This window comes from Selaginella moellendorffii, unplaced genomic scaffold, assembly GCF_000143415.4.
Source record: "Selaginella moellendorffii unplaced genomic scaffold, v1.0 SELMOscaffold_22, whole genome shotgun sequence".
Taxonomy (NCBI): Eukaryota; Viridiplantae; Streptophyta; class Lycopodiopsida; order Selaginellales; family Selaginellaceae; genus Selaginella; species Selaginella moellendorffii.
In genome coordinates this window covers 1,710,005-1,774,968 of record NW_003314283.1, presented here as the reverse complement: position 1 = coordinate 1,774,968, position 64,964 = coordinate 1,710,005, and the positions used below count along the sequence as shown (strand labels likewise).

The following is a 64,964-nucleotide window of genomic DNA, read 5'->3' as shown; positions in this document are numbered from 1 at the left end:
TTCACCAAGTCCCTTTCTGCCCATGGCCGTGTTCGCCAACATTGCCACTGGATCGAGGCCCACAGGCCCAACCACTAAGTCCCACGGTCCTCTAGGACTTCCTCACCACTCGACTGTATCCTTGGTCACTACACCAGAGGACTACTCCTCTTCCTTTCCACAGTCTGGGCCTTTGGGACAACATTTCAGAACACCGTGGCCCTACGCGGGCCTCATGGGTACTCTCCCCGCCTTTTGCCTTTGGGTGCTCTAGCCATGGGCTTAGAGCAAGGTTCCGTTGAGCCACACTAGGTATCTAAGTAGGTAGTGCCACCCACACTTGGACTAGGAGCATCAGACAGTCGATCTCCCGGGGGAATTAGAGCCGGCTCTTGAACACTTCACCAAGCTACCCCGCTTGTCGGTCCGTATTCACTCCAGTCTTAGACTTCCCAATGGTCAGTTCATCACCCAACACTGGGTATGGCCTTCCTGGGCCAAACTGGCCTTTCCTAGGCCAAACTGGCCCTTCTTGGCCAAACTGGCTCCACTGGGCTCCAACCCCACACTCTCCCTATTCCCTATTATACTTTTGGAACCCCCCGTAGCCCCCAGCCCCCCCCCCCCCCCACCCGGTTGGGGGACGATTGCTTTGGGCTTGCCTGTATTAGTAATCGGACTCGGATTCAGACTCGAACTCGGACTCGGACTCGGTCTCAGCCCCGGTTTCGGACTCGGACTCGATCTCGGTCTCGGTCTCAGTCTCACTCTTGGTTCCATCTCGGACTCCATCTCGGGTTCCATCTCGGACTCCATCTCAGGTCCATCTCGGACTCCATCTCGAACTCCATCTCTGGTCCATCTCGGACTCCATCTCGGACTCCATCTCGAACTCCATCTCGGACTCCATCTTGAGTCCATCTCGGACTCCACTTTGGGTCCATCTCGGACTCCATCTCGGACTCCATCTTGAGTCCATCTCGGACTCCATCTTGAGTCCATCTCGGACTCCACTTTGGGTCCATCTCAGACTCCATCTCGGACTCCACCTCGGGTCCATCTCGGACTCCATCTTGGACACTTCCACGTGTCATGTATTGGTCCTTTTGGGTCCCTTTTTGGAGTCTCGCTTATTGCTCGCTTCATGCTCGTTCCTTGAGCACTCCGTTGGGAGTTCCACTCCCACTCTCAACCTCTCAAGTCGGAGCCTTTTGGTCCAAACGTGTTACGTTCGTTTGGCTTTTGCTTCGGCCACTACCACGTGGCACCCTTTCGGCTCCACTTTGGGGCTTAGGGATTTGTGTCTCACATATACCTCTCAATCTCCCTATGTGCTACTTTTCCATCTCCCCATCTCTTGCTTCTAGGTCACCAGCAACTTGCATCTCACGACTAGAATGATCAATTTGGTAACAAACTGATCTTCATCAAATTTTAGGTTTTTTTCTTTTTTCTTGTTGTTCCCTTAAGATCGTTTTAGTGACAAACCAATCTTCCCAATATTCTCTCGATCGCATTCTATCTTCGCAAACCACTGTCAAGTAGTTCCTCAAAACATTAGAAGGAATGCAGCTACTCCTTTTCTTTTTTTTCTTTTTTTCTCTTGGTGCTGGAAGATTGGTTTGACAATAAATTGATTTTCCCACCATAAAAAGGGCTACTCCTTTTCTTTCTTTTTTTTGTTCCCTTGGTACTGGAAGATTGGTTCGGCAGCAAACCAATCTTCCCAACACCAAGGAAATCACTCCTATTTTTCTTCAAAACGTTTTTTAATGTTTACCTAAGTTTTTGTTCTTTTTATGCAGACATATAAATCATGCCACAACAAAAGAAGCATGCCAGTCAACCTCAATGGACCCGTTCTCTAGGAAAATGACTAGATTGTTGTGTTAGATTCACTAGGGACACTTCACAAGTTCAAGAAGCTGCTTCAGAGGAAGACTATGGTGGGAGTAGTGGTGTCTAGATCCAAGCATTTGTTGATCCTGATCCAGGTGTCAGCATGCAAGAGCCAAATGGTTTCAAATGCAAAACCTATTTATAGCATAGGAGAAGCTGGTGGTGGTGGTGGAAATGAGGTACCTAATGCCATAGGTGGTGGGGAAGATCTTGGTGGCAAAAATGAGGCATTTGGTGCCATAGGTGGTGGGGAAGATCTTGGTGGTGGAAATGGTGGACATGCTGCTGCTGCTGAAGGTCACATAAATAAGGTGGTAATTATGCTAGAGGCTGAACCAAAGTGGTAACTTGGTTTGCCTAAGTCCTTTTTTTCTTAGATTCTTACTCATAAGCAAGCTTTCATAGATCCTCATGCTCGCAAGGAGGCTTGCATGGAACCTCCACCTCCTCACTTGGAACCAGTAAGTCACATGGAGCCTCCACCTCATGACTATCACATGGCACTTCCACCTCCTCGCTTGTAACCACTACATAGTAAAGAGCATTCACCTTGCTAACTAGAGCATCCTCCTTATCATGTGGAGCACTGGGGGAGCCTCAACTAAAGCCTTGTTGTTTACCTCATGTGAAATATCCAACATACCTCGTCACATGAAGCATGCACATGTGAGCTTGGGTGTCCACAAGGAGGCTCAAGGGCCTCTTCCACCACCATGCCACATGGGGCCTCCTCCACCATCACCTTGTGCTTGCATAAAATGTCTTCCTCCATAACATTATGAGGAGGCCACCACCTCACATTTGTTACCAATCTCATATTCAACCATAAACTCACATTTATCCACCACCTTATGCTGTGCATTGTAAAATTGTATTAGAGGGTTTGCAACAGTAAAAAGAAGCAAAGGATATCTACTAGTATTCAATGCAAAACTTACATGTCATAGATGATTATCACACCATCTGTAGTGATATAAACTCCATTTGGTGTGACATCTTGCACTTGCAGAGTTGTTTCCTTTGCATTCTTGAGATCCAGCATCGCTTCTTCTACAATCTCCATGGCAGTGGGATGCTCTTCTACCACTCACTCTTCACCTTCCTCTATAGCATCATCCTTCACTTGTGCTATTGGCTCCATGACTTGCAATGGAAGGGGGTTGCATAAAACAACCCCCCACATGCCACACATCTGCTTGCTATGTCAAGAGAAAAGAAGATGACATGTCTCCAATCTTGACCTTGCACCTCACCAAGTACTGCTGCCAAGGTATGCCTGAGAATTCCTGGCACCCAATTTAATAGAGCATGAATCTTTTTATTGGAAAGAAAAATAAAACACACAAAAGCATAAATATATGGAGATATATAAAAAATGCATAAACATACTAGTATCCCAGCATGCAAACTCTACCATCCCGCTATCCTTACTTAGCATAGCAATGCCTTAATTCCTGACACTCTGCAAAAAAAATGAGATGAATAACTATGTATCTCAAAATTCAAAACATACCAGTTGGGGGCTCACTTGGACATATGTCTACATCAGTGAGATGATATAAGTCTTTGGGCCCAGAAAATTAGTAAATTGCTACATTGTAACTATGTACCCAAGTGCATGTTGTTAAAACTATAGGTTCCTCAGCCATGGAAAGAAGAATCTAGAATGAAAAATGCACATGCATTGGAGAGGAATAAGTTTAAATCAGTTCCTTACTTACGTGAAAGTGTTGTACTATAACACAATCACTGCAATAACCATTAAGTTTAATCCAAGAACTAAAAATCCAAAAAAAAAGACTGATTTGCAATGTGACAAACATGTAAACAACTAATTTTTCCATTCTACTTTAGTCACTTAATCACATTTTTTACCACTTTGAGGTGTCTTACTCACAACTTCCATAAATCATATTCCTGACTTAAGGATATATTAACCCTATAAATGACATCTATGCCATTCAGCCTTTGCACTTGGTCCAAGTGCTCCACAATCAATATATCACAAATCTACACTTACAAGAATGAGAAAGAAATCCTCACTAGATTTATAAATATGATGTAGGGATGATTTGGCATGATGCCTATGTGGCATGTATGCATACCCCATGACAAAAATATTATACACAATCACATTTCAATTACGACAATTGTTTTGCATGCAACTCAAAACAAAAAATATAAATCCGGACATGTAAAACTATATAATGCTCCCATGCGCAATCATATATTTATTACCATAAATGGGACAACTAATCCTTATTTTTGAGAACTTATAAAAAGTTAGAATTACCTTAAAAAACTACAACAGGACATTTAAAAGAAATAAGACAGTTTGAAAATAATTCAAAAGGGAGCATCAATGATGGTGATGGGCATTTGGATCTAGATCTTGGAGGTTGATGCTATTTGGATCCAGATCAAGATCTTTGGATTGTACTCTCATGCATCAATATAAAATTTCACATGAAAAGGATCTTCCAGTGGCACCTCCATCAAAAAGAGTTTGCATGTCTCAGCCATTAACTTGTGAATGCATAAGCTTTTTTTCTTCTTTTGTGGACTGTCTTGGATCAAATTATCCCAAGAAATCTAGTACGCAGACTTTTGGTGGTTAGAAGCAAAAACTTTTGAGGCGTGACATTAAATTCACCTTTTTGACTGGGCACGGGAGGGAGCAGCACCAGCTTCTTCGAGTCTCTTCCATGTCTTGTCTCGCTTCTCCTGTGCGTCTTTGGCCTTGTCTTCGTCGTCTACATACTCGTGCTGGCACGACTGGAACAGCTCCGTGTCCATCTCCAGGAACATCTTCCGGACGTTCATGGTGAGGCCGTGCACGGGTTGGCTCCAGTGGCTTCTCACGTTCTTCTCTAGAGCTGGGAAAAGGAGGGGGAGGATGACGTGCCTGAACTGCGTTACCAGGCTCACAATGTGGTCGTTGTTCCAAAGGAAGAGCGCGCGTTCGGCCACCTGCGATCAGCAGAGTGGAGCCGCGGTTGAGAAATCGGGAAGCACCGAGTAGCGCTACTACCTGAAAGTGCTGGCTGTTGATGGAATGATTCAGCTGCTTGAACAGAGGAACCATCATCTCCGCAAACTCCTCCGGCTGGCAGGCGTCCAGTATCTCCTCCAACTCGTTGAGAAACAATACCTCCTTCTGGCTGTTGGTTACTGGCCAGTACCTGAGGAGCCCCTGGATGACTAGCGCCGAGAGCTTGGGGTCCTTCTCCACAAACTGTGACACGCAGTAGGCAAGCTGCTGGTAATACAATGGCAGGCCCCTGGGCTTGTGCAGTGGAATCAAGGCTCGCACCAGGAACGTCTTATGCTCCTCCTTGAGCGGCAGAGCAAAGCCATTGATGATGCTCCCCAGGATCTCCAGCAGCTCGGCAATGCCGTTGTGCTTCTCCGTCTCGTAGATGAACTGGTAAAAGATGTTGTTGACGGCCTTCCTGATGAAGGAGCGGTGGAGCATAAACTTGCCATAGATCCTGTGCATTATAGTCTTCAAGTACTCCCTCTCCCGTGGGTCCTCTGAGTCGAAGAGATCCAGCAGCCGAAGTAGAAACTGCTGGTCGATATACTTGGAGGCCACCTTGGCCTCCACGTCTGCCGACACCACGAAGCGGAGCAGTAGCTCGTAAACCGCCTGGAGGTGAGGCCAGGAGGGCTCCAGTGAGGGCTCCTCGTCTTCGGCCGCGTCCAGCATGCCTCCGGTGGAAGCCCCGGAGCTGTGGTAGGGCGCCAGCGGCAGGGCCCGGAAGATGTTGGCCGCCACCATCTTGACAATGTCGTCGAACACCGCCTCGGACAGCTTGGTGGTGCCTGCTGTAAGGTAGTCCACCAGCTCCAGCAGGGTCTGGCGCTTCACCTCCTTGTCCCGGACGTTCCTGGTGGGCTCGTTGAAGTCGAAGAGTGTGCAGCAGAAGGCGAGCTTCTTGATGAACAGGTTCTGCCTCTCGGATGCCGGCACGTCCCGGAAGGATGGCAGCGCCTCCACATTCAGCCTGATGCTCTTGGAGTGAGCTGCCCGCGAGGAAGATGAGTGGCGCGCTGGCACCGATGAAGAAAGGTTGGAGACGAGGAGTGAGTTGCGGGGCAGCGCGCTGCTGCTGCTAGACCTTGAGCTCGGCCCCTGCATGGCCCGGACGGTGCCGGGCGATGACAAGGAGGGAGAGGAGGTGGATGATCCGCCGCTACCATCTCCACCACCGTAGCCACCAACGTCACCAAATTCTCTGGATGACTTCCGAGGCATTTCTAGTGCTGCTAGTGGGCCACTCGATCATGATGTCTTCGCCATCTCAAGAATCCAAAACTCTGGATGCGCCACCACCAGGCACGCATATGGGGAGGGATTTGACAAACCGGAACACATCAAGCACTGCTAGCAGCAAGAAATGAGCAAGGGCAAGGAGAGGTGCTCACCCATTCTGGTGTCCCAGCCGCCCGCGCTTCCTTACAGCCTCCAAGAACCCTAATCTAGACGGCTTGGACACGTTGGCGGGAATATTAGTCATCGATACATTTAAAAAGGTTACAACACATCAACAGACTCTCTCAGTTGAAGGCGTCCTCCCTATCGCCTTCTACGTGGTCAGCCTCCTCCAGGTTGCTAAATTCCAAAAAGTGCGTCGGCCTGTGGTCCTCGTGGTAGTACTCGCGGGGATTGGCCAGCTTAACGCCATACTTCATCCCGGTCGAGTGCTTGACGCCCATGAAGTTGTAGTTCCATGGCCCATTATCGGGAACCTGCGAGTAGAACGGGCCCCCGTTAGTTGCTCTGCCACTCCACAACAAGACGAAACAACTATCATCTTACCATGTAAAAGCCCAAGAAGCGGTCGCTCAAGAGCATCTGGACCTTCTCGTAATGTGTGGGAAGGTACCCATGGGGATTGCTGCCAGTGTCTTTGTTGGCACGGCCCCACTCGTAGCCAGTCGGGGTGAGCTTGTAAGCCGTCAAGGAGCACGAGCCGGGCGTAAAACTGCAAGTCAATATGATACACTTCTCCCCTTCCCACTGCTTGTTGTTCTCCAAGATCTTGGCATGAGAAGTAACGTCCTGCGAGCAGTCATTCCCATCCGGTTAACAACATCAGTGGAAAGATTGACAAACAAACGGTACCTGTGGAGACAACTGTGGCAACTCGTTGGGTTGGGTGTGTATCCATCCAAGAGGTTCCAAGTCGTTGAGGTAGTCGTGCTCCGGAAGAGCCGCAGGCAAATGAACCTGCTGGTGCGTCCCCCACTGTGGCGGCATTACAATGCAGCGAATCTCCTTCACCTGAGGATTATCAGGTGGGCTCAGGCCGTATAGGTATCCTGCAATCTGCGTCCGCAAGTCGGCGACACATATGAAAGTCTTGAGGACGTTCTTGGGCATGATATACGTGTACCCAGCCTCCTGCGGAACGAAATCGACGTCACAGCCAGCCAAAAAAAGAAGCTCGTGCGCTCACCTTAATGTCGTCCGAGTTTACGTATATATGATTGACGCGGAGATAGAGATTGGTCGCCGATATTGCTCGTACACGCCAATCTGTCTTGGAACCAAAAGCTTGCTGTTCGTAGGGACTGGTAGTGGTGACGATAAGCTCATCACCATGAACATTCGTGGTTCTAGTCGTAACAGCAGTAAGCTGGCTCGCTTCCTTGGCCTGCACAAAATAGAAAAGGCACGGTAAGTCCATAAACCTCTTCAGGGTGTAATGACAACACACCTGCTTCTCAATCTCAGCGATCTGCTGCCGTTGTTGCGAAGGTGGAGTGATCTCGGCACCAAGAATAATGTCTCGAATCTCCGACTGCGTCAATGCAGAAGTATTTACATTGTTTTTCTTGGCATAGTCGGACAATATAAGATCTCTCAGTGCAACCTCGACCTGCACAAAAAGTGTTAGCACCAGCAATCCCCTAAGCCACTGTAAGCCATACCTTCATCCATTGGTCATCCGTCAAGGAAGGCCAAATATGATGGGGTTCTGTAACAATAGTCTTGTCCGGCTTCAAGAGCATTTTGGCCTTTTCGTTGTTCACATGTAATGCCCGGAGGATTAATATCAACCGCGAAAAGGCCGTGTACGAGGATATACTCTTGAGCCAGTCGTCATATATGTTGAAGAGAACCATCTGGGGTTCTGTAGCCTTGAGAATCAGATCGCCGAATTTTTCAATCTTTAAGCAAGCCTGGAAAGGTAACTGCAGCTCGCTCCCCTTGATGACGATGTTGGGGAAATCAAGAAGATGAACTTCCAAAGGATCAAGCATCCCCTTGCGAGTCACGATGATCTGCTTCGGCTGCTCTTCCACAGGTAGTGATCTGACCAGGGCGGCTACTTCTTCCGCTGTTTTCCATTTTGCAAGCTGACCCAGACGCTTTTGCCCAGCCCAGACACTGGTATGAATTACCTGCACAGTAACAGTTTAGAGAGCTTACAGGCCGAACGGATATATTTACCTTCAGAAACAGTTGCCCAGTACGTGGATTGAAGATAAAGATTGCTCCATTGATAGGTTTGGTTGTCAAGTTGCCTTCGAATGTTTTGTGGATGGTAACCCGATACACATTGGTGTCATCGACAAACCAGATGATCTGGTTGCTGAAAAGCTCTCCATAGTTTTGAGACGAGAGGTAAGGCTCTGTAGGCTCCGATGAATACAGCTGCAGACCTTTCCGCACCCGCTCCCGTAGCACGTAAAGAGCAGGATTCGCCTAAGAAAAAGAATAGAATCAGAAATGCTTAGCAAACTGGAGAGTAAACACACCTTCATAATCTTGTTCATAGCTTGAGCAAGAAGTGGCTTAGATCCGGGAAACCAATTTCCAAACGCGGAGTGTAAATTGTAGGCCAAATCGATGCCGATCATGACACCTGCATTGCAAGGCCTTAGATTAAAACACAGTTGAGTCAACAACAATACCTGTTGGGGCTGGATATATGGACATGTTGTCCGTGGTATAGTCAAGGAACTTTGCTCTTGTGTAGCGCTCGATGTCGTGAGAATCATAATCACCCCAACGCAGCTGAACGTCAATCCAGTACTTATTGCTCGTCTTCTGATCGAAATGGTCTTTGCCTTCCGCAACAAGACTTGGCTTGCTCATGGGCCATTTGTACGCCGCAAAGAGGAGGATATCTGCGCAAGAGCTGTTCATCTTGTAGCTCTTTCGAGGATGGATGGTTTCCTTCTGCACGGTCTCAATCTCCAAAGCATCCAACTCTTGGTCGAGGACTTGACAAAGATCCATCACCACACTCTCGTGGATCTTCTGCCACAGATGAGCTCTGAAGATTTGAATGAGGGAGATCTTCAAGGTTGGAATCTTGCCGTGCATGAAAATGCCTGTCAGATCGAGCTGAACCTGGAAGCCGACGTAAACGTTTGCCCGGTTGATAGTAGGAGACCACCATAAAGTGAAGCGGCGATTCGGAATCTGGTTTAACCCGGACCGTTGAGCGTTGGTCAGCTTCTTGTACTTCATAGATTCCTCGAAGCCTGACGCCTTCTCCCAGAAAAGACCCTCCCACGTCGGAAAGTACGTCCCTTTGAAAAGTGTGTGCTCCAATATTCCTTCTACACCTCCCAGGGCCTGAATCACATCCGTCCGGTAGTTGTTCAAGTTCCAGAGCTTGCCGTCATGCCGCTGGTGAGTCCACCAGAAAGGATTCTGCTTGAGAACCTGATACTGCTTGAAATCTGTCCGAACACGCCATCCCTTGTCATATGCAAGCGTATGTCGATCCTTTTGAAACAATGTGTTGATACGTGGAATACCGCGGTCCCAAGAGTCCTCCAAATCCTCCAGCGTAAGCCTCCTGTTTTGCGCTTGAGCTTCTTGCCTCTTCAGTGCATATTCGGCCCAAACCCGCTGCGAATCGATAAATTCACTCTCCCAAGGTTGAATGTACCGATACAAGTTCGGAATAAGCTGTTCGTCTTCGTGGCTCATACCACTCCGGAAATGCGTTATTCCCACGTCCGTCTGCTGACTATAACGCAAGTCACTCTGCGGTATGAGTATATGCCCCATTGAAAGCATGCCCAGGCCTCCTATTTCCTTTGGAGTATAAAAAATGACAGGAGGGAACCTGAAACACAAGGAAAACAAGACTGAGAAACATAAAGTGCAAAATAACATGTTCAACTTACCGGCTAGGCATTTTTGAATTTAAGCCGATCTTGATTCGGGTTTGAATCTTATTCTCACATTTCACCAGCAGATCAAGTAATTCCTGAGTATGGACAGTAGCCTCCCGAAAGTATGTCATCAATCCTGAAACAATGATGGTTATAATAAAAACGTAACAGAAGCAGTGAGTAGCATACCGATCAAGGCGGTGTTCCATTTGTTGACAATTTTGGTGAACGTTGTCGATCCTGAAGACATAAGAATCTGACGGACTCGGTTCTCAAAGACTTTCATATGCTCGTCGTCCACCCGAAGGTAAGCCATAGCCGTACGCTCTTTCGTCTGCTCGTTTTGTAGATTCCAGACACCATCCTTACTACCAAAAGCTTCCTGAGACATGCGGCATTTTGGAAGAATTCGAACCTCAAAGCCACACCTATAAAAGGTGAAAAAATCTCAGCGACAAACAAAGAGAAGGAGAAAACTTCTTACATGCTGAAGAGCAGATTAGGATTGTCCTTGCTGTACACGGAGACGAAGCTGTTTTCCCATTCCAGCGTAGTAATGCTTCGAGGCAATCTGTTTTTAATATCCCAGAAGACACTTCGTCCAAGATTTACTGTGTAGCAAAAAGTCAGACGACAGACGAACAAAGAAAGTAAGCTTACCATCATGCTTCATAAGCCGCATTCGAGCATCTCTTGGCCAGCATTTCTTGTTGTTGTACCCGACAATGTTTTCATTGTTAGGATCCGGGTGCTCGGTCAGATATCTCTGGATCAAGTCTCTGGCTTCCTCGTGCGTAAAACGGAAAAGCATGTGCACTTTGTCGATGTATCGCGAATATAAACGAATAGGATGGCGTGTTTCAACTTTCACGTCCCAGAACGTCATAAACTCGTTTGGCATCTGTGGCGGTCCAGCAATTTCACTCGCCCGAGTAAGACCCAGCACTAGGAGATCCAAAACAAGACCATAGTACTGGACCACAAACGACGCAAACTGTAGACCACGGATTAGTCCATAAGAATTCGTGTGGCTCATGTCCTTGTAAGAAAGCACGACGTTGTTCTTCGCAGTCACATAATCGGCTATATTGTGATCAAGAACCAGACGCAATAACCTGTCACGGACTGGTAAATAAATCATGATAAGGAAAACGAAGCAGACGTTACCTGTTCAGCATTGTCAAATCGATTTTGTCAAACAGCTTTTCGAACTTCGTTTGAAGCATAACAACACATTGCCCCTCGTTTGTATCCCAAATATCTTGCAGGTTGTTGATGCCTTGGCACCATTTGTAAACGAGAAGTGGAGGCGGCTCTGAATCAGCGGGCTTGATCCAGTTGGGAAACAGGTGACGTTTGTCGCCCTCATACCATAGATATTGGTCGAGGTAAGCATCTGTAATTTTCTCCAGAGGCTCGATCTCATAGACGGGTATGAGATGACTGTAGAGATCCATAAATTCGATACCCACCTACACCACGGTACTAATCAGCACAGTTAAGAAAAAGAATACGCACCTCCTTAAATGCACGCTGAGTTAGCAAGTGCCTCTTGATCCGAGATAGTGCTTCATGCGGATTATCGTAAGCCTGTAAATAAAAAGATTTGAGTAAGAAAATCCCAAGTTATTGACAGTCGCGAACCTGCTCAATCAAGCCGAGCTCCTCCCTTTGTTGTTGATTCAATCTAACAGCAACACTGTACGACTCTTTTAGCCGTTCGAGAGCCAGGATTAAGAGCTTGGTGTCATGCTTATAAGAAAGGGGAGGAAACGGGATGGGAGAAAACTTTCTTGACTCGAGCCAGTGGACAGTCGTCGTATAAATCGCAACAGCTTCTTCAGGCGTCACGTAAGGTCCGTCTTTCAAATAATTGTGTTGACGCTCCTGGAAGACACTAGCGGTTAAGAAAGAAACCACAACATGATCAATGGTAACGCACCTGCTCTGCTTTTAGCCATAACCGTGTCAGTCGTCCGAGATTCTTCCGACAGACTGTCTTGTCTACAGTCGCGCCCCGTCTGATACGTTCTCGATTGTAGTGGGCAACGTTGGTCCACCAATCGGCTTTTGACTTCACATAACGCAGGATCATGTTTTCTATGGGAACGGGCAAGCCAGGAACCTGTTTAAAGTATTAGCAGTCACTACCATGAACATATTAGAATTATCCAGTATACCTTCCACGGAATATTAGCTTTCCAGCAGCGCCATGCTTCGCTCAAGTGCTGAAGAATGGTTCGAGCCTTGTTCTGCTTTATTCCCTCTGTGTCGAACAAAGAATTAGTTACACAATGATGCTTCCAAAGAGATAAAGTGGTAGTACCTGGCATAGCATCTAGAACGTCGTGCATCACTGCAGCCCGGAGCTCAAGATCGAAGTGGCTTTCAACACGTTGCTTGGTGACAGTTTTTGCGATGCCTTTGGAATGTCTTCCTTCGAACTGACGAGCAAGCAAGTTACCGAGCCATCGCTCCAAAAGCGGCACCACACCGCGGAGGAAAAACAACCAAACCCTCCACATAGGCGCCCAGAAGCCACAACCAGGACCCTTGCCAACCGGTCCGGTATTGAAGCGGTAGTAGATGAGATGCTTCAAATCCTTGCACATCCTGATCTGACGCATGAGCCTGTACTTGTAACGGTACATGCCCGTGAGCTGCCCAACGTGCGAGAATGTGTACTGCAATCCATCGGCAAGCTGGAAGGCATCGACGTTGCCCAGCCTAAACTGTATATTCGCGTCGACGACGAGCTTTGTCAACCGTAGTATCTCACGGCAAAGGTGGAAGGCATTGCCAAAGCGGGACTTCTTTCGCTCTTTAGTCGTCAGCGTTTTCACGGGCTTAAGATTGAAGTTGTAGTCAAGATGCAGATAGTTGAGGTTCTTGCGATGGATCAGCAAATTGAGCATGTTGTAGCCTTGACGACAGACTTGCAGTCCAGCTTCGGCCCAGTCCAACTCTGTCGTCTGGAAAAATTTTGTAGCACGTAAAGAGCGAAACAGGTACTTCTTCTTCTGCCCTTTAGGAGCCCGGTGATGGAGCTCGTTCAAAACATAGCACTTGAGAAGCTTCTGGTAGCTGACCCTGACCTTGACAGGGTATGTTGGTGGACTACAAGAACAAACAGTCCAGTTATTAACCACGAGCAGAGGAAGTCCACCATACGTACCAGTGCTCTTTGTACCAGTCGGAAACAAGGGGAACGTCTTCGGCACGACGCGTCCTACCAGACCGCATGTTGAAGGGCCGAGGCGCGAAAAGTAGTGCAATTCCCGCAGCAGTAGTGTCGGTGTAGATTTTTGTCGTGGGCAATAGAGGTTCAACACCTTCTGGAAGTTCAAAATCGTCCTCTTCCTCGCTCTCCTCTACAACTGGCTTCTTCTCCCTCCGGTCCATCTTATAAAAGGGTATCGGATGTATCAAGGGGTCGTAGTAGAATGCAGGAAGGTCGGGATCCTCTGTCTTGATGTACATCACCATGGGCGTGTGATATACACCAAGCTTCACTTTTCGAGGCCTGTTGTTGTATAGGTGAGGGAAAGCTATTCGATATTCGGTTCTCAGCGGAGACCGAATAATGAGTTTGTTAATGTCGTTAAACTCGTTCCAGTCCTCATCACCTTTTTCCATGTCACGGTAAAGCGGCTCAAACTTGGGACCCCCTGACAGCACCAAGGGTGAGACGAAATCCAATTTGAGGGCAAGACGTTTTACCTGGTATGCACATGTTCAGAGCTTTCGCAGTGAAGAAGGATTCCATGTCGAAGAGATAGAAATAATTCCTGTCGATCAAATCCGATAGCAACTGCCCGGCCAGCCTATGGAGTGTGGCCATAATGGGTAACGACAGTTGCCACCGACGGTAGCTGGGGCCGTTGATCAGCTTTGTCTTGACGAGCGGCTTGTGGTCGTAGAACCACCTGTAGACGGCAGCGTCTTCCTCAGGATCAAGTTCGAGCTGAATGGGTTCCAGCGGGTCCACGTCGAGAAGATTATCAGCGTAATCAAGCGGAGGCTCCTCGTCATCGAAAGGAGGGAAACGCATTCGCTTGAAATGTCTCCTGTCCCTCTTCTCGCGCCTCATCATGATCCACATAGTACCCCACTGCAACCAGCAGTGTCAAAAGCATGCACCACAAACTCTTGTCGTGGTTACCTGAGCTAAGTAGATAGGCTCTACAACCCACGGGATCTCGTCCACGAATGTGATGGCACCGGTTATGTGATACAGGACCTTTACATCGCGGACCTGGTGGTTTTGTTCAAACAAGAGATATCAGTCCGAGAAAGCGGAAGAGGACACGAAAACCACGTACCTGTTCCCAGGGCATGGGCATGTTTTCGAGGAGCTTGTAGACGGCATGAGGCACGAATTTGAGCGCACCCAAGTAGACCCGCTTGTCGTGGCGATACTTTTTGGAAGACATATCCCCATGGTCCCTGTTGAAAGCGCGAGAAACAATAAGAAACAATAGAAACCAATCCTCTCTATCGGGTGTGGCTACTCACTTGATAATCTTCCTCACGTGTTCCGGCGGCATGTCCTCCTTCTGGATCTCCACAAACCCAAACCTCCGCTTCTCGCCGTAGCGCTTGTTGTTGAGCTGCATCCATTTCCTGGCCTTCTCGTCCAGCTGCTTCTCCAGGTCGGCGGGCGTGGGAGTCTCGGGTATGCCGGGCGGCGGCAAGAACCCCTGCTGTGGAGGCGGCATTGCCGACGGTGGTGCGATACCCGGCGGCGCCAAGGGCAGAGCAGCCATACCTTGTGCCGCCGCCGCCGCCGCTGCCGAGGGAGGCACGCCGGGCGGCCCCCCCTGCATCATCGCTTGCTCGATTGCTTGCCGCTGCTAGCAGCGCCCAGCTAGCTCAATCCCAATCCCTAGGTAAAGTGGCACCAAGAAAACGAAAACCCTAGCTCGTGGTATTTACAAATTTTAAGTTTTACATGGTAATAAGAGAGAGAGAGAGAAGCGAGCTAAGGCTATGGCGGTGCCCAAAGATTTGCCGCTGCTCTAGCGCAGATGGGCGCCGCAGCGCGTGCACACGGTGTCGTGGGAAGAGTAGCAGCACACGGGGATGAAGCAGCACTTGAATGTGCTGCGCACTTTGACATTGCTGGCTTGCGATCCACACACGGGGCACATTCCACTCGCGGGGGTCGCCGATTTCACCTTGCGGCTCTCGCCACAGATCAATGGCAAGAAGAAAAACATCCTGTTGCTGGACTGTTGCCCCGATCGATCCTCTCCTCTCCTGCTAGGCTAGCTGCTACGAGCTTGAGATCTCGAATTTGAGCGCTTGCCACTTACAGTGTTCTAGATGCCTGGATGATCGCTTGGTTTGCCCTGTCTATGGCGATGGGCATCTATATAAAAAGTGATCGTGTACGTGTCGGTACGGCCCAGCACCACGCGGCTTACCCACAAAAGCACAAGGAAAGTCCTGGCTTGCGCGTTGCGCGTCGTGTACGAACACGAGGGGGATATTCCCGCCGTACGGAGGGGGTTTATCTATCCGCAATAGAGATGGCTATGGCGATGCCAATGCCGGTGGCCGTGGCGGCGGTGGCGCGAAGGGTCCCCGTTGTGGCGGCTCCATGGTCCACAAGGTTAGCGCTTCTGCTCACACCTCTTCTAGCATTGCGTGGAAGCCGCGAGTGATGATGTTTGAGGCAGGCACGCGAGCCCGCAATGCTTGTTCCAGAGCACGCCCGCGCTGAGATTCAGATTCACATCATCCCCCAGCGCTCCCAGCTCCACAGCAGCAGCGGCAGCAGCAGCATCCGATCCAACAGCCGTGCCCCAGCTAGAGGAAGAACAAGGAGCACCACAGTTGGAAGCCTCGCCCGCAGCCTCCAATCCCATCGCGGCGTTGAGGTCCGAGGCGGAGATCCTCAAGCGGAAGAAGAAGAGGATGGAGCTCCGGAGGAAGAGGCTCAAGCGGAAGAGGATGCTGCGCAAGAAAGGGCGGTGGCCACCCTCCAAAGTGAAGAAGAACAAGAATGTGTAACACCCAAGCGAGCTTTCTTACAAGCTTTTGAGGCTCCCCCATTGGTTCAAGCTCAAGCATTGCTCGGTACCGCTTTCAATACGGAGAAGATATCTATACGTGTTTAGTTGGCCGTCGTGCATGCATGGGGATCTCCGGCTTGGATGGAGCACGTCTTTGACTTGGTTGACGAGACCAGATTCTTGATCGCATCGGAAACTTCTTGAGGGACATCCTCCTGAGATATGCGAACTTGTTAGTAACAACGAGAGGACGCTAGAAAAAATGGTGACAGACACACACCTGAGGCCATCGGCTGCCGGTGTGACACCGAAACAAAGATCCCGGCGCCAGCATCTGTGAAGCCCGCTCTCCTTCCGTTTTCCACTGCTCGGACCAGCCGCAAGCCCACAAGAGCTGCATTGCGATATCGGCACCACGCCAAGGTGTGACGCTCGAGTTGGCCATCCTCGCCATCTCCAGCAGCGCGGCTCTGCCATTCCCGCGCCGGAGCAAGAACGCGTGAGCCCGGGCGACGTCCACTGGCAGCGTCGGCATGCAGCACCGCCTCACGAGCCACGCGTAGGCGAGCGTGGAGCGGAGCAACGCAGATCCCACTCCCGGGCTGCCCAGCAACAAGACGGGCAGCGCCGGCCTCGCCGGAGACGAATCCAGAATGGTGACGCTGCGCACTCTCATGCTCGAGGCAGCCGTAGCAACGGAGTAAGCTCTCGCCACCTCTGAGGCCGTGTCATGGGCAACCAGATGGAGATCCAGATCTTGGATCGGGAGGAGAGAGCGGAGGAGCTGGGCGAGAGCCTGTGCCTGCTCTTGAGTGTCTCCTCCCACGGGCCACTTGACAATCTCAACCTTCTCGGCGGGCATATCGCGAGTGGCGGCAGCTGGAAGAGCACCCGTCTCGAACATCTGCTCCAACCTCCACAGGAATCCCTTGTCCGCGATCTCCTTCACCACCGCCCGAGCGGCGGCCGCCAGCCACTCCAATCCCCCGAGCTCGCGCTTCCATTCCTCGAGCGTGAACTTGTCCGACAGCCCGGACCCTGGAAGATCGAGGGCGACGACGCGAAACCCCGCCGCCGCCAGCAATGGCTGCACTTTCCTGTAGATGAAAGAGCTGCTACCCATCCCGTGGAGCAACACCACCACCGGTGCTCCATCGCCCAGCTCTTGAGCTTGATCCGGGTCCGACGTGGTCGCGAATACTCTCACCGTCCTCCACCCGACCTCCACCTTGACAAACTTGCCACCCAGGAAATGCTGGCGCACCACAGCCGGCATTGCAAGCGGCCCTTCTTCGTCATCCTTGACAAGCGCACTCACCATCACGGCCAGAATCGCGACTACCATTCCAATCACTAGCACCAGTTTCTTCTTCACTGGTGGTGTTTGCTGGAGCGGTGGTGGTGGCTGCTGCGGTGGTGGCGGTGGCGGAGTAGCAGGGTCGCCTCCATCACTCATCTCGCTTTGGAGGCTTTCTAAAAACCAATGCAACTGAACTCTACCTAGGGTTCCAGTGTGGTGGGGTTTTGAGCCGGGGCTATGAGGGGAAGCGGGATCTTTCAGCGAGCTCTGCAGTATGTTGTAAATGAGCTGATTGTAGAGCGTCTGTCGAACAGGTAGCGCAGAGGAAATGGATAGACGAGCATCACTTTATTCTTCGCCTTTTCTTCTATTTGGCAGTGTTAAGTTCCAGCGTTTTGCAGTTCGATCGTCGAAAGCTATTGAGGACCTCGCCAACAAAGGTATTTGTGTTTGTTTTCCTTGAAACAAGAAAAAGAAGAAGAGATTTCTATGCTATTGACAGGAGTCCAAAAAAAAGAGGAGCTGGCTGAGCAGCTACGAAACATCAAGGATGAGGTTTCTTTTGTTCTTCATTCAGTTTCAATTCCAAAGACATGGGTACATTCCTTTTTGCTTGCAGGTAGGTAGAAGCTTTAAGGACAAATGAGAGTTTAGGGCTCTCTTTTTCCTTTGGTATGAGCTGGGTTATGGACGAGCGTTCTACGTCCTCTCGTCATCGCAAGTCCCACAGGTACAGCCATGGTGATGGGCGGCACCATCCTTACTCTCACCACCATTCCAGCAGCAGTGGCGGCGGTAGCAGGAGGCGGCATCGAAGCCCAAGCCCCAGCAAACCCTTGGCGACTTCTCTTCTTCAACTGGAGGAACAACTCACTACTGCTCAAGCTCAAGCTCCTGCTACTACTTCGCAAGAGCGTGCTGCTTCAGTAAGTTGTAGTGATGGAGAAGTAGCAGCGGTGGTAACGCTAGAAGTAGCAGATCTGGAGGAGGAAGTGGTGAATGAGGAGGCTGAGATGAGCGAGGTGAAAGTGGTGGACGTGGCGGAGACGAGCGAGGCTGGTTTAGCGAAGCTGGATGATGACGGCGATCTGGAGCAGGGCGTGCCGCACACCCCCGAGGTCCAGGACGTCAAGTGCTCGTCGCCCTGCGGCAAGTGCCGGATCGTGGACGAGTTTGAGAAGCTGGGGCGGCTCGGGGAGGGCGCCTACGGTGTGGTGTACAAGGCTCGCGACAAGCGCACCGAGGAGATTGTGGCGCTCAAGAAGATCAAGATGCACAACCAGGAGACGGAGGGATTCCCGGTCACATCGCTGCGCGAGATCAACCTGCTCATATCGCTGCGCCACCCGGCCATCGTGGACGTGCGCGAGGTGGTGATCGGCAAGGACATGGACAGCGTCTTCATGGTGATGGAGTACATCGAGCGGAACCTCAAGGACGTGATGGCCGCGCTGCCGCAGCCGTGGGAGCACGCGGTGGTGAAGCATATGATGCAGCAGCTGCTGGACGCGGTGGCCTACCTCCACGCAAACTGGGTGCTCCACCGCGACCTCAAGCCGTCCAACATCCTAGTCTCGGGTGGCGAGCTCAAGATCTGCGACTTCGGCATGGCCCGCCGCTACGACAGCCCCATCAAGGCCTACACGCACAAGGTGGTGACGATGTGGTACCGCGCGCCCGAGCTGCTGGCCAGCACCCAGGAGGAGCAGTACCACTACACCGCGGCGGTGGACGTGTGGTCGCTCGGCTGCATCATGGCGGAGCTCATCCTCAACGAGACGCTCTTCCAGGGCACCTCGGAGATCGACCAGCTGCGCCGGATCAAGAAGATGGTGTGGACGGCGCAGCTGGAGAAGCCGGGCTTCATCTTCCCGGCACACAAGCTCAGCGCTCTCCGGGACCGGATACTCTACCCGGCTGCGCAGGCGGGGAGGCCCATGCTATCGGAGAAGGGGCTGGATCTCCTGGCCCAGCTTCTGGCCTACGACCCGGACAAGAGGATAAGCGCGAGCGCGGCACTGGCGCATCCTTGGTTCCAGGAGCCACCGCTGCCTACGCCGCCGCCACCATTACCAGCACCACCACTGGCAGCAACAATGCCGTTACAATGAAACGGTTTGGATTTACAAGGGTTTGTGGCTCTCGCGATTGTCATGCGTCGCAGGGGAGCGCGGCTCAACCTCAAGCCCGAGTTCCTCACCGCGTTTCACGGGGACCTCATCGACATTCTCTTGGAGGGGCTTGAGAAGCCGAGCCGGAGGGCCGAGGCACTCACCAAGTCCAGAGGTGTGCAGACTGCGCCACCTCTCGATCTTGCCAAGGCCAAAACCAAGGCTGGGATTAGCAACGCCGCCACCACCACCACTACCGCCGCTGCCACGGCCAGGAAAGAGTTGCTGGCGAAGAGAGACAGGATCTTGCAATGCACGGGTGTCCAGCTTGACGCCGAGCTTGCCTTGCAAGGCTTGAAGAAGCCCAAGACCGTTCTTGAGGTTCCTCGGCTAGCTTTAACGTCCAAACCAAAGCCAAACATTCCAGCAACACCACCACCAGCAACGACATCACGAGATCCAGTAACACCACCAACAACTAGAACAGCACGAGATCGGCCAGGCAACCACAAGCATATGACACTCGAGATGGATTTCGAGTCTGCGAGCGCGACACTAAGCGGGAGGCTGGTGTACAAGAACAAGCTCCCCGATGGGATGGGAGCGCAGGGATCAAGCGCTAGTGAGGACGATGCAAAGGCGCTATCCATGGAACTGGCCAGCTCTCTAGAGAGGGTCCTGACCAAGCTCACCAAAGTGGAGGGATCGTGTTGTCAGACAAAGGTGTCCATCTACATGGGTGACAAGAATCCACACGACGCCGGCAAGACTATGCCCAGGAGATCATCACTGCCCGCGGCCACGCAAAAGCAGCATGACGGGATCAAACGCAGTGCCAGGCCGCAAAGATCCGCGCCACAGCTGGGCTTTCGAAAGACAATGCTGGTGGGAAGTTGACAAACAGATTCTTCTCTCCTCCATACTCTTTCTTTTGTTTTTCTAGCACACTGTCCACAAAAGAAGCAGTCAAATAGAAGGGAGTTCATTGATCCTTTCAGAACACCCGAGCCTCGTTCTTGAGCTTGTCCAGGAGTTCATCCACGGAGGCGACCATGACACCGGCCTTTCGCTTGGGTGGCTCAGTCACCTCTAGCACTTCCAAGTCAGAGCCAATGACAACGTTGAGCTCCTCCGGCGTCACTCTCTGGATGCTCTTCTTCTTAGCCTTCATGATGTTGGGCAGGGTCGCATAGCGCGGGGTGTTCAATCTCAAGTCGGCCCTGCCACGAACGAATCAGTCGTCAAGCACACTCACACACGAAGGGAAAACGCGACTACGTTACGACTGCTGGGAGTTGCAACTGGATCGTCTCGATTCCTCCGTCCACTTCCCTCTCCACGCAAACACTCTCCTTGTCATCACTTATTGAAACCTTTGCAAATCGATCATGGTAACTGTGAGAGAAAAAGAGAACTTCCAAAAACACTGGATACCTTGGATGCGAATGTGGCTTGTGGCCATCCCAAGAGCCCGGCTACCATCTGTCCAGTTTGATTACAATCATCATCTATCGCCTTCAAAGAAGAACAAAGTTATAGTTCCAATCAAGGATGCAAAGAAAAGAAAAACGAAGAACCTGCTTGCCCAGGAGGAGAAGACGAGGCTGCTCGGACGACACCAGCGCTTGGAGCAGCTTGGCGACTGCCAAAGGAAATAAGGAGGAGGAATCCTGGGTGATGACATGAAGGCCGCGATCAGCACCCATTGCCAAGCCAGTACGGATAGTCTCCACGCACTGCTCGCCTCCCATGCTCACCACCACCACCTCCGACGCTCTGCCTGCTTCCTTGATCCGCAGTGCCTCCTCCACAGCAATCTCACAAAACGGATTCATCGACATCTTTGTGTTCGAGGTCTCCACTCCACTCTGCGCTGCAAAAATCATCCATCAGTCGACACTTCCGGCAGCAAATCCAGCGTACCTTGTCCGCCTTGATTCGAACCTTGACAGCATAATCCACGACCCGCTTCACTGCCACCATCACCTTCATCTTGGAAGAAGCCGAAAGAAAGAATGCCCTATGCCCTTAATAAACTTGAGATAAATTCACGAGGAACAGACCTTCCTGGACTCCTCGTTTGTCGTTTTAAGTTAGCTACTTACAGTGCTTGGACTTGTTGGAAGCAAGTCGATATAAAAATCTCATCTTCTTCTACTCCGCTGGTTATAATAGCTATTCGGCCTTCTTGGAGAAGCGGTTCTCTCTCTCGAGCTTGCTCGGTTGGTTGACGATGGTGCCGGAGGTGGCCTCAACGCATCACCGTTCCTTGTTCGCTTCGTTAGCCTGGCCAAGCCTCAAGCACTTAGAAGTCAAGAATTTGCTGCCCATGGAAGGAAGCATTACCTTGCCGGTGGTGGACTATACCGCTTTTTGTGTGTGTTTGTGTGTGTACTCCTTTTTGGAGCCGCCACTGCTCTTAAAGCCTGCGCTGCAGCCTGTAGAGGAGCTTAAGCCCGAGAAAATGCATTGAAGTTTGTTTCTACCTCGTGTCTCGCGGACTCCCAATCAGGCCCGCTGCCTTTCCCCAAAACTTCCCCGGCAACTTCCACCTAGAAACACAACCTTGTTTCATCAATCCAGCTTTTTGTCAAAACCGCTCACTCACCTCGCAGATGTAAATCCCCTTGGAAAAATCTCGCTCCAGGTATTCAACCTTGGATCCTTCGATTTTGCACTACTCAAACAAAAGAAAAAAGTATAAAGCTAAAAGAGAGAAAACAACGAACTTGGTCATGAAATCCAAAGATTTTTGTCCTACCATGTCTCTCAGTGCGGCAACCGCGTTGAAGCTTGGAGCCTTCTTCTCATGGTTTCCTTTCGGCGTGGAATGCGAAGCGTTGGCATTGCCTACGTCCTCATCCTGCCGTAATAAGTCGCTTGACTCTGCCACATTCAAAGGATACCAGCTCAAAACCGCACTGGCAAAACATCAAACTTACTTGTCAAGTACTTAAAAGCATCCTCAGCTGCCCGAGTCTTGGCTTCCTTGTTTGTTTTTCCCTCACCACCACCAATCCTAATTCCATCGCAAAACACCTACAGGAAGAACCAGAGTGCTTGACACTTCGAGAATTGAGAAACCAGCAGACAACAACTTACCTCAGCAGAGAATTGTAGTGCTTGAGCTGGCCGAATAGAACACCGGAATTCAACCTGAGACAGCCAGTTTAAAACAAGTTGAAGGCAAGAAACGACAACACATACTTGCGTTTTAGATTTGTCACCAAAGTCCCTGAGCGCTACAAGGAGATCTGAAAGATCTAATGCTTTGGCAATAATAGTTAGCCTCTCTAAATCTGAAAATCCATGCGTCAGCTATAACCAGGAAGAACGGTGCAAAAACAACCTTTTAAGACTGCTAGGTCATTGCCATTTGCATGCTCCTGCAACAAATAGAGTATTGTTCGTATCCGTCTCAACCATAAGAAAAAGAGAATGACATACCTGTTGCTGACATTTTCCACTAGTTTTTGCTTCACATGATTTGTTTGATGGTGAATCCGGCTGCGCTTGTTCCTCGTCCTCCGCTTCCAGCCAGCCACCGGCTGCTGGAGCTAACTCTCCATTTTGGTGTGCGTGGCCATTTTGCAGATCCTACAAATCAAACAAACACGCAGCAACAATTACAACTTCAAGCGTTGTTTCACACCAAGATTTACCTTGCGTGACAAGGCCATCGCGACCTCTGGTCCCGTGATACCATCGGGGAAATATTTCGGTACACAGTTGTTGTTCTCTGGGATCACGTTTTCAATCTGCATGGAGTGCTAGTGTTTAAACTCGAAACCGGAGGGAAAATGTAAGTGTCGCTCACCTCGATAGTGAAGTAATTCGCAGCGGAAGGAGGGTCTGGCAGCGTCAAGCCGTTTGTATCAAAATTAACTTGAGAAAGCTTTTGCGGGAGGACTTCGTCAAAGTACCTATGTTTCAATTTGGATTAGCCACAACAGCCTTCTTCGCAAAACGCCACTTACTTGAAGAAACCAGCCCGGACATTCGATGCGACATTTCGTGCGATCCACAAAACTGGAAGCGGGGCACTAGCCTGCATGGCAGAGAGAGAGAGAGAGAAAAAAGGACATGTAAACATAGATCGATCGGAAAAAAATCCGTGATCCAACCTCCGCTTGTGGTGCATAGTAAGGAGAAAATGCAGGAACAGTATGAACATGAGGCTGATCCTTGTCCTCCCAAACTTCGGGACGATCATCAATCACCATGGCCATCCTGGGATGGCAATGCAGCTGCTCAAACATGCTTGATAAAGATTTCTTCGAGCCTATACAAGAAAAAAAGTGGTCAAGAAACTTGTAAGAAGGACAAGACAAACAAAGAACTCTGATTCACCTGCTTTGACACAAACCAGTCTTCGCTGGAGCTCTGTGGATTCAATGAGACGCGCCCCTGGATCGAGTAATCTCCACATTTCCATTGCGTAGTCTCGTTCCGACATGGTACAAATGTAGACTTGAAAGCGCTTGCGATCTTTTGCCACCAAGTGGTTTCGCAGCTCTTCCCATGCCGGCCTCATCCTCACCAAAACGCTCGTATCTCTCACCTGGATCAAGCCAAAGAACAAAAGAAAGTGAGAACGAGTTTCCGGATGGTTTCTAGCTGACGGCAGGGTTGACGCGGGTGAGAATGATGTTGCGCTCCGGAATTCGAATCACTGGTCTCATCACCTCCTCCTCAAGCTGCGCCGTGATGATCCTCCCGTTGTCCACGATCACGCAGTCGCTATCCACAAACTGCTTGAGCAGCGCACGGTCGTCCGAGTAGCGCTTGAGCTCGGCGGTGAGGCATGCGAGCTTCTGCGCGTCCATGCCTTTGTTGGGCAGCGGGATGCGCTGCTTGTCGATCTGGGCCTTGAGCGCGTCCATCCGGTCCTCGAAGGAGCGCATCGTGTTGGCCAGTATGAGCGTCTCGTCCAGATCCAGAACCATGGCCAGGCACCTTGTGCTGAGCATGGCGAGGCAGGACGCGTAGAGGCCCCGCGGGAGCACGAACGCCCAGAAGAAGCAACCATCCTCCTTTTGCTCCCCATTGCTGCTCGTCTCGCTCTTCACGGCCACCAGGAGCAATTCCACGTTTCCATCCATGGGTACCACAGCCGCCTGCGCCACACGAGAGCGATAGAGAGAATTAGGACCACCATCTCGCGAGCTGGGAAGCAAAAGGGAAAGGAGAAAATGCCACGAATCTTCTCCAAGATTCGAGGGAAGAGTGAATTGACGCGCTCCCTTTGTGATTGCCGCTGGGAGGGATGGATTGAGATCAAGTTGTGTCAACGAAAGGATGGAGGATTGGAGGATGGAAGTTTCAAACAAAACAAAGCGACCAAACAAGAGAGAGAGGGAGATTGGCGCGCAAAGTCTTTGCGTTTGATCTTTTACTACCTTTGCTTCCTCGATGCAAGTCTTGTAGAGATGGCGCAGTGGGCTCGACGATCGAGCTCCATCTCCGTCCAATTGCCGTGGCGATGTCGATGGTGGTGGTGGTGGCGATGAGGAAGAAGTCTTGTGCCGATCATCCAGCTTCAACCACACCGGATCCATGGACACCGTATGGATCACCACCAGAGGATGGCATCGCTCGCTGGGCGGCGAGAGGGCGGCGACGCGAATGCCCGATCCCAGCGCCGATCGAGCAACCTCCACACTCCCGCTCGTCGTCGCGGCCGTGATGGTCGTCGCCGCGCTGACCAGCGTTGACGTCGTCGCCGTCGCCGTCGCTGTCGTCATCGCTTGCGGCTGCGACTGCGACTCCGCCAGGAGTGGTGGCGATGACGATGACGACGAATGCGGCGGCGGCCTGGGGCGGAGGAGGAGCGGCGGAGGAAGTGGCGACTGTGCTCGCACCCTCACTTCGCCGATGTGATCTTGACCCATGTACACCGCTGCCACAAACCCTAAGCCTCCATCGCCTTCGCCCGCCGCTGGAAACCCTTGCGATGATTCCTCCATCGATCGCTCGTAGCTCGGTTCGCTCGCTGCGCCGGCCGCGAGATTGGAGGATCTTCGTCGTCGTCCTCGTCCTCTTCGTCAAGATTGTTGGCTGGATCGAGGATGTTCAAGTCTCCAGGAGGCCGCATTCTCTTTGTTGGCCATCGCCATCGCCATCGCCATAGCCGCCCGGGGCGCCATGGCTTCCTCCTCCTCCCTGGCACAGCAAACACCCAAAATGATATTTTAGGGCTCCTCCACACGGGGGTTATAAACCCCCGTTAGCGGGTGTATGACATGGCGGGCGGGAGAATGTAGCTTGGAAGCTTTATAAATTTCTATCCACTCTTCCCACATCCATGGCTCTCGCCGCTCCTCCAGCGCCGCCACCACCGCTACCGCCGCAACTGGATGAATTGGACTCGGCGGCGCTGGGGAATCTCCTCCGCCAGTGCGCCGCCGACAGGGCCCTCACCGCCGGGAAGCTCCTCCACGCCCACATCCTCAAGAACACGAGCCGCTTCCATCGCCAGCCCTACCTCTACAATCTCCTCGTCCAGATGTACGCCAAATGCGGCTGCCTGGAGGATGCGGTGGCGGTCTTCGATCTCATCCAGCCCAAGAACAATCACTCGTGGAACATCCTCATGGCGGCATTTGCCCTCAACGGGCATCCCCGAGAGGCCCTCGACATCTTCCACCGCGTGGGAGCTGCCATGGACGGCGACGCGGGCAAGATCGCCATCGTCAACGCCCTGGGCGCGCTCCACTCGCGATCGCCGGAGGAATTGGAGGCCGGGCGAGAGATCCACGGGCGGATCGTGGCCAAGGAGCTCCAGGGCGATGGCGTGGTGGCAACGGCGCTGCTCAGCATGTATGGGCGCTGCGGCGAAGGAATCGACGATGCGTGGAGCGTGTTCGATGCGATCCAGCGCCACCCGGATCAGGACCACCGATCGGTAGTGCCGTGGAACGCAATGCTGGCGGCGCTGGCGCAGCGGGGCTATGGGGGCGACGTGGTGGCACTCTTCCGGAGAATGGACGTGGAGGGCGTGGAACCCAACGCGATCACGCTGGCGACGCTGGCGGAGGCGGTGAGCGATGTGGCGCTGGCGGCGCAGCTCCAAGCCCGGATGACCGCCACCGGCCTCGACGCTTCCTTCGATCCAGCGGTGGGCAATGCGCTCATCGCCATGTATGGACGCTGCGGCGCGCCCGATCAAGCCAGGGAGGTGTTCGATCAAATGCCACTGCGATCACGCAGCGTCATCACCTGGACGGCTGTCATCTCCGCCTACGCCGCCCGCCAGGATCGCCGCCACGCCGCCGCCGCGCTCCGCCTCCTCTGGGAGATGGATCACGAGGGGCTCATCCGCCCAAACGAGACCACCATGGCCAGAATCGCCGCCGCGGGCTGCGTGCTCGGAGATCCCACCCAGGCGGCGCTAATCCACGCCCGGATCGAGGCCATGCTCGGGGAGCGGCTGGGCGGCGGCGCTAGCAGCGGCGCCGCCGCCGGCGATCACCTTATCCTCGCCACCACCATCGTCAACATGTTTAGCCGCTGCGGCAGGCTGGAGGATGCGCGGGGAGCGTTCGAGCGGATCCAGCACAAGGACTCCATAGCCTGGAACTCGATGATCGCGGCGGAGCACAGCCACGGCTGCCACGCCCAGGCGGTGGCGCTGCTCCGGAGGATGGATCTCGAGGGTGTCAAGCCGAGCGAGGGCACATTCGCGAGCATCGTGGCGGCGATCGCCAGCGTGGGATCGGCTGATCAGCTGGGCTTCGCGCGCTCGTTCCACGCCCGGATCGTGGATGCAAGCTTCCAGATTGGCACCAGCCCGGTAGGCAACGCGCTCATCCACATGTATGGCAAGTGTGGATCGGCGGAGGACGCCCAGGCGGTGTTCGATGCGATGGAGATCCGGAGTGTGAATTGCTGGACAGCGCTTATCGAGGCGTACGCGCAGCTGGGGCGAGGATCGCAAGCGCTGCAGTGGTTCCAGGCGATGCGCCGCGAGGGCATTTGCCCTGACCCCATCGCATTCGTGGGCATCTTGTTCGCTTGCAGCCACTCGGGCCTCCTCCGTGACGCTCGCTACTACTTCCTCTCCATGATCGAGGACCACGGCATGCAGCCCATCGCCGAGCACTACGAATGCATGGTCGATCTGCTGGGACGGACAGGGCAGCTCCAGCGCGCGCAAGAACTCATCGAAATCATGCCCTTCTATCCAAAGCCGCTCGCCTGGATGTCGCTCCTTGGGGCCAGCAGCGTCCAATCCAGCGACGAGCACGCCGGCGATGCGGCTGAGCACGTCCTGGGGATGGAGCCGCGGAATTCATCTTCCTACATCGCGCTCTCCACCGCCATTTCCTCTTCTTCTGCTCAAGAACCCTAAAGCTCTGTTTTTAGGGCTTGCGCGACTGGGGCATGCATTGCGCGTGTGGCATTCCTCCGCTAGGAAATGCTACATCGATTTCGTGGCGCGGCCACTTCCGGAAGCTGAATTCTTCAGCTAGCCCGCGCTGGCGTGGAGATAGGCGCCGCATTTTGGTGGCAGCGGCTGCGGCGAAGAATTGGAAGAGCTCTTCGAATGGAGAGAGCTTGTATCACATCCTGGGCGTGGCACCGGGGGCGGATGAGAAGGAAATCAAGCGCGCCTATCGTCGTCTCGCTCTCAAGCTCCATCCAGACGTTAACAAAGAGGTAAGCTCCAGTGGCATTTTTTCTTCTTATTGTTTGGCTCCAGCCTGATGCACAGGAGAAGTTTATGCGGATCAAGCAAGCGTATCAAACGCTGGTTGATCCGTCCAAGCGCGCAAAGTACGAAGCCAGCAAGCGATCGAGCGAGAGACGTTCCAGGTCCAGTTCGAGAGCAGTGGAAGAAGAGGATTTCTATGGCTTAGGTGTGTGACATGTTTCTCTCGTTTCTCTTCTTTCTTGATATGTCTGGCTGCTCCAGGTGATTTTTTCAAAGACTTGAGTGTCTCGTTTGGTACTAGACATTTTCGGATTGATAAGCAACTACTAAAGTTGTGAACTTTTCGTGCTGCAGACGATTTTTTCCGGGATTTGCAAGCTGAGTTCCAGCAGAAAAGGGATTCTACTTCCAAGGATTCGCAACCAAAGAGCCTCTGGGAAGAGCTTGCTGTAAGTAGCCCCCGTCGCCGAATGAAAAGATGACGCGCTCTTTTTTTTTGTTTTGTAGGAGCTTGGAGAGGAGTTTCTCGAGTTTCTCGAGAAGGAGCTTAACGTGGACACTCCTCCTCAAGAGCAGCAGCAGCAGCAGCGCGAAACGAACGGCAGCGCTTCAAAGGAGAGCGAAGCGAAGAGCCAAAGCTCTCCAGAGTCACAGATGGACGATATCGAGGAGCTACTGACGAAACTCAAGAAGGAGCTGGGACTCCAATGATGGCTCCATTCGTTATCACGAACATCAAGAGGTATGCTGCTATTTTACAGCGTTGGACAGCTTACTTCGTTGTAAATCATCAGTGTAGAAATGGTGTGTATCATAGCATTCAAACCAAGTTATTGAATAAATAATGAAATTAAGTTTTGTACACGACTATGTACAAAGATTTGCTCTCCCCGTGCTCTCACAGCATCTCATCATAGGAAATGCTCGATCTCCTCGGGGCCCTGGGCTTGATTTCCTCGAACATCTTGTCCAAGATAGGAAGGAAGAACTGTACAGAAGTGCGCGGGGGGACGGGCTTGGATGGCACCAGGAGCTCCAAGTTGGCATTGTGGTCGACAAGAGGCGACAATGGAGTAGTCTCCCTGTCGTCTCCTTCGAGATACCTGACCACCTGACGAAACAAACGGGATAAGCTACAGTGTCACAGCCAAGGAAGAGCAAACCTGGCTCATCTTGGGCCTGTTGCTTGGGTCCTTTTGGATGCAAAGGCTGGCTGCCGTCACCATGTTGATAAGCTCGTACTCGTCGATCGAGGACTCGTCGATTCTCTCGTCTAAAAGTTCATGGGCGGCGCGTGCTGCCAGAAAAGGTGTTGCCTGACAATCCGTGAACGTATCAGGCAAGGTGTAAAAGAGAGGAAAAAGAGAAACTCACCCAGTCTGGTAGATGCTGCTGCCCCGGTTGCTGGTAGCTATCAAACGCAGGACGGCCGGTTATGATCTCTAGAAGTACCAATCCAAAGGAGTAAACATCTGCCTTTTCGGTAATGTGTCCTGTCTCAGCATACTCGGGAGCTACGTACCTTGGAAAAGAGAAAATCAGCTTGTGAAGACACATGAAAACGGATGATACTTCATACCCGATCGTGCCAATGACGCGAGTTTGTTCCGCTGTGTCTCCACTTGCCTGCCATCTTGCAAGGCCAAAGTCTCCCACCTTCGAGTTTCACAAAACGAGTTTAGTCTGGGGCAGAATACGAGGATTCGAGGCCTACCAGTGCAGTGAAATCGTGCGTCACAAGAATGTTGTTTGGTCTCACGTCACGATGAACAATGCATCCGATGCGGCATTCTTCGTGGAGGTAACGCAACCCTCTGGCTGCTCCCAAGGCGATATTCTGTCTTGAGGGCCAGTCAAGTGGCTTCGGATTCTCTAGAACAAAAGGAATCATCAGTACCGTGAATCCGAGACAAACTGGCGAAGACTTACTTCTGGAGAGATGCTTATTCAGCGAGCCATTGCAGACGAACTCGTAAACGAGGATTCTTCGGCCACCTTCGGTGCAGTAACCAATCAGAGTCACTAGATTTCGATGTTGAGCACTACTAAGAACTTCAACTTCGGCCTTGAATTCCCTGTCCCCCTGCCTGCTCGCGAGCTTGTGTTGCTTTACAGCAACCAGCTGCCCATCTGAGAGGACACCTTTGTAGACAAATCCAAAGCCGCCTTCGGCCACCAAGTTCTCCTTGGAGAACTTATTCGTCGCCTCTTCGATCTTACTGAACGAAAACATGATTGGTTGCGTTCCAAAACGTGGTGACTTGTTGTTGCACAGATGACAAAGCGGGGCTGCCCCTTGATTTCCTGACGCTCCTTTGGCCTCATGGTTCTCGACCACACTGAAGCAACGATCCAGATCACTGACCACGTTCTTTACAAATGCCTCCTCGTTGCCGCCGGCTTCTTGGTGCAACTTGCTTCCTAGCAACATTGATGATTCCTCGACATAACTATCGAAAAGCTTGGTTTCGAGCTCGTTGGGCCCGCCTAAGAGCTCCAGCATCTCCGATCGGCGGTCTGGCTGTACAGAAATAGGACCTGTGCCGGAGCTTGGCCGATCCGAGACTGCCTCTATGCTACCTTGCGGTGAGTTCTTATCGGGACTGAGCTTCAGAAAGCATCGAAATGATCCAAGAGATGCAGACTCTTCTGCAGTGAAACCGGAGTCTATTGTTGACACCTGGCCGTTGGCTGTGTAATCAACTGTAAGAAACATGATCGAAAGTATAGCAAGCAGGAGCTTACATTTCACGAGTTCACTTGCGAATGTAGTATTGTCAGTGGCTTCACCACTAACAGCTGGAGCGTTTGCAGAAGTCGCGCTGCGCTGATTCGCATTGTTGTTTTCCGGCGAAGAATTCACTTTGCGCTTGTGGTCGGTGCAGGAATCCATGCTAGTCAGACCGAGTGGAACCTCTAGCTCAAAGAGATCACTGGAGTCCACATCGCATTTATCGGGAGTGACGAGTTTCACGACGCGTCCTTTGCCGTGCTTATCCATGACTGCCAAGTTACACTCCAGCAGCTCATTGATATATGTAACTTCCTTCTTCATAAACCTGCAATGCGTTGAGCTCATTAGCATGCACGAGGATTGAAATCAACACATCGTCTCGACCTGTCCATAACAATCCATGTCGGAGCAAAAACCTTTGCATCCCGGAGTAATACATTTCTCGCTTGAAACCCTCGAATAATGGCGAAGCTCAGAGCAACCTGTTTGACAAGAATAAAACAGATTTATTACTGTCTATAGAAAAGCTAGGCAAGCTTGCCTGGGAATTTTCTTTGAGCTTAGCAAAGTTGTCCTCGTTCGCAGCAGATATAACATCTGGATCGAGATCAGCTCGGGACTTGTGTCCCACTGCCGAGAAAGTAAGCATGAAAGTTTTCTAGCATGAAAAGAAAAAACTCACGTCTCATTGCTTGCGAAGTTTTGGCCGGTTGGAGAAGAACACCAAGCAGCCTGATCACATCGTCGGGCCGAGCAAACGAATTGAGCGTCCAAGTGAGAGCTTGCGAAGAAATGAGCTGATCCCTGGAAGCATCCACGACCACCAAAATCCTCCTTGGCGACGCATACATTGCTGCGTGATCGGCGAGCAGGAACAAAACTCGCTACGCTAACGAAGAGCTTCTCTCTTTCAGGCAGTGATAGAGATCAAAGACATGATTGAGAAGAAGCAAGCGATTGAGAGAACTAAAGCTCACGAGATGCTTCATTCTCCCCGGCGCAGCAGCATGGCAAGGAAAACGGCAATGAAAATGGATGCACTCGCAATCGCGATCCACAGAAACCCTGGCCTCGGCGGAGGAGCTCCCCATTTCTAGGCGCAAGGGGCCAAAGCAAAGAGCGGACCTCGCAATATCCCTCCGTCTAGACGGCGACGGAATATACCCGCCCTTTGGGAGGGGAATAATTTCGATTGGACAGGGTTAGGGTTTGTCGTTGGATCGATGATGAATGGTGTCGTCTTCGTCTCGCTGCTCTCCTCCATCGTCTCGCGCTTCTTCCGGGTGAGTTAGATTGCAACAAGGAATGGGATGCGGGCGTGCAGGCTTGGAGTAGTGGATCCTTCCAATTCCGTGGCCAGGCTGCTACTGGAGCCCTTCGACAAGGCTGTAGCTGCCGCCATTCTATCCGATAATCTCTCCTCTTGCCTCCTCCTGCCGCTCCTCGCCGATCCCGGGAGCTCAAATCCCTCCTCCCCGATCTCCTCCAGGCAATCCTACAAGCGGCTCAAGGCGCCCGGCTGCTCCGACGCTTGCTTCCTCCGAGCTCAGGTACGCGGCGGCCATGCCGGATCTCCCACAATCGATGGCGTCGCGCTTCAATTCGGCCAATTCTCCTCGCCCGCGCCTTGCCGCCATCACAGCTTCTTCCTAGTGGCGTCGCCATCGCCTGGCACGACTGGATCGTGCACGGATCTCCGGGCGTGGTGCTGCGACACGATTGACACGACGAGACAGGTGCCGCTGGAGGCAGGGGGTTTTGGGGGTTCTTCGTCGCCGCGAATGGCTGCCCGGCTCGATATCCCCCATATGGGAGTGAAGATGGTCGCGTCTGTCAACTTCATCGCCCTCCACTCCCCCGTGGCTGGCAAGGTCTGGCTGTTTGCTGCCAAGCTCCAGGATCCCAAAGCTGGCGACTCTAGTGGCTCGCTTCTCCTCCTCAGCTGTGCGCTACTCGACTGCAGTGCTGCTCCGGTCTACTCGATCCATCTCTCCATGCAGCACTTGCTTATCGGCGAGATTGGAAGGGTTCGCGTCTTCCCTCTCCGGCCACTCGTCAAGGGCCGGAGTTTGAGTGCGAGGCAAAAGTTAGCGATCGATTCTACTGTTGCTGCTCTTCCGCCTCCGTGCGGCGATGACAACAAGCAGGCGGCTACTCGAGTTCACGCTCCTTTGAATGGCTTGTACGAAAAGTACCTCTTCAACTCAGTGGTGGTGAAGAAGAACGGTTTCCGAGACCTGAGCCAGGATGACTCGTCGAGCTTGGATGATGAATTTGTGCCGGAAGTTGGGAAGTGCGGTGATAAGGATTGTGATCACCGAGCAGCAAAGTCATCACCTAGTAAGTCACGGAGATTGTGCAAGCTTAATCCTGAGACGATCCTGTGTTTGCAGATCACCAGAAAAACGGTGTTATGTCACTCAAACACTGCGAAGAGGCGGCTGTGCAGGCGATCAGAGAAGCACAGCAGTCGATCAGTGTAGCACTGACCGGTATGGAACAGGTGGTGGCAATCCATCCTCTGTCGGCGACTGCTTTTCTGGCTCTTGATTCGTCGGGAAAGCTTCAGCTGATGAGCTTTAAGAGGTCCATTTTTGCGAAAGGCAGGGCGAGATCATCCAAGAGCGCTGTCGTGCGCGTGGACACCAGGTCTGTTGAGGTTCCATTTCGCGTGTCCTCTCTTGCGGTCGTTCCGTGTGCTACGGACACAGGAGGTAAAATGACTCTTTTGGTTCGTATACCTCACTTTTCTCTCGTTTTACTCAGGGGTCAGGACACTGTGGCTATCAGATGGAAAGAACTCCGTCTACGTTCTCGCAGTTCCGGAAGACATGCATTCTGTTGACGGCGCCATTGCTCCCCGAGGTTGTATGCGAGGTGTCTGTATCACCGCTGGGTGTGTCTTAAGTTTGAGAGATTGCAGTGATGCAGGTGCTGTTTGTGGGTGCTGGAACTGAATCTCTCGTTGCGCTATCACCGGAGACTGTGTTGGCTTTATCTGAGGGTAAGCTCTCTTTTTATTTCTTGTCGCTAAGAGAGCTACTTCGTTTTCTCCCACAGGAGCGCTAGTCGCATATGTGAAAGCAGCAAGTTAAAGTCGATGCTGAGGATTTTTTTTATGATAACCAGGTATGCCGGCCACTTTCGATTCCATGCTAAATCATGTGTAACTCTTCATTTTTACAGTTCAATACACTACTGTGGGTTCGCCGGATAGATTCTGTTTGATTTGGATGGCAGAGTAGTGTGGCTTTCTCAAGCATCAACTCTTACTATCCTTGCGTAAGTTCCTCTCGCTCGCGTGATTTCTTTTTCCTTCTGCTGATGCAGAACTTTTCGCAGTTGCTGGTGCAAACAAGCTTCGCAGAGGGCCAGAACGATCGATGGGGGTGAGGCGGAGTCCAGTAGCAATTACCCAACGTTGCCTTTGGTCCTGGCCATGGAATTAAGCAGGGTTTTAAGGACTGATAAGGTGAGAATTTCAAGCCTTTCATTTGTTTATTTATTTGTTTGTGCTGGATGGAGCAGAGGTGCGGGAATTAGCATTCTGGGGAACGAGGATGATAACGACAACGAAGAGGAAAGAATGCGTTAGTGATAGAGAGCAGGGAAATCTCTCCAAATTCCTTCTTTGAGCGCAAGAAGGTTTCTTCTTTTCTAGCTTGGTATTCCTCGCAATATTTATAAAAATCATATCAACAAGATAACTATGCGTGGACTTTTTTGCAACTGAACCTTGGTTCACGGCCATTGAAAGAATGAGACGACTTGAGAAATAAAAACCATGCATTGCCCACACACACTGATGCAGGTGCAAGTATGTCCATTATCCACACACTGCTCATGCCTCAACAACACCAAAACATTACCCCGAAACTATCGTTTCATTCTCCCCAAGCGACGGAGAGTCCAGGAGTGATGATTAACACGGGAGCAACACACGGATTAGGCTCAATTTCCCTTTAATCTTCAAGAGCAGTACATTCCAGCTTCTGTATTAGAGGCATGGATCACAAGCTTGGAGCTCACCGAGTTCGTTGGAGACGCAGCTGTTAAGCTTGATCTCCATAAGCAAGTTGTACTCCTTATACCAGCAGGTAAGCTCATCATTACATTCAATCCAAGAGCTGCTCATAAAGGTTAATAATGGCGTGCTAGTAGAGTGTGGGGAAGATTGGCCCTCACAGACCGTTGCCGTGAGGGTGACTGGTCCATATTGTTTAGGCTGATTAATGGTAAACCCCTTGCATGTTTGTATAAAATCTGCACAGCCCTGCTCAGCAAACAAGGAACACTATGATCATCAATGTCAGAAATTGAAAATCACCGTCACTGTGGTGGTGAAAATGTGGAGTAGCAAGAATGGAATAACTTTGTTCATCACTCTCCAGACTATGAGCTGCAATTTCATAGCATGGAAATTTATTACCACCACCGTCCAAAGTCAGATTGCCTTGTTAGTGGAAACTTGAAACACTTGGCAGACTTCGATAGCGGCTGGTCGAAAGTTATTGGAAATTCCTTATTTTTAAAATAGGAGAATATGCCTGGGACAAAGGAATTACTTTTTTCACGCCATTTTTGTCATCGCGCCGAGCCATGGATGACGAGGGTTCCACAGCTGTAATGCATGCGAGTCTTGCTCGGCGATTCCATCGTCGCGAGCAGCAGCGCTTTCAGTGGCCTTCAATGGCGCGACCGGCACCAGCTGGTGCTGGCGGGGCGAGAGTGTTCGCTGGGGCGCAGCCACGTAAGTGAAGGAATCGATCAGCTTCATCCCGGCGTTATAGAACTGGAGAGCGTCGTCTTCTTAGACGCTGCGCTTCAGCCACGCAGCCACACTTCGACAGGAGAGTGGAAGAATTTTCCGCTCATCTTTTTAGGACGCCCCAGTTAGGAATCGATTCTTGAGGTAAGATGCTGCTTCAAGTATGTGCCCTTTGGGAATGGGCATCGGGAACATTGAGCATGGTGAGGCGCTAGGAATCTGGGCGCTGGATACTGGGCATTGCTTCCTTTGGCCCATAAATTTCTTGCGTAACGCATACAAAGCTGCTTGGAACTTTTTTGGCTCAGATTTAAACTTTTGCGAACTTCTATTATGCCTTGCCAACCGGCCAGCATTTTGGTAATTTCTACTGTCTCATGGATCAAACAGATATTTGAAGGGCAACGCACTCCAGACACTCTCCTTTTGCAACATTTCAAACGGATTGCATGGATCCAATGCTGAATTGTCCACAACCAGGAAATTGAGCAAGGGATGTACGCTCCTGACCTTGGCAATAATCTCATTCTCCCAATCTCAAGCCATGAGTTCCAGGTGCGGGTACTCTCCGACGAAATAAAAACCACCCCAAAACTATTGTTTCATTCTCCCCAATGCAGTTCGCGAGCACGAATTAATCTCTTCATAAGCTATAGAAAATCTTCAATAGCTGTAAACCATACATTCCAGCTTGTGTAACTCTTGCCTAGAGGCATGGAGGACAAGCTTGGGTCTCACCAAATTGGTTGGAGACACAATCGTTAAGACCAATCTTGGATCTCCAAGCTTCTATATTAAAGTATTAGAACATGAAATCGAACTATTGCCTCCAAAGCTTAATGCCGTGCTGGTAGGTAGCGTGTAGATAAGATTGGCCAAAACAGAACACTGCTGTGACAAAGACTGGTCCATTTTCTTCCGTCTGGTTAATGGTAATGATTTCCCAAAATTTTCACAGCCCTACTCAGCGAACATAGAAACCTATTTGAATGTGAGAAATCTAAAATTACCATCACTGTGGTGGTGCAACCACTTTGTTCATCACCCTCCAGATTGAGTAGCATTATATTTAATACAACCACTGACTGTGTCTCCAAAGTGAAGCTTATAATCTGGCAGTTTCTGGTGGATTCTGAGGTATTCATGCATTTATCTGTGATCTCGACACAGATAAATTGGATTTAGCGGAGGTCCATAAATTTGGATTTGAGTGGAAGAGAAGTAGTTAGATAACAATAATCATATTTGGAAAACTTCATCAACCCAGATATTTAAAGCAAGGTAAATCCAAACAGAAATGTTGCAGAAGGAGAGTGAATCAAGTGATACTCTATTAGATAAGAAAGAATTGTATGGGTATATATGTCATTTGGCTTACTTTAACACTAGGTCCTAGAGGATGTTTGCTAACATCTCCCCCATAATTAATGTGCATTGCTCCTGCCTCAACCTGTTCTTACACATAATAGAACTTCATAAGGATATACTTGTTGTGACTATAGAAGACTAGATTCTGTATCATTGTTGTACTACTTTGGTTGTCAGAGATAATTGGGCCTTGTTGGAGATGCCCAAGGTCCTTCACCAAGTGCTTAAGCCATATCTCCTTGGAGCCTGTCATCAAGGCAATGTACTCAACTTTGGTTGACAAGGACACTTTGCCTTTTGTTTGTTCAACTGATTGCACTTCACAAAGTTGTAAGTTCATGGATCAATAACCTTTATTTATTGCTCAACTTACATTTGTATAACATGTAAATTCTATATCAATTGTCAAATAGCATAAACTATGATTCATTGTCCCTTTGAGGTTGTGTGCTTCATGGCCTTTTAATGGCTAATGCACAATTTTGTGTTGAATTGGTCCAACACAATTTTCACATTAAAAATATCTAGCCTTGTCACAATACACTAAGCAACTAATGAAACTTCAATAAGTCCTCCACACTCCCTAAGGGCAAAGCACCAATGACCATGGCTATCCTCACATAGTGTCAGCATGCCATGCCAAAACATTGTAAGAGAGCTTTATATATTATCCTTGATGGATCTTTATAGTGGCATATTTAGGATCCCATTCAATTCCTTAGCTCCATGCTTAAGAGTTTGGCTTTGTCCCTTTATTCTGTGGGCCAAAGCTTTTAAACTCGGGTTTTACTCCTCTATCTTTAGACATATGGCATGTGGCACATGGCATATAAAGGGTTTAAGTTTCACTTCATGGTTATTCTATAATAAATCACTATAGAATTAAGAGTGAAAACTACATGCTAAACCCTAGTCTTAACCTTAAGTTAATTTGGAAGTATTACTAAAAAGTTCCTTTAAAACTGATTTCTAAACTTCACTATCTCTACTATACTTTTGGAACCTCATTTATCCCTATTTATCCCCTAAAGTTCCAAGGATTCACAATAACAGTATATCCAAATTTCATTCCATAATCACATGCACTACATAATAGCAAACATGGACTAAATAAAATGTAAGCTCCTGAGTTTAGACTTCCCGGGAGGTCACCCAACCCAATACTATTCAAACCCAATGACACTTTAACTCCAACTATCCCAAGACCCTTAACCGTTTGGAAAAGGGGGTGCACTCTTGTTCATGGGCCCTTTCCCTCTATATTTGAACCCCATGGATCGTCTCTCGAGTCGTTCTCTTTGGTTGCTTACATAAAACTAACAATTGGAAGAAGAAACAACTAAAATAGAGTGAGGATTTAGAGGCAACAATTAGTGGAAGGAAAAAGAGGGAGGTGTCATAATGACAACTTCAAGGACTCCACAATATAATTCATCTAAAACACTTATTGTAAGGAACCAACTCGCCGAGGTGTCGTAGGCTAAGGGAACCCCGAAAACATGACCAAAATGACAAAGAGTTCATCGGATGGGACCAAGTCAAAGATCGAGTCCAAAGACCGACTCTAGGACCGAGTTCGAGATAGAGTCCGGAATCGAGTCCAAGACCGACTCGGGGACCGAGTTCGAGTCCGAGTTCGAGACCGAGTTCGAGACGGAGTCCGAGATCCGAAATCGGGTCCGAGACCGAGTCCGAAGTCGAGTCCGAGGTCGGGCCCGAGATCGGGTCCGAGATCGAGTCCGCGATCGAGTCCGAGACCGAATCTGAAGTCGGATCCGAAATCGGATCCGAGATCGAGCCAGAGACTAAGTCCAAATACTAATACGGGTCAAGGGGTGAAAGCCCAAAGCGTGCGTCCCTCAGGGGGGGGGGGCTGCAGGGGGTTCCAAAAGTATAGTAGGGATAGTGAGGTCCAGGAACCAGTTTTGAAGGGACTCTCCAGTTGGGCTTCCAAACCGACTTGAGGTTGGGACTGGGACTAAGGGGCCTTGGGTGGGAGTGAGCATGGACTTGGCTGGTGCCAGAGGGGCCATCCAAGGAAGTGCTCAAGAGCAGCTCCCACTCCCGAAAGGGAAACCGATTGCGGTGCTCCCGGCTCATGTGGAGTGGTGCCCCACTTGAGTACCATGCGGCTCATTGGTCCTCGCCCTGCCAAGGGGCTTGGGCCTTCCTTCGGGATGGAAATGGGGGGCGAGAGGTACCCATACCGGGCCGTTAGGCCACGGTGTTTCGCCCCGGCGTCCCGAAGCAAGTGTTGCACTCAAGACTTGGGATTTAGAGGGTCCCATGATCAAGTCTTGTGGTACCAAGGGATGTTAGGAACCTGGAAGCTTGGTGTGCTTGGCTGCTTGTGCTTGCGGGGAGTGTAGCCGAACCTTAAGTCCAGTCTAACCCGGGGAGGGGGATTGAGAGTGATTTGGGAATCCGTGGAAGGATGGCTAACACTCCGTTGCTCGTGCAGTGAGTAGCTGAAACCAAGTAGGAGCTGGTACCATAGGCGAGAACCTTGGCAAGGGAACTTAGCAAAAGCCAAGGCAGTGTTGGACGGATAGACGAGGTAAGCTGGCAAATGGGAAAGGAAAAATTTGTGGCTTACAATTTGGTATCGGAGCCTTTATCTCAGTTCTAGCGAAGGATAGAGGCGGATTGCTGGGAGATGGCAAGGGCAGGGCGTAAGCGAACCCAGGCGGAGACGGAACCTCCGCCGGAGCTGGAGCCTCCGGTCGAACAAGAGGCTATGGATGAGGAATCCTTGCATGAGGAGGACTCTAGTGAGGAAACTTCCAAACAGGAGTCCGGTGGCGAGGTTCGGTCGTCCAAGGCTCGATTGGACGTGCTAGAAGGACAGTTGGCACAGACCAATGCCCTGCTGGAAACTCTCGTACGCAAGCTAAAGCGTGATGAGAGGCGGAAGAAAAAGAAAAAGACTGCGGATGCTGGCAGCGCAGAAGGTGCGGATCTTTCGGCCGGGACTGAGGCAAAACCAGACAAGGTCGAACAGACCGAAGTAGAATCAGTCCCTCAGGCAGTTCCCAAGTACAAACCAAAGCCCCCACCGGTCTTCAAGGGAGTGAACGACTATAAGGTGGTGGAGGATTGGTTTTACGATATGGAGGACTACTTCCGAGCGTTGCGGTTACCGAGCTCGGAGAAGGTCCCATGTGCAAAACCATACTTGGCAGATAATGCCAAGTCTTGGTGGAGAACGACGGAGGCCAACGAAGGACCAGTGGCCACTTGGGACATGATGAAGGCGAGGATCCGCGCAACATACGTTCCTCCGAATGCCACTCTGCATCTGAGAGATGAGCTGAGTAGGCTGAAGCAGACTGGAACCATCCAGGAATATGTGAATGGGTTCATGGCAAAGAGGATACTTGTCACGGACATGGGGGATATGGATGCGTTCCATGCCTTCATATCAGGTTTGCAAACCTGGGCTCGCGGTGAGGTGATGCGCTGGAACCCGACCAACTACAAGGAAGCGTTGGATGCGGCCATCAAGGTGCATTTCAACGATAACCTGCGAAAGGGGAACACGACGGGGTCGGGATCCACGTTTCACAAAGGGGCCAAACCGAGGGGAACATATAGCAAGGGGAAATTCAAGAAGAGTTTCTCTAAGAATGAGTCCTCGGGGTTCCGGAAAGGTAAAGCCGGTGGCCAGCGAGCGAGTACGTGGGGAAGTCAAGCGAAAAAAGATAAACCCACGGATAAGAAGGTCAAGTCGTATAGCAGCGTGGGCAACAACGTATGCTACAACTGCGGCGAAGCGGGACACTTCTCGAGGGAATGTCCCTACCCGAAGAAGGCCAGAGCCAATATGGCCATCAAGTCGGGTGAAGTCCAAACTGAGGTATGTGATCCAGTCCCTAACTCAAAGTTACTCATTACACGAGCAACTTTGGTAGAGAGTCGTTCGCGACATCTACTAGCCCTCCGAGGGAAGCTCGGAGGTAGCTTTGTTAAGATCCTTATTGACACGGGTGCTTCGGATAATTTTGTGGCTGCAGACATAGTCCGGCAAGCCGGACTAACGGTGCAGCGGCTAGGCGAACCAAGAACTATAGAGTTTGTTCAGGGTAGCCAAAGCACCGATGAGATACTTCGACAAGCGAGAGTCGAAGTGGGGACATGGAAAGTGGACATGGATTTCACCGTCTTGGACATGGCGGGATTTGACGTGATCTTCGGAATGGATTGGTTTAATCGGTTCGTGGTAGCCCTGCATGGACAAGGTAGGAATCTTGTGGTATTGGCGAATGCCCAAGGAAGAAGATCTAGGGTGGAGGCCCAGGATCTAAAGGTAGGGCAAAGCAAGGCCAAAGAGTCATGCTTAAACCTGGTGTCCACGAGAGGACAACTCACTAAAGGAATTAAGGCAGCCTTTCTGTGCTTACTCTCGGTGAAGAGTGACAAAAAGACAAGAACGGAAGAAGTACCTTTAGTGATCCAGCAGGTGCTGGACCAATTCCAGGATACCATGCCAGAGGAGCTACCGGCGGGGTTGCCCCCCGCACGACCGATAGAACATAAGATTGAGCTGGTCGAGGGTGCTGAGGCGGTGGTTCGTCCACCCTATCGATTGAACGAAAAAGAACTCAAGGAGCTCAAGAGCCAACTAGAGGAGTTGGTGGACAAAGGGTATGTTAGGTTGAGCAAGTCGCCGTATGGGGCGCCGGTGCTATTTGTGAAAAAGAAAGATGGATCTATGCGCATGTGCATAGACTACCGGTTGCTCAACAAGTATACCAAGAAGAACAAGTACCCTTTGCCAAGGATCGAGGACCTGTTCGATAGGTTGGGAAAGGCAAAGTACTTCTCGAGGATTGACCTAAGGTCAGGATACTACCAGATCAGGGTAGCTGAGGAAGATGTCGAGAAGACAACCTGTCGAACGAGGTATGGGAGCTTTGAGTTTTTGGTGATGCCCTTTGGGCTGTGCAATGCGCCGGCAACGTTTTCGGCGTTGATGAACCACATCTTTGTACCCTATCTGGATCGCTTCGTGGTCGTCTATATTGACGACATCCTGATCTATAGCGAGACGGTAGAGGAGCATGCCGAACACTTGGCGAAGGTGTTTGAGAAACTAAGGGAACACAAACTGTATGCTAAAGAGAGCAAATGTGACTTTGCTCAACAAGAGGTAAAGTTTCTCGGGCATGTGGTGGGTCAGGACGGGCTCAAGGTGGACCCGGAGAAGGTCCAAGCGATCCAGGAATGGGAACGACCATCGAATGTACATGAGTTGAGGGCGTTCCTGGGGCTATGCAACTACTATCGAAAGTTTATCAGACACTATTCGAGAGTAGCCCTGCCCTTAACGGACCAAACAGGAAAAGGGAAGATGGTATGGACAGCGGAATGCGAGGCGGCATTCGTCCACCTCAAAGGGAAGTTGAGTAAGGCTCCGGTGTTGGCATTACCAGACTTTGGTAAGGACTTTGAGATAGACACGGATGCTTCGGACTTTGCGTTGGGCGCAGTTTTGAAGCAAGACAACCATCCAGTAGCGTTCTTCTCGAAGAAGCTGGACAAGGCTCAACGGAAGTGGCCTGCCCACGAGAAGGAATTGTTTGCGGTGGTCAAGGCGCTCAAGGAGTGGCGACACTACCTTGGGAGACACTTCAAGGTTTACACGGACAATGTGGCAACGAAACACTTCTTGTCACAGCCCGACCTAAGGGGAAAACAAGGTCGGTGGGCCAATGCTTTGGCCGAGTTTGATTGCGAGATCCTGTACAAGCCTGGGAAGAGCAACATCGTGGCAGATGCGCTCAGTCGAAAAGCGAGCTTGAAGTTGGCGATATCTAGCGCGACAGCAACCTTTTGGGACGATGTGCGGACCGCATACGAGAGTGATGGTCTAGCACAAGAAGTGTTGCTGAGGAATCTGGAGGCGCGGGAAGCTCACCAGAGAGGTGAGCTGCCAACGGAAGAGAAAACGGGCTATGCGGAACGCAACGGACTCATATATTACAAGCAAACGAGGGTGTATGTTCCAGAAGGGGAACTAAGGAAGGTAGCCTTGGAAGAGTGTCATGACGGACCTCTCGCGGGACACGGCGGAGTGCCCAAGACGATGGGCTTACTCAAAAGGAAGTATCACTGGCCAGATATGGCTAAGGACGTCCAAGACTATGTAAAGACATGTCCAACATGTCAGCAGGTCAAAGCCGTGACGAAGGCTAGTGGGGGCTTGTTGCAAAGCATCCCCATTCCAGATCGCCCGTGGAAATGTCTCACGATGGACTTCATCACGGGACTACCCCCAAGCGAGGGGTTCGATGCGATATTCGTGGTGGTGGACCGATTTTCAAAGATGGCACATTTCATACCCACCACAACGGATGTGGATGCGGAAGGTGTGGCGAAGCTGTTCTTCGAACAAGTGGTTCGAGTGCGGGGAAGGCCGGAAGAGATTATCTCAGATCGAGATAAGATCTTCACCAGTAGGTTCTGGAGGACACTCCTAGAACAGTATCGCACCAAGTTGAGATTCAGCACGGCCTATCACCCACAGACAGGTAATGGGTATTGAGTCAAGATTGATGGCACTAACACTTCTTGACAGACGGACAAACGGAAAGGGTGAATAGGCAGCTGGAGGATTATTTGCGATGCTATGTCTCGGGAGACCAGACGGACTGGGTAAGTCATTTGGGACTTGCGGAAATGTGTTATAACAACTCACCACATTCGAGCATCGGGGTGAGTCCATGGGAAGTCATCAATGGGCGAGCTATTGAAGGTCCTGTGGAACTCGGCGTGGCCGAGTATCATGGAGAGTTACCCGCAGTGGAGGCATTCACGGTGGAAAGACTCAACATTTGGAATCTAGTGAGGGATTCCTTGGAACGGGCTCAACAAAGGCAAACTAAGTACGCGAACCAAAAGCGTCGAGATGTGGAGTTCCAAGCTGGGGAGAAGGTGTGGCTGAACACCAAGAACCTCAGGCTACCAAGTGGGATCAGCCGGAAGTTGACCCAAAGGTTCGCGGGGCCTTACGAGATTGAGGCTCGAATCGGTAAAGTGGCTTACCGTCTCCGACTTCCTCGAGAGATGGGGAAGATGCATCCCGTGTTCCACGTGAACTTACTCAAGCCGTATTTTGAGGATCCGCTTCGCAAGGACCAAGTAAGACCTTTACCTGAGGTTATCCAAGGGGAGGAGGAATACGAAGTCGAGGCCATCCTCAATGCGCGCAAGAGCAAGCGACAAGGACGCGAGGTGAGAGAGTTCCATGTGAAGTGGAAAGGATTTCCACACTGCGAAGCAACATGGGAACCGGAGGAGAACCTAGCAAACGCGCGAGATCTAGTGGAGGAATTTCTGCATGGCAGAACTCTATGTACTTATGCAAAGTTCAATTAAAAGTATCAATTTGAGAAGTTGAGCAATGGCATATGTTGGGACCCGAAGGCGCGCCGAAGGTAAGCTAATTAGCATGGGTTAGCTAGGTCGACCAGGCGTAGGGAGCTACGCCCAACTCCCTGCGGGGATGGCGAAACCGTAGACGTATTCTACGGAGGTTGGGTTCGAGTCCCAACCCCCTAGTAAAGCAAGGCTGGGTTCAAGTCCCGACCCCATACTAAGGCGTGGTGAGGGGAGGAGTATAGGGACACCTATATTCCGTTGTCATGAGCTCTTGGCCGGGGAGGCTAACTTAGGCACACCGCTAAGTGGGGGGATGCCCCCGGAGACATGGTCAACAAGTCGTAGGATAAAAAAGAGACGTTCGATGTGGGCATCGAACTTCTTCTATGGGTGGTGGAGTTGTAAGGAACCAACTCGCCGAGGTGTCGTAGGCTAAGGGAACCCCGAAAACATGACCAAAATGACAAAGAGTTCATCGGATGGGACCAAGTCAAAGATCGAGTCCAAAGACCGACTCTAGGACCGAGTTCGAGATAGAGTCCGGAATCGAGTCCAAGACCGACTCGGGGACCGAGTTCGAGTCCGAGTTCGAGACCGAGTTCGAGACGGAGTCCGAGATCCGAAATCGGGTCCGAGACCGAGTCCGAAGTCGAGTCCGAGGTCGGGCCCGAGATCAGGTCCGAGATCGAGTCCGCGATCGAGTCCGAGGCCGAATCCGAAGTCGGATCCGAAATCGGATCCGAGATCGAGCCAGAGACTAAGTCCAAATACTAATACGGGTCAAGGGGTGAAAGCCCAAAGCGTGCGTCCCCCAGGGGGGGGGGGCTGCAGGGGGTTCCAAAAGTATAGTAGGGATAGTGAGGTCCAGGAACCAGTTTTGAAGGGACTCTCCAGTTGGGCTTCCAAACCGACTTGAGGTTGGGACTGGGACTAAGGGGCCTTGGGTGGGAGTGAGCATGGACTTGGCTGGTGCCAGAGGGGCCATCCAAGGAAGTGCTCAAGAGCAGCTCCCACTCCCGAAAGGGAAACCGATTGCGGTGCTCCCGGCTCATGTGGAGTGGTGCCCCACTTGAGTACCATGCGGCTCATTGGTCCTCGCCCTGCCAAGGGGCTTGGGCCTTCCTTCGGGATGGAAATGGGGGGCGAGAGGTACCCATACCGGGCCGTTAGGCCACGGTGTTTCGCCCCGGCGTCCCGAAGCAAGTGTTGCACTCAAGACTTGGGATTTAGAGGGTCCCATGATCAAGTCTTGTGGTACCAAGGGATGTTAGGAACCTGGAAGCTTGGTGTGCTTGGCTGCTTGTGCTTGCGGGGAGTGTAGCCGAACCTTAAGTCCAGTCTAACCCGGGGAGGGGGATTGAGAGTGATTTGGGAATCCGTGGAAGGATGGCTAACACTCCATTGCTCGTGCAGTGAGTAGCTGAAACCAAGTAGGAGCTGGTACCATAGGCGAGAACCTTGGCAAGGGAACTTAGCAAAAGCCAAGGCAGTGTTGGACGGATAGACGAGGTAAGCTGGCAAATGGGAAAGGAAAAATTTGTGGCTTACACTTATGTGATATTTTAATATGCTTTACCAATTGCAATGCAAGTATGATCTTGGCAACATAGTGCCACACAGTTATGAAACACAAATCCCTAAGCCCCAAAGTGGAGCTGAAAGGGTGCCACGTGGTAGTGGCCAAAGCAAAAGCCAAACAAATGTAACATATATGGACTAAAAGTTCCAACTCAAAAGGTCGAGAGCGGGAGTGGAACTCCCAACGAAGTGCTCGAGGAATAAGCACAAAACGAGCAATAAATGAGTCTCTAAAAAGAGACATAAAAAGGACCAACACATGACATGTGGAAGGAGTTTGAGATGGACCCAAGATGGAGTCCGAAATGGAGTTTGAGATGGACTCGAGTTGGAGTCTGAGGTGGAGTCCGAGATAGACCCGAGTTGGAGTCCGAGGTGAAGTCCAAGATGGAGTCTGAGATAGACCTGAGATGGAGTCCGAAATGGACCCAAGATGGATCCAAGATGGAATTCGAGATTGAATCCGAGATGAAATTTAAAATGGACCCAAGATAAAGTTCGAGATGGAGTCTGAAAATGGAGTTTAATATGGAGTCTAAAATAGACCCAAGATGGAGTCTAAAATGGAGTTCGAGATGGAACCGAAACCGAAACCGAGAGATGAGACTCTGGGAGGTGGAACACGGATCATAACTTGCACATGTACAAGCAGAAGTATGCACATACAGCTGTTGGAGGAGGAACAAAAGTAGATAGGCAGCCACACATAATGTCTAGCCCCCATGAAGAATCTCCATGTTCCTTCCCAGGGCCACACAATAAACACCCTAGGGGATGTCTATCAAGCAATTGCAGAAACCCAACTGCCACCCCTCATCGCCACCATCACCACAACTGCCAGAGACAAACCCCCTTGATAGCCACATAGGCCTCGAAGGAGTAGAACCCATCGCCAAATAGTATCAACCGTAGCTTAGATCAAATCAGGTGTTAATTGGATCACACCTTCCATCGTGTTCTAGAGAGCAGTTCCACAGCATGAAGTTTCCCAAGGTGCGAGCTGGCTTCTGGAACCTAATTGGAGCTGCTGCAATAGACACAAAAATACTGGTACAATGCAGCAAGTGGCAAGCTCTTTGGTGTGCACTGCCCTATTTCAAATGTGAACCAGAAGCTCATCTATCCATCCGGATCTGGCATCAGCACAGGAAGCAGTGCATTGTAAACTTCCTTCTGTTGTGGTATGAATGCAACACTGCCCATGAAGGAAAAGAGCGCTTTCTGTTGAGGAATGAGAAACCAAACACAGCTTGGTCACAAAGTCCTGGCGTGAGTAAACTTATTGTCACTTTCGAAGCAGCCCATCCGTCCCCTTGAGGCCCCTCTACAATGTACGCTTGCTTGAAAATCCTAAGCCACCTCCAGGGAACTGGTTTGGACTTGGACACCGCCTCCCATTGAGTACAAGTAGCTGGAGGAGTATGCATGGCTTGAACTGCTCCTTATATCTAGAGATTTCATGTGAGTTAGACTGGCAAGAATCCTATCAATCACCGCCATATGTATGTAAACCCAATCTTGAGAAAGAAGATGTACATAACATGGAAGCCTTGGTAGCCAGCCCTTATGGTTCTTGACAGAGTTCTGGAGCGAGGGAAGATTTATATGGAGCCAACACGAGCTGCCGAAGTGGTTGAGTGCCCTCACCAGTTCCTCACGTTCATGGTCTTTACCTTGAACCAGCTCGAGTTGTGGCATTGGTGTTTTTGCCATGTGAGCACACAATGCATTGCCCAACTCACAAAGGATAGACTTGTGGAAGGCCTCGATTCCCAGTTTGACACCACTGCAAAACTCTCTTTTTGTGATGGTTGCTAACTCGGGAAACAACACAAGCTTCCATTTCCAAAGCGAGGAGCTAGTTGAGGCTCTGAAGTCGTCGAACTTGTCCATAGTGACATTTGGGGCCCTTCTCCATGTTTCTTATGGCGGTTCTCAATTCTTCATGAGTTTTATTGATAATTTCAGCAGGAAAACTTTTGTTTTCTGTCCGGAATCCAAATCACAAGCTCTAGAAAAACTCAAGATTTTTAAATGTCTTGCAGAAACTCAAACAGGCAAAACGCTGAAACGTTTTCGATTGGATGGAGGTGGTAAATACACCTCTCACAAGTTTTCCCAGTTCCTACAAAAACATGGAATCCAGAGAGAACAAACAACACCCTACTCCTCACAGCAGAATGGTGTTGCAGAGCGGAAAAATCATAATTTGCTCAATGCTGCCAACAGCATGCTACAAGCGAATCAAGTCCCGATTAAATTCTGGGCTGAAGTCGTGATGACAGCATGCTATCTCCAGAACCGCCTTCCCATGAAAGCTGTTCCAAAAAAGACGCCTGGATAGGACGAAAACCAGGAGTGTATTTGGATGTGAGGTTTAAGTTCATATTCCCTCTAAAACTAGGAAAAAGCTCACTCCAACAAGTGAACAAGGCATTTTCCTAGGCTACAGCTGTGAACACAAGTCTACAATCCTGTCACCAAGAAGTTGATCATCTCATGCAATGTGCACTTCAACATAATCCAGTGGAAGACAATCCTACTCCTCCTTTGGCGGTGCTGCCCTGTGACGAAGCCGCAGCCTGTTCTGGCACTGCGAGCCGTCCCTCCTACTCCGCTCGGCCCTCCAGTCGTGCCCGATCCAGTGGGAGGCCAAATTTCAAGTCACTTTCTCAAGACCAAGGTGCCCTAATTTAAAATTTCCCCTTGAACGACCTGCTCTGGTGCAGACTGCAGCCGCTCCTCTTGAGCCTCCTCTTTGCTGGTCTTCTTGCTTGACCAAGGGCAAGCCACCGCAATGGCTAATTGAGACTTTGCTCACAGCTGTGCAAGATACTCAAGGCAAGTCTTGTCGAGAGAGTTGAAATTCCAGAAGTTCCACACAGCTATACTGACGCTCTCAAGTCTCTTGACAGGGAAAAATGGCAAGCCACTTTTGATGAGGAATACCATTCCTTTGTCAAAAACAAAACCTTCACTTTAATGAGACAAGCACCTCCTAGACACAAGCTGGTTAAATCGATGTGGATTCTAAGCATCAAACTTAACCCAGAGAACACTGTCTTGTGCTACAAAGCCCGGCTAGTCGCAAAAGGCTACTCTCAAGTGGCTGGCCTTGACTACACTGAAATGTTTGCTCCTGTTGTCAAGCTGACAACAATTTGCACACTGCTCGCACTTGCAGCAGTAGAGAATTGGCACGTTCACCAGATGGACGTCAAAACTGGTTTCCTCAATGGAAAGCTGGACAAAGATATTAATGTGGAGCAACCGGAAGACTACAAAGTTCCAGGCAAGGAGAGCTACTCTGGCAACTGCAGTGGTACATAAAGTTTGACGACTTTCTCATGCGCTCTAACTTTTCCAGGAGCAAGAACAATCCAAATCTTTATTTCAAACAAGTGGGAGATGATGTGATTTACATCGCTATCTACATTGATGACTCTCTATTGGTTTATAACAGCTTGACCTTCCTCGCAGAGATCAAGCAAGCTTTCTCTTCTCATTTTGAGATGAAAGATCTTGGTGAAACTCACTATTGTCTTGGGATTCAGGTAGATTGCCAATCAGATGGCTCCCTATTTCTCCATCAACAAAAATACGTGGAGGACATCTTGTAGCGGTTCTCCATGGATAAAGCCTTTCCAACTCCGACACCAATGGTAGCAAGTCTGAAACTCTCCAAAGATCAATCTCCTCTACAGATAAAGAGCAGAGTGAGATGGCCTGAGTTCCTTACCAAAGCGCTATTGGAAGCTTGATGTATCTCATCATGTGCACACACCTGGACCTTGCTTTCTCAGAGAGCTTGGTGAGCAGGTTCCTTGATAATCCTGGACCTCAACACTGGCAAGCACTTATGGTCTTCTACAAGACTGCAGAGTCAAGCTTGCAAGGATACAATGGCTCTGACTGGGTAGGCTGCCCAGATTCTTGACAGTCACATACTGGCTACTTCTTTAGCCTTCACAATGCAGCTATTTCCTGGAGTAGCAAGAAGCAGAGCGTTGTTGTGTGCTCCAGCTGTGAAGCGGAGTACATTGCAGCCAATTCTGCATGCAAGGAAGCCATCTGGCTTCGCTGCCTCCTCAATGACATGGGCTACTCCTTTCCAGGCCCAGCACCAATCTATTGTAATAATCAGGGCTGCAGAGCCTTGAGCAAACATTGCAAGATTAATTCCCAGATGAAACACATGGACACAACACATCATTTTTTGTTCGAAGATGGGGTAATCGAGCTCAATTACTGCCCCACACAAGACATGCCCACAGATGCGCTAACAAAGCCATTGTCCACGCTGAAGTTCTCGGGTGTCTGCCCAAGTCAGGTGGACAGCCACGTGGCTGACACGTCACGCACGTCTGGCTCATGCTTTCCTTTGTTGTTTCGATCTCAATCTGAACCGACCACAACAGACGTGTCTGCAAAGCCAAAGCCGCGGCCGAAAATTCTTCTTTGGCCTGCTCCGTGGTCGACAGCCCTGAGAGATCCACTGACTGCAAAGATTCCAGCATCTGCAGCAACTCTAGGAGAGGATCCACGATTGGTAGCTCTAACTGGCTCTCCATCACCACAAGCGGGGGGAAAGGTCAAGGACATTACAAAGCGTTTCCAGATACATGATATAATCTTTCGTTTATTTGTCCCCACAAATTCTTTGATCGAGATGGCCAAGCCTGATCAAGCTGAGAAAAATTTTCTTTCGCAAGTACACTTGCCATTGGCTTCTAAGCATCCGTAACTTAGGTTTCATGACAGTGCGCTCTAATGTTCTGTGATTTATCTTAGGACATTCCATAACAGCGAACAGGGGAAACAAGTGCAGAGGGCCTCACTCCCATGGACAGGCTGGCTGTTCTGTACAAACAGCCTTCAAGCAGAATGTAAGGAGCAAAAGAAAACAGAATCCCTATATTTGCCTGAATTCTCCATCTGATAAAATAATCTCACCACCAACATCCTCATAGTGCTGTGCTTGGAAATCACGTTGCATCCTGAAACTTCGTTTCCTCCCACTGCAAAGAGTCTTTCATCTGCCATTTCATCCCAACTAGCAGAGAGAAGCTCTCGAAGCTTCCCCATTCTCCTTTGCTTCAACCTTAGACTCCTTTTCCTTTACTAGCTGACTTCTTCTTGCCTGCACCAGCTCCTTGTAGTCTTGCATGTCAAGGTCCACCTCTTCTAAGTAGTGGCAAACTTCTCCCTGGCAATGGATCCAACATTCAAATGTGGAAGCCTCGTCTCTAAGTTGCTTGTGACCTATCAAGTATCAAATTTTCTTTCTGAGCAATTTGAGTTTTAGCCAGTAATACAAAATGACCCGGGCCTGTCACACTCAAATTGTTGAAAATAGAGTCAAATCTTCACCAATATAGAAACTCCTGAAATTCTTGTTGCTCATTCAAGTGAACCCAAAAGAAAAAGAATGGTTAAACTGGCTTGTGAGACTAGGCTCCCTAAACCTCCTATAAAATTCAACAAAGACATTTGTCAGACTGCCACTAACATCCACCACTAGAGAACAATTGATAGTGTGTTTGGAAAATATAGAGAGCCAGACAACCCAAGTCTATCACAAAAGGCTATTCTCAGAACTTTAAATGAGCAAGTTAATGACCATGCATCTGGAAGTCTGCACAATAAGCATTAATATCATAGAAACAGAAACAGATGAAAAGATACTTGACAATCCTTTGGAGTTTTTAAACTTGATAACTGGAATGCTCACAAGCTAAACATAAAGATTGGCTACATTGTAATGCTCCATCTAGAAATAGGGTTCATGAAGCAACTTTTGTACAACAACTTGCTGGATGCTTTCTTGTGAGCTATTGCTCCAAGGAATGTCAAATTAAAGAGAACTGGTTGGAGCACAATTTTTTTTGCAAGTTTGGGGAACTGTGCATGCACAAGGTCTGTTGTCACGATGAGCAGCCTCTAGAAAAGTTAAGCTTTTGTCTTGCAGCAGCAGCAGATCTTCACAATGTTACCAACTCCTAGATTCTTTACCAAACATAATCAAAGCTGAAATCTTATACAGTGATATGCAAAGCAAAAGAGTCCTATTTGATTGAGACATGCTATTCATTCTAAAAAGGCGCCAATTTCCTATAAAGCTTGCATTTTCTGCATATGTAAATCCTAAAGAAAAACACTGCCATTTTCTGCTAAGATTAATTTTCGGCCAATGTTACTTTCTTGAAGGGAACATAAAAAAAATGAATTTTAATCTTTATAGAAGATTGCTACAGTGCAAAACAGAATTATTAACACAAAAAATATTGGCTACAAATAGATAAGAAAATTGTTGTTTGGTGATATAATTCTATTCCAGCAGAGCTGGATTGCTTGCTAGTTCTCTATTTATTCTACTCTGCCAGTTTCAATTCTATTTTTGTAGTGGCATCATCTATCTACTTGCTGAACTACAGACGAGACCAGAGCTTAAACTGCATCCATGTTCATCGCTACTCTACCTCTTCGTCACTACTTACCTTCTTCCAGTGCTGCTTCTGTTCATTGCTACTTGAAGATGCTTGCTGCATCAGCTTCTTCCTCTTCAGCTTCTCTTCGCTATCACATTTTGGTCTTGGCCTGTGCCGTGAGCGTAGCTGTGAGCCCTCAAGTATGGCACATGCAGCACACTGCCTCCCAGGACCGCCACAGTCCTCCATAACCCCTGCGTCCAATATTGACTTCACGATTCTCTCTTTAGTTCCAGTTACCCATATCTGATGCTTCCGCGCCTTCGCCTGCAGGAATGCCTTCTTGCATTTATTGACCCACTTCAGCACGGCAGGGTCCATTTTAGACCGCTTCTCCTTCTTGGACTGCTTTCTCTTCTCCATGGCCTCTTTTCTCTTCTCTTCCAGCTCCTCTAGCAACTTGCTATCTTCTTCCGTGATACCATGGGCGAAGGACTCCAAGAAAGTCGAAACATGCAGCCGATACTCCATAGTATCCGCCTCTTTGTCCAGGGGGTTCAAATCAACCTTCGTCGGGCTGAAGAAGGCATATGCACCCGAACTTCGTCCTTGCTCACGTCCGGTAGCCACATTTGAACGTATGACTTCTTCACAACTTCTCTTCTGTCTTTCGATGGGCCGCAGGGTTCATGGTTATCTGCCCAGCAATTATATGGACGACGCCTTCAGACTTGAACACCACCATCGGTGTGGCTGATTGAAAATTTTATTTGTAAAGTGATTTGTAAGAAAGGCATTTCAAGGTTCCGAGAGAATTCGCCAGGGAACCTTTTGAGGGAGCAGAACCGAAGCAGGTGCAGACTAAGGGCTTTCGGGATGGTCAAGGATTTGTACTACTTCCGGATAGTTTATTTCTTCAAGTAGCGGAGCTCAGCCCAGTTCATACGCCGCACATCTGCCAGCCTTTGACGTGCGTAAGCCGTCGGAACTTTGTTCCGATAGGATCTGTAGACGTCAAGTGCCTGTTCACCTCCTCCGTATGGATCCTTGCGATAAAAGGGGTGCAGAACTCCGTCGCCACCGTAAACGCCGGGAAAAGAACAGCCAGTTTCACATATGGTAACACCGGGTCCAAATTCGCCATGTTCCTGTGTATCGAATTTTTTAAATCTTGAAATTCTGGATCCTGTTTGTAGCGCCGCACAAGCATTTTCCAGTCTAACTTCTGCAGGACAGAACGTTAAGGCCCTAGTTACAATAATTCACACGGTGCCCTTACATGGCAGTACTCCTCAATTAGCTGATTGGGATCAGCAGCAGAAGGGTCAGTGGCAGGAGGAACAGCAGCAGAAGAATCAGTGGCAGAAGGATCAGTGGTGGCAGAAGGATCAGCGGCAAGCCCGGGCCAGAGATCATATAGCTCGTCAAAATCATTGTACTCTTCTCGAGCACCTGAGGCGTAACCTGTCAGGCTGTTGCAATGGTTAACAAGAATGGAAAGTGACAGCGGGTGGCATGCAGCAAGGTCCTCGACATCACCCCAGTGCTCAGGATAGTTCTCAAGAAACTTGCCAAGAACAGTTCCCGACAGGTACGCATCACGCTCTGCCTGTTTGACGAAGATAGTTAGCAAACTCCAATCTCAAGGCATCACATTACCTCCGTGAACATCTTGTTGATATTATATACTGTGGGACTACCTTGAAACCGAGATTGTTTCAATACTTCACTGTTGGGTGAAAGGGCCTTCACCACAACAAGTGCTTGCCCCCAAAGTTCGTCTGTCCATTTCCTGGCTGCCTTGCGCTTCTCTGCATCACTTCCGGTCGTCAGATCATGACGCTCTTCCCCATCAGTCAACAGGACGATCCTTTCGCCGAGCCGCCTCCGACTTTCCAGAAATGCCTTAGCATCTTCCGGTGTTTCTATGGAGGCTATGGCCTCCTCCGAGCCTTTCTCGTTGCAGAACGTGAATAGCAGCACGTCACGGATCTGTTCAGCAACGGGATGATCCACATTCAAGTACCAAATACACACTACTCTGGTGATAGGACATCCAGATCGTGGCCGCTTGTTGGACATATCGTAAAGTTTAATAAGCTCCCAAGCGAAGGCTCTCAATATGCTGCTTTTCCCCCCTCCCTTGGTACCTGTCAATATGAAAACGCCCCCCATGCTATCCTTGAGTAAAGGTTTCACAGCATTCCTAAAACCGATGTACTCCCCCGTGCTGCAAAATGCGAACTCGAGAGGAGGCCTCTTGATCTGGCACGAACCCTCCAACCCCGGGAACGGAAGAAAAACCTTGGAGCCTTCATTGCGCAACTGTGCAAAATCTACTTCACGAGCCCTCGCCACCCGCGCCTTATTCACCTTGATCTCAAGCGGGTACATCTCTGTCCGGCAGCTAAAAGCTTTCGAGGAGCCCTAGGTTTTTCAATGTTAGCCTTAATCTTAAATATTTAAATTTAACCTACCGAACTAACTTTAACCTTTACCGCTGACCATTGCCATTTTCTGGAAGGAGAACCCACTTAAAGCACATAGGCAGTTCTGAAGAATAAAGGACTTGGATTTTGGGTAGCTTGGGTTGGTGTGTAAAGAAGGATTGTAAGTTTGTTGTGGCTGTAGCTTGTTGTTGAGTTATGCTAGAAAAACTCACAGCCTCTTTCTAAAAACTCAATGTAGAAACTTATAAAAGGTGGAAGTTACTTATGGATGGACCCTCAATTTTTGTTGTAGCACACTTAAATTTAGAGTTAAATTCTAAACCCATTACATTACAAAATGAAGGTTTAGTACACATTTAATATCCCTTATGAGCACAAGTTCCTCATATCCAACTTTTGCATGCAAAATAGTGTCAAATGGAGTCTAGCATAATTTTAATATACCAATGGCTTAATATAAGAAGGGTATGCCATGAACTAGAGTAGCATGGAATTTGGGCTTAGACCCCAAGTCAAATGTAAAACAATTAGCAACATAACTCAATAAAAACTAAATTAATGTTTTAGATAGTTGGTTATACTTCCAACTACTATCCCTATTATCCCACAATAATGTCAACTTCATGCTTAGGTTCACCATCAACAATTGCTAGTGGGAAAAAAATGGCTAGAGAGTGTTCTACAACAGCATGATCTGGTGCTAGCAAACTTACATGGAACACATCATATATATAGGATAACTCATATCTTATAACTTAAAGATCCAATTTATAAAATACATCACTAATTTGCTTTAATACCTGATAGGGTTTAACATATCTTGGTAATAGCTTCTAGGACAAAGACCTTAATATTTAAGTTCCGGGAGGATAACCAAACTTGGTTTGCCACTTGATAGGTTACATCCCAATGATGGTGATCCTTATTATATTGATACCTATCTTGAGTTTTGGCCATTGCATCAGTTGCCCTAGACCAACCTTGGCTCAACTACTTCATATAAATCTTAAAAGCTGGGACTAACACTTTAGATATTAGTTTTCATACAACAATTTGTTGAAGAACCCCATGAACATTCCCTTGCAACATCTTTCATGGAGAACAACTAATAGAGTTCTGAAATATGCCACCATTAACTATATACCTGAGAAAGTTCAAATGCAATTATCCAAAAATGCATTTACTTACCTTAGTATGTAGTTTGTATTATTGGAACTTCTAAAACACTAACTCCAAGTGTTTCAAATGACACAATTAACCCATATTATCTATTCCATTAAGAGTAGGTTTTGGAAGTTATTGCTATTTATACCCACCAGGAGGAGCAATAGAGGGCTTTGGATCAATAAAAGCTGCTAGTGGTCACCAACTACTACCTTTATTAACCACTATTTGTGAACATCTAGAGCAAAACCTTCCTTCCATCCTTTGTTTCCAATTACCTTGTTTATTCCTAAAGTTTTAATTCTTATCTAAGGTACTAGCATATAACTATTGATACTATTCTATGACCAAGTGACTAAAGGAAACTTGCTATGTTGCCTCTTTACACCTTAGGTATGTCTTCGGCTTAAATTTCAAAATCTTATTGCAAGAAAGTAAATTTAAACTTTTTAGAAAATAACTTTGAGCATCTTCATCACTTATATTTGCAATTGTAATGCATTTCTAAGTAAATGCATTAACATAATGCATAAAGTCTCCATACTACTTTAATCATTATAGCTCTATATGAAGTTTTAGACAAAGATCATCCAGCAAATATTCTTTATAAATACAAGATTACATTTTAGCATACCCATTTTCAATTCAAACCTAGTGCCATAAAGTTTTGGTATGATCCATGAGAAAGGATTGTATACACATAACCTTTGTACAATCATCCATGTTTATTGTTATAAATAGTTTTTTATATTATAAACCTAATCTTCTAAAACTTGATAGTCCCATATGCCTTTGAAATTAATTAGTTTTGAAGGATTGAATTTTGAAATTCTTGCAACCAAGAGTGACTGCAAAACTTCATTGTCCTTAAAACTTGAAGAAGAGTCTAATTGCTTAGATTTAGCTAGTTTAGCTATCTAGCTAATTTTTTTTTTTTCTTGTTCTCCTTTAATTTATAAACTTCTTTTCACAAATTCTTGATCTCAATATCTTGAGCCCATCTTGGATCCATATCGAACTCCATCTCAAGTCCATCTCAGGTCCATATCGGACTTCATTTTAGACACCATCTTGGGTCCATCTTAGGTCTATATTGGACTTTATTTCAGACTTCATCTCGGATTTTTTCTCGAATTTCATCTTGGACTTATTTCTAACGCTTTAATATGTCATGACATTTGCCATGTGTTAATCCTTCTTGTGTCCCTTTTTAAAGACTTATTCACCGATTACTTCATACTCATCCCTCGAACACTTCATTCAGAATTCTACTCCCACTTTCGACTTTCTAAGTTAAAGGTTTTGGTCTAAACATATTACACTAGTTGGACTTCCGCTTCAACCATTACTATGTGGCCATTTTAGGGCTTAGGGATTTATGTTTCATATGCAACATACGACCCGAGATGGAGTTTGAAATGAACCTGAGATAGAGTTTGAGATGGACCTGAGATGGAGTCTGAGAGGGACCCAAGATGGAGTCTGAGATGGGCTTGAGATGGAGTCTAAGGTCGATTCCAAGATGGATCTGAGATGGAGTTTGAGGTCGAGGCCGAGAAAGAGACCAAGACCAAGACCAAGACTAAGACCGAAACTGAGACTAAGACCGAGTCCAAGACCGAGTCTGAGACTGAGTCCAAGACCGAGTCCGAGACTGAGTCCAAGATCGAGTCGGAGACTGAGTTCGAGATTAAATCCAAGTCCAAATCCAAAGCCTAAAACGATCATCTCCTAGACCTTGGGGGGTTTGGTGAGCTCTAAAAGTATAGTAGGGGAGGACTCTAGTGGAGCCAATTTAGCCAAAAAAAGCCAATGTGACCAAAGAAGGCTATACCCACATGGTGGGTGAGGATATAACCATTAAGGAGTCCAAAGCTAAAATGAATACAAATGGACAAGTGGAGTAACTTGGTGAAGTGTTCAAGAGCTAGCTCTAGCTCCCCTAAGAAATCGAATGGATAATTCTCCCAATCCAAATATGGATAACACTACCTACTTGGATACTTAGTGTGGCTCATCAGAACCTTGCTCTAACCACATAGTTAGGGTAATCAAAGGTGGAAGGTGGGGAGAATACCCACAAGGCTTGCATAAGGTTATAGTGTTTTGAAATGTTATCCCAAAATCCTAAACTGTGGAAAGAAAGAGGAATAGTCCTTTTGTGTAATGACTAAAGATGCAATGATGTGGTAAAGAAGTCCTAGAGGTTAATGGGATGTAGTGGTTGGGCCTTCAGGCTCTAGTCTAGTGGCAGTGTTAGCGAACATGGCTAGGGATTGAAAGGGATTTGGTAGGGACTGAAAAAGGGATGTTGGAGAAGGTTGTTTTTCATATCTCTAAGCATTTTAAGGATGTTAAGGAGTGGTTTTAGGATGATCACTCATGGATGGATGGCTTATTCTTTGAGAGATAGGACTATGGCATAGGTGGTCTAAGACTATCAATGAGACAAGGGTAAATGGGCATGGCCTTAGCATAACAGACTAATATGTCAGTAGTACCTTTGGGGTGTCAATTAGAGGATCAGATATGTGAAGCACTTAGATCAAATGTAAAGGCTAAGTGGCATAGATGCCATTCACGGGGCTAGCAAGTCCCTAAGTTTAGAATAAGACTTATAAAGGTTGTGAGTAAAACTCCTCCAAATGGTCAGAAATATAGTTAAGTGACTAAAGTAGAATGGAAAATTTAGCTGCTTACACTACAATGTTGTAGCATCAAACTCTTCCTTTTCTAACTTAGTCTTAGTGTTTTTCATAGCATCTTTAGTAAGAGTTTCCTTGTCTAGAGGTTTCAACACCATTAACATGATTCCTTTTTGCCATCTCACCAACTACATGTATGCCTCTATGAATAAATGAATATGCATATAACATTTTTACCAAGTGGTGCAATTTAACTAATCTTATATAAGTTGCTTTAGATCTATTAAAAAAGTCTCTGCATATACAACTAGAGTTAGAAAATCTGACAAAGGTTGAATAAAAATCACTAAGATAATTTTTCTGATAGCAAATGTAACATACTTGAATTTAGAGCTAAACTCTAAACTTGTTCTAATATAAAACAAGGTCTAGTATGCATATTGAGGGATTAAGCTCAATATGTGAGGGTTCCTACCAAGTCAATGCAAAATAAAGCAAAAGAGAACTAAAAATAATTTAGTTATCTTGTTATATCTTGTTATCTTGTTATCTATGCTATCTTGTTATATCTTGCACTAGCTAATGACAAAAACCTTCAGGTATTGAGATTAATCCTTTAATATCACTGGATAATAACTTATAGTGTCTGCCAAACACCCTTGCTATCATGCCCTTTGTGTTAGTCTCATTCCGGTCCCTAATGTTATTTATGAAAAGTGTCTAAATTTGTTCATTTGGCATATTTACAGAATGTAGAGATTGTTTACACACAATAGTGTTCGTCCCGTGTCCAAATGCGCAATCTAAAGATATTCCATATTTAATAAGTTTTAAGATTATCCCTAACTCCTAGTACTAAGGGTGGTTAAGGGTGAAACCCTAAAGCTAGGGGGGGCGGGGGGTTATGGGCTATGGGGGGTTCTAAATATATAGTAGGGATAGTGGGTAGGTCAGGTATAGTTGACTAATTTAAGGTATAGTTTAGCTCTTGCTTGTGTGTTTGTCTTTATTCTATGCCCCACAAGTTCCACACTGCTAACTGGTGGAGTACCTATATCCTCATGTTCGGCCACTAGTATGTTAAAACCTTATTTGGCTCCGTTTTGTGTGCTAGTCTTGGCGTTAGGATGCTGGATGTTTTAAGACTTTTCCAAGTCCCTCTGTGCTTCTGTCCCTTCGCTCCTTGGTGTACACTTAAGAATCATTTTGTGCTCTAGTGCCTTCACTCCTTGGCTCCATACTTAGGAATTGGCTTTGTTCTTTCATTCAGTGGCCTAAGGCCCTGAAACTTGGGTTCCACACCACTATCTTTTGAACACATGGCAAGTGGTATGTGGCATGTGACATGTGGCACATGGAGGATTTAGGTTCCACTTTGTGGTTATCCTATGGTAAATCACTATAGGATAAAGGGTAAAAACCACGTGCATTATATTTACTATCAAAGGATATGTCTCGGCAAGTACTATTCTATAAGTAGCTAAAGGGAACAACTCGAGAAACAATCCATAGGGGTTAAAATATAGAGGGAAAGAGCCCATGAACAAGAGTGCACCCCCTTTTCCAATCAGTTAAGGGTCTTAGGATATAAGGTTAAGTGTCCTTGGGTTTGAATACTATTGAGCTGGGTGACCTCCCAGGAAGTCTAAACTCATGAGCTTACATATTCAATATTCAATGAGATTGGGGAACTAGTTTCATTGCATATGCAAAGATGAAAATGATGGTTTGAGTGGGTACACATTTGGGTGCAAAGGGTTTGCATTCGTTTCTTAGGTATGGATTTTGGTTACCTTTTGTACTATATTATGTGAGCTTACTCTTGGGCTCATAGGATGGAATGAGATGTTCCATTTACACAAGTTTGTGCTTGGGTTTGTGAGTGAGGTATATTAGCAACTCAAGGTTACACTTTGATTTGATAAAATGAATTTAACATATACCATTTTGCATGAGTTTACACTTAGGCTCGTAAGTGAAACACATTAGCAACTCAAGGTTATGTTATGAGTTGGCAGAATTAATATTAGCCTACTAGTGGTTCCATGAGTTGTTCCAATGGTCTTATAAGTTGTTCTATATACCATAGGTGAAAGTAAACCTCCTCTAGATTTTCTATGAGTGGCAAATAAACTGGTCTATAGCTATTTAGCATGATATTAGTGGGTCCTTCCTAGGCATGATTATAAGTTGATCACCTAAGACTATAGGGATTAGTCTATTGGTTCAAGTAGTCATTGTTATGCTTTCTCATAAATTTTTCTTAAATTGGACTAAAGGCAATGCAAACACAAACTTAAGGTTTAGTTAAAGATAATACCAAAAAGAAAGTCCTCAGGGACAAAGGATCAAACATGTAAATCATTTTCTCTTCTTGGAGAAATAATTTGCAACGAGATGTTAACTCATTATTCGTGTTCACATTATACAATCAAAAGTTGTTACTTTGATGCATGTTGGAAATGATGGTCATACAAATAATGAATTGTGGGATGAATAGTGGTGAAACGCTAAACTATATTGTCTAGGCTTGCTATTAAAAGACTTAGGTTATAATACTCAATTCTTTTCCAAGGAACTTTGCTATTGCTCCTTGAATAGCTTTGTGTTGGATTAGTTTTGAGTTTGGTCAGATAGAGAGTGGTATAAGCTTGTTTGTGTTGTGAACAAAAGTTAGTGGTGTTGAGTGTCGTAAATCTTTATTAGTGGGGTGTGGCATTTATGTTGCATTTTGTGGAATTGAGTTGGCACTTAATATTCATATAAACCTTTGAATTAATTACAACAGTATTGCTTATGGTGTTGCTTAATTGATGATCAAGTCATTGTAAGCTCTATTTCGTTAAAGTGGGAATTGTCATTATCCCACTTGTAAAATAAGGTTTCCAAACCTTTATATAGTATATAAATATAACAAAATTCAACTGCATTGAGGCACATGCCATTTTATTTTAAACAAGGAAATGTCTACTCAATCACTTCTCCTCCCCCTACCACTACTTCACCTCTCTCTTCTCCTTGTCATCGTCGTCCAATTTCTTTCCATCCTTTTAATATTGGCTCAGTTGCTCCGAGTCTAGGTGGAGCCCAAGTCCCCATTCAATCTTTACTTTCCCCTTATTAATAAAACAACTTCGTAGACTTCCAATAACATGCTGTAACACTTCTAGTATAATGCAAATCCTCTCAAAGAATTGTCTTTTAATATTAATACAATGGCATGGAACCCCATGCCATAATAAGTTACATTTTTAAATAAATACATGCCATCTCAGACTGTTATTTTTTGCCTCCAACGCCTATACAATAATCTTGGAATTTCATCACTCTCCACACTATCAGGATTTAAACCCAATAGTAATGCCATCTCTTCTCTAATACGTCCACGCTCATGGTCAGTGGTCGAAGAACCCATCCGGTTGAGCAGATTATGGAGATGCGGATAGTGCTTGGCTAGACAATATACATGCCATAAATGATGACTGGTGTCTGTCCGATCAAATGGCTTTTGATATACCGTTCCATCTGCCATTTGGTTGATTTCTGCAGCCACCTCCTGGACTGGCCGGTTCTCTATCACCATCGCTCCAAGCCGTTCTGCAAGGTCCCCCAGAACATACGGTTTCTTCTCCCTAGTTTCCATACTGCAAGAGATGGGGTGCACTGCATATGTGTGCGTGTTCGCTGCAGTTTTAATCGGTGAGTCATCGATGATGAGGATTTCACTTGACCTAGCAGTCCGGTTCATCACTACAGCCTCTGGCTTGACGAAGATGGGCTTGCTACCCCTCACATGGACCATAGTCAAGCAATCCTCTTGCGTTAGGAGAAAGTCAAATGGTAATATTACTCGCGTCTGATCGTGCATCATCTGTAGCAACGTTAATGCATTGTGGCGCATCATAGATGTCCAAACTCCCAATTGCAAATTGAACCCGACCCTCTGTTTTAAGTGTCGCATGGTCATTATTAGATCCCGCAGTTTCTCCCGTGTGATTAATGTGAATCTGTCTCTTTTGACCAACTTGCGACCGCAGGCTTTGGAGGGTGCAGTGACATTCGAGGACGAGCCATGCTCATGGGAGAAAAGGACACCGTTCAGATCAAAAACGATACAGTACCTTCGCCGTGACTCTGAAATGAAATGCGTCAGCATAAAAAATGGTACAAGTCAATTTTACCATCTACAATATTAGCGAATGGTGCTCCCGATGGTCGTTCAGAGGGTTTTGGTCGAGGAAACGTGAAGGGCGGAAATACTCTCCTCTGCAATGTGGGGTCAATCGCATCCGATGGCGTGTGGGCACATGCCATTTCAGCTGTAGACTCTGGTACAACTGGCTCAACAGTGGCATGGGGTGGTTCCGATGGCGTGTGATCACACGCCATTTCAGCTGGTGCCTCCGTTGGCAAAGTGGACATGACCGAACAGGCAGTAGGGGCAGTGTAGGGAGGTTCCAATGGCGCGTAGTCAGACGATTGGGCACACGTTGAGTCCGTTGGAAATGAGGATACGACCGGCTCGGCAGCTAGGGCGGCCTCATGCGGGTCCAATGGCGCCTGGTCACCGTCAGTTGGATACGTGGACAAGATTGACTCAGTGGTATGGGCAGTATCAAGTGGAGCGTGGTCAGCTTGCTTGGCGTTGATATGGATAGTAGCCTCCACCAGCTCTGATGACTCTTGCAGGCAAGTAGAGTCCACTGGCGGATCCCTATGCATGTCCAAATATCTCCCTTCGATTGAGATGGTATCCTCCCTACTGGCTACTAAAAACAAACTTATTAGCACATTGAATCGACTATACTGTATTTACCATCAACTGCTATTGAGGAACTAGGACTGATATCACTTGGGCGCACTGCTGATTCTGAAGGATTGGACATACGTTTCGACCCTTGCTTGGCACTATCCTTCCTTGACACTAAAGGCTAGAGTTTGTATCTTAATTCAACTGAATAATCTCTACTTACCATTTGCTTTGCGACCTACATGGACAATGTTAGAAATGGTAAAAGGTTAGGAATGGATGTACTATTATTTATCTGATGGTTTGTCTTGTATGACCTTCCTCCGCTGCTCTTTGGCCACCTCAGGCTGGCCATCGTCGTCATCATCGTCGTCGTCGTTATTGTGATCGTCACCATTGTGAGGACCATCCAGGTCCTCTTCGTCCTCCTCTTCTTCGTCCTCCTCTTCTTTGTCCTCCTCTTTGTCCTTCTGCTCTTCCTGCTCATTATCTTTCTCTGGCTCCTCATCCCCCTCCTGCATTTCTTCCATAGGCTGCTCAGGCTGGATGGCTTGTTCTTCCAGGACCATCTTGGGAAAATCATCTGGCCGAGTCTCCATCTGAAAATACAAGACATCCATAGCCTGTTTTAGTGTGTGACCTAGGACCGTATCCTCACCTGACTGTCTTAACATGGTTTCTGCACGTTCTTGCACCCTTCGAAGACGACGAGATGAGAAAAACGTGGCCCTGACTTGAAAAGCATCCCTCATCCATTGTACCTCTCCATTGAGATTGAGGAAGGGGAGTCCGCCATAGGAATCTGAGTCAGGAGGTGTTGACCGCGAGGCATTACCTATCATCTTTTCGTTGCCCTTCTTCCTTTTCGAATCAAACGCCTCTGATCCCGACGACTGTCCAACGTGCTTTCGCTTTTTATGACCACTGTCAGTTTGAGCTTGGCTGGTGCTTGCCTGTTTTGCCTTTGAAGAAGTGTCTCCTGTAAGGAATGGCATGAGACCACACGCCATTGCAAATATAATTTGTACCTCCTTTTTTCCTATTGCTTGTCTTTTTGTCCTTCTTCGACGCGCTACCAGTGCGCTTTTCAGTCCTCGTGTCTGAATATTCACAACGATCTATAATCAAAATGGCGTGAGGCCTCACGTGACCTTACCTTGTGCAGGTTGTGAGCTCGGCCCAACAGTAGCTATTAACGCCGTTTCAGCATCTAGGGGTGGCCACGCTCCTGCATACAGAGCTTGTGAGATAACATTTAAACTTAAAGTGCGTACTCACCAGGTTCGCAAAGAAGATACTGTTTTTCTTTGGCAACTGTAATTATATGCTTCATTGAAGTCATCTCTTCAATGGAGTTTGTCACCGCAACACACGGGACACCCTTGAGTAGTGCGGCTCGAAAGAATAGTCCGCCGCAGTTGTACTCGACAACGCATTTGCCCTTGGAGTCGGAAGCAGGTGCTATTGCGTTGAAGACCCAGCTGAGCATTTCCCATGTTGCACCTGGAGCTTTCTCTGGATTCGAAAGCTCCATAGCCGTCTTCAGTTCCTCAGGCACGGGTAAATTGACCTCCCTTAGATCAATTCGATCGGCCTTG

The 64,964-nt window shown here is 48.6% G+C and overlaps 12 protein-coding genes across 20 annotated transcripts; 5 read left to right on the top strand and 7 right to left on the bottom strand.

The window, feature by feature from the left end:
* Positions 1-4,527: 4,527 nt before the first annotated feature.
* Positions 4,528-6,038, bottom strand: LOC9642405 (serine/threonine protein phosphatase 2A 57 kDa regulatory subunit B' beta isoform). Its single transcript, XM_024678554.1, has 2 exons — positions 4,910-6,038; positions 4,528-4,848 (listed from the first exon to the last, which is right to left on the bottom strand). The coding sequence occupies exons 1-2, from the start codon at positions 6,017-6,019 to the stop codon at positions 4,528-4,530; spliced, it is 1,431 nt and encodes a 476-aa protein (XP_024534322.1). The 5' UTR covers positions 6,020-6,038.
* Positions 6,039-6,378: 340 nt separating this feature from the next.
* Positions 6,379-14,862, bottom strand: LOC9642404 (pre-mRNA-processing-splicing factor 8A). 2 transcript variants are annotated; one of them, XM_024678524.1, is made up of 24 exons: positions 14,536-14,862; positions 14,343-14,466; positions 14,183-14,275; positions 13,741-14,131; positions 13,196-13,688; positions 12,347-13,137; positions 12,201-12,286; positions 11,963-12,145; positions 11,665-11,907; positions 11,539-11,610; positions 11,188-11,492; positions 10,681-11,135; positions 10,505-10,631; positions 10,210-10,448; positions 10,033-10,156; positions 8,803-9,971; positions 8,647-8,753; positions 8,339-8,593; positions 7,816-8,289; positions 7,602-7,763; positions 7,341-7,538; positions 7,007-7,285; positions 6,701-6,943; positions 6,379-6,630 (listed from the first exon to the last, which is right to left on the bottom strand). In XM_024678524.1, the coding sequence occupies exons 1-24, from the start codon at positions 14,847-14,849 to the stop codon at positions 6,439-6,441; spliced, it is 7,119 nt and encodes a 2,372-aa protein (XP_024534292.1). In that variant the 5' UTR covers positions 14,850-14,862; the 3' UTR covers positions 6,379-6,438. The 2 variants fall into 2 exon arrangements, with proteins under 2 accessions (XP_024534292.1, XP_024534291.1); XM_024678523.1 differs by having other exon boundaries at positions 12,201-13,137.
* Positions 14,863-15,327: 465 nt separating this feature from the next.
* LOC112347520 lies at positions 15,328-16,139 on the top strand. Its single transcript, XM_024678531.1, has 2 exons — positions 15,328-15,634; positions 15,702-16,139. The coding sequence occupies exons 1-2, from the start codon at positions 15,354-15,356 to the stop codon at positions 16,033-16,035; spliced, it is 615 nt and encodes a 204-aa protein (XP_024534299.1). The 5' UTR covers positions 15,328-15,353; the 3' UTR covers positions 16,036-16,139.
* On the bottom strand, positions 16,115-17,529 carry LOC9642847 (protein AUXIN RESPONSE 4). Its single transcript, XM_024678529.1, has 2 exons — positions 16,318-17,529; positions 16,115-16,252 (listed from the first exon to the last, which is right to left on the bottom strand). Exons 1-2 carry the CDS (start codon positions 17,491-17,493, stop codon positions 16,139-16,141), a joined length of 1,290 nt encoding a protein of 429 aa, XP_024534297.1. The 5' UTR covers positions 17,494-17,529; the 3' UTR covers positions 16,115-16,138.
* Positions 17,530-17,540: 11 nt separating this feature from the next.
* On the top strand, positions 17,541-19,587 carry LOC9642846 (cyclin-dependent kinase 11). Of its 3 annotated transcripts, none has more exons than XM_002973738.2 (5): positions 17,541-17,651; positions 17,716-17,777; positions 17,840-17,892; positions 17,957-18,067; positions 18,122-19,587. In XM_002973738.2, exons 4-5 carry the CDS (start codon positions 18,012-18,014, stop codon positions 19,446-19,448), a joined length of 1,383 nt encoding a protein of 460 aa, XP_002973784.2. In that variant the 5' UTR covers positions 17,541-17,651; positions 17,716-17,777; positions 17,840-17,892; positions 17,957-18,011; the 3' UTR covers positions 19,449-19,587. The 3 variants fall into 3 exon arrangements, with proteins under 3 accessions (XP_002973784.2, XP_024534295.1, XP_024534294.1); XM_024678527.1 differs by having other exon boundaries at positions 18,119-19,587; XM_024678526.1 differs by having other exon boundaries at positions 17,957-19,587.
* Positions 19,588-20,407: 820 nt separating this feature from the next.
* Positions 20,408-21,468, bottom strand: LOC9642845 (electron transfer flavoprotein subunit beta, mitochondrial). 2 transcript variants are annotated; one of them, XM_002973577.2, is made up of 5 exons: positions 21,372-21,468; positions 21,026-21,316; positions 20,883-20,963; positions 20,727-20,821; positions 20,408-20,668 (listed from the first exon to the last, which is right to left on the bottom strand). In XM_002973577.2, the coding sequence occupies exons 1-5, from the start codon at positions 21,438-21,440 to the stop codon at positions 20,443-20,445; spliced, it is 762 nt and encodes a 253-aa protein (XP_002973623.1). In that variant the 5' UTR covers positions 21,441-21,468; the 3' UTR covers positions 20,408-20,442. The 2 variants fall into 2 exon arrangements, with proteins under 2 accessions (XP_002973623.1, XP_024534298.1); XM_024678530.1 differs by having other exon boundaries at positions 21,026-21,321; positions 21,372-21,448.
* A 14-nt stretch (positions 21,469-21,482) lies between these two features.
* LOC112347519 lies at positions 21,483-25,621 on the bottom strand. Of its 2 annotated transcripts, none has more exons than XM_024678525.1 (17): positions 24,848-25,621; positions 24,071-24,565; positions 23,799-24,009; positions 23,573-23,730; positions 23,426-23,496; positions 23,266-23,371; positions 23,111-23,206; positions 22,896-23,045; positions 22,798-22,834; positions 22,656-22,747; positions 22,551-22,604; positions 22,391-22,487; positions 22,210-22,334; positions 22,057-22,125; positions 21,935-22,000; positions 21,795-21,886; positions 21,483-21,734 (listed from the first exon to the last, which is right to left on the bottom strand). In XM_024678525.1, the coding sequence occupies exons 1-17, from the start codon at positions 25,412-25,414 to the stop codon at positions 21,593-21,595; spliced, it is 2,628 nt and encodes an 875-aa protein (XP_024534293.1). In that variant the 5' UTR covers positions 25,415-25,621; the 3' UTR covers positions 21,483-21,592. The 2 variants fall into 2 exon arrangements, 1 of the variants encoding a protein (XP_024534293.1); XR_002992785.1 differs by having other exon boundaries at positions 21,622-21,734; positions 22,057-22,154.
* Positions 25,622-25,953: 332 nt separating this feature from the next.
* Positions 25,954-27,798, top strand: LOC9642844 (pentatricopeptide repeat-containing protein At3g46790, chloroplastic). Its single transcript, XM_002973736.2, has one exon. The coding sequence runs from the start codon at positions 25,954-25,956 to the stop codon at positions 27,796-27,798; it is 1,845 nt and encodes a 614-aa protein (XP_002973782.2).
* Positions 27,765-28,961, top strand: LOC9642402 (chaperone protein DnaJ). Its single transcript, XM_002973735.2, has 4 exons — positions 27,765-28,106; positions 28,150-28,306; positions 28,456-28,550; positions 28,609-28,961. Exons 1-4 carry the CDS (start codon positions 27,831-27,833, stop codon positions 28,810-28,812), a joined length of 732 nt encoding a protein of 243 aa, XP_002973781.2. The 5' UTR covers positions 27,765-27,830; the 3' UTR covers positions 28,813-28,961.
* Positions 28,911-31,952, bottom strand: LOC9642843 (inactive protein kinase SELMODRAFT_444075-like). The gene is made up of 10 exons (XM_002973576.2): positions 31,518-31,952; positions 31,377-31,465; positions 31,220-31,317; positions 30,847-31,160; positions 30,031-30,792; positions 29,816-29,973; positions 29,681-29,757; positions 29,476-29,623; positions 29,265-29,417; positions 28,911-29,212 (listed from the first exon to the last, which is right to left on the bottom strand). Exons 1-10 carry the CDS (start codon positions 31,684-31,686, stop codon positions 29,000-29,002), a joined length of 2,181 nt encoding a protein of 726 aa, XP_002973622.2. The 5' UTR covers positions 31,687-31,952; the 3' UTR covers positions 28,911-28,999.
* Positions 31,953-32,035: 83 nt separating this feature from the next.
* Positions 32,036-34,559, top strand: LOC9642401. Of its 4 annotated transcripts, none has more exons than XM_024678629.1 (8): positions 32,036-33,163; positions 33,229-33,549; positions 33,602-33,712; positions 33,759-33,839; positions 33,896-33,964; positions 34,022-34,117; positions 34,178-34,307; positions 34,364-34,559. In XM_024678629.1, exons 1-5 carry the CDS (start codon positions 32,146-32,148, stop codon positions 33,928-33,930), a joined length of 1,566 nt encoding a protein of 521 aa, XP_024534397.1. In that variant the 5' UTR covers positions 32,036-32,145; the 3' UTR covers positions 33,931-33,964; positions 34,022-34,117; positions 34,178-34,307; positions 34,364-34,559. The 4 variants fall into 4 exon arrangements, with proteins under 4 accessions (XP_024534397.1, XP_024534396.1, XP_024534398.1 ...); XM_024678628.1 differs by having other exon boundaries at positions 32,036-33,175; XM_002973734.2 differs by having other exon boundaries at positions 32,037-33,175; positions 33,602-33,700.
* Positions 34,560-50,982: 16,423 nt separating this feature from the next.
* Positions 50,983-52,888, bottom strand: LOC9642400 (histone RNA hairpin-binding protein). Its single transcript, XM_024678552.1, has 2 exons — positions 52,427-52,888; positions 50,983-51,135 (listed from the first exon to the last, which is right to left on the bottom strand). Exons 1-2 carry the CDS (start codon positions 52,886-52,888, stop codon positions 50,983-50,985), a joined length of 615 nt encoding a protein of 204 aa, XP_024534320.1.
* Positions 52,889-64,964: the final 12,076 nt, after the last annotated feature.

What these genes read in the sequence shown, in the direction of transcription:
- LOC9642404 (XM_024678523.1), bottom strand. Translation starts at nt 14,849, where the DNA reads ATGATGCAGGGGGGGCCGCCCGGCGTGCCTCCCTCGGCAGCGGCGGCG. An exon ending in CACGTGAGGAAGATTATCAA is followed by an intron (nt 14,467 to 14,535) that starts GTGAGTAGCCAC and finishes CGCTTTCAACAG; the next exon opens with GGACCATGGGGATATGTCTT. An exon ending in AAGCTAATATTCCGTGGAAG is followed by an intron (nt 12,146 to 12,200) that starts GTATACTGGATA and finishes TACTTTAAACAG; the next exon opens with GTTCCTGGCTTGCCCGTTCC.
- LOC112347519 (XM_024678525.1), bottom strand. Translation starts at nt 25,414, where the DNA reads ATGGAGGAATCATCGCAAGGGTTTCCAGCGGCGGGCGAAGGCGATGGA. An exon ending in CGATGGCCTTGTCACGCAAG is followed by an intron (nt 23,046 to 23,110) that starts GTAAATCTTGGT and finishes TTTGATTTGTAG; the next exon opens with GATCTGCAAAATGGCCACGC. An exon ending in GGGAGTCCGCGAGACACGAG is followed by an intron (nt 21,887 to 21,934) that starts GTAGAAACAAAC and finishes GCTCCTCTACAG; the next exon opens with GCTGCAGCGCAGGCTTTAAG.
- LOC9642402 (XM_002973735.2), top strand. Translation starts at nt 27,831, where the DNA reads ATGCATTGCGCGTGTGGCATTCCTCCGCTAGGAAATGCTACATCGATT. An exon ending in ATCCAGACGTTAACAAAGAG is followed by an intron (nt 28,107 to 28,149) that starts GTAAGCTCCAGT and finishes GTTTGGCTCCAG; the next exon opens with CCTGATGCACAGGAGAAGTT. An exon ending in AGAGGATTTCTATGGCTTAG is followed by an intron (nt 28,307 to 28,455) that starts GTGTGTGACATG and finishes TTCGTGCTGCAG; the next exon opens with ACGATTTTTTCCGGGATTTG.
- LOC9642847 (XM_024678529.1), bottom strand. Translation starts at nt 17,493, where the DNA reads ATGAGTGATGGAGGCGACCCTGCTACTCCGCCACCGCCACCACCGCAG. An exon ending in CCGGCAGCCGATGGCCTCAG is followed by an intron (nt 16,253 to 16,317) that starts GTGTGTGTCTGT and finishes CGCATATCTCAG; the next exon opens with GAGGATGTCCCTCAAGAAGT.
- LOC112347520 (XM_024678531.1), top strand. Translation starts at nt 15,354, where the DNA reads ATGATCGCTTGGTTTGCCCTGTCTATGGCGATGGGCATCTATATAAAA. An exon ending in GCGGCTCCATGGTCCACAAG is followed by an intron (nt 15,635 to 15,701) that starts GTTAGCGCTTCT and finishes TGTTTGAGGCAG; the next exon opens with GCACGCGAGCCCGCAATGCT.
- LOC9642844 (XM_002973736.2), top strand. Translation starts at nt 25,954, where the DNA reads ATGTACGCCAAATGCGGCTGCCTGGAGGATGCGGTGGCGGTCTTCGAT.
- LOC9642405 (XM_024678554.1), bottom strand. Translation starts at nt 6,019, where the DNA reads ATGCAGGGGCCGAGCTCAAGGTCTAGCAGCAGCAGCGCGCTGCCCCGC. An exon ending in TCAACAGCCAGCACTTTCAG is followed by an intron (nt 4,849 to 4,909) that starts GTAGTAGCGCTA and finishes TGCTGATCGCAG; the next exon opens with GTGGCCGAACGCGCGCTCTT.
- LOC9642843 (XM_002973576.2), bottom strand. Translation starts at nt 31,686, where the DNA reads ATGTATGCGTCGCCAAGGAGGATTTTGGTGGTCGTGGATGCTTCCAGG. An exon ending in AGCAGCATCTACCAGACTGG is followed by an intron (nt 29,418 to 29,475) that starts GTGAGTTTCTCT and finishes ACGGATTGTCAG; the next exon opens with GCAACACCTTTTCTGGCAGC. An exon ending in ACAGGCCCAAGATGAGCCAG is followed by an intron (nt 29,213 to 29,264) that starts GTTTGCTCTTCC and finishes TTGTTTCGTCAG; the next exon opens with GTGGTCAGGTATCTCGAAGG.
- LOC9642400 (XM_024678552.1), bottom strand. Translation starts at nt 52,888, where the DNA reads ATGGAGTATCGGCTGCATGTTTCGACTTTCTTGGAGTCCTTCGCCCAT. An exon ending in AGAAGCAGCACTGGAAGAAG is followed by an intron (nt 51,136 to 52,426) that starts GTAAGTAGTGAC and finishes ATCCATTGCCAG; the next exon opens with GGAGAAGTTTGCCACTACTT.
- LOC9642401 (XM_024678628.1), top strand. Translation starts at nt 32,146, where the DNA reads ATGCGGGCGTGCAGGCTTGGAGTAGTGGATCCTTCCAATTCCGTGGCC. An exon ending in GTGTGCTACGGACACAGGAG is followed by an intron (nt 33,550 to 33,601) that starts GTAAAATGACTC and finishes CGTTTTACTCAG; the next exon opens with GGGTCAGGACACTGTGGCTA. An exon ending in TGTGTTGGCTTTATCTGAGG is followed by an intron (nt 33,840 to 33,895) that starts GTAAGCTCTCTT and finishes TTTCTCCCACAG; the next exon opens with GAGCGCTAGTCGCATATGTG.
- LOC9642846 (XM_024678526.1), top strand. Translation starts at nt 18,012, where the DNA reads ATGAGCTGGGTTATGGACGAGCGTTCTACGTCCTCTCGTCATCGCAAG.
- LOC9642845 (XM_002973577.2), bottom strand. Translation starts at nt 21,440, where the DNA reads ATGAAGGTGATGGTGGCAGTGAAGCGGGTCGTGGATTATGCTGTCAAG. An exon ending in TTCGAATCAAGGCGGACAAG is followed by an intron (nt 21,317 to 21,371) that starts GTACGCTGGATT and finishes TTTGCAGCGCAG; the next exon opens with AGTGGAGTGGAGACCTCGAA. An exon ending in TTCTCCTCCTGGGCAAGCAG is followed by an intron (nt 20,964 to 21,025) that starts GTTCTTCGTTTT and finishes TCTTCTTTGAAG; the next exon opens with GCGATAGATGATGATTGTAA.